The sequence below is a fragment of the Silene latifolia genome, chromosome 5 (assembly GCF_048544455.1).
Source record: "Silene latifolia isolate original U9 population chromosome 5, ASM4854445v1, whole genome shotgun sequence".
In the NCBI taxonomy this organism is placed as follows: Eukaryota; Viridiplantae; Streptophyta; class Magnoliopsida; order Caryophyllales; family Caryophyllaceae; genus Silene; species Silene latifolia.
This window is the reverse complement of record NC_133530.1, coordinates 84,113,750-84,182,449: the sequence shown is the minus strand read 5'-3', so window position 1 is coordinate 84,182,449 and position 68,700 is coordinate 84,113,750. Positions and strand designations below refer to the sequence as shown.

The 68,700-nt window shown below is 40.6% G+C and overlaps 6 protein-coding genes, 1 long non-coding RNA gene and 2 pseudogenes across 13 annotated transcripts; 5 read left to right on the top strand and 4 right to left on the bottom strand.

The window, feature by feature from the left end:
• Positions 1-11,028: 11,028 nt before the first annotated feature.
• On the top strand, positions 11,029-17,869 carry LOC141657688 (uncharacterized; annotated as a pseudogene).
• On the bottom strand, positions 17,023-17,631 carry LOC141655657 (3'-5' exonuclease-like). Its single transcript, XM_074462725.1, has one exon. The coding sequence runs from the start codon at positions 17,629-17,631 to the stop codon at positions 17,023-17,025; it is 609 nt and encodes a 202-aa protein (XP_074318826.1).
• An 863-nt stretch (positions 17,870-18,732) lies between the features above and the next one.
• LOC141655655 (uncharacterized) lies at positions 18,733-19,089 on the top strand. The gene has a single exon (XM_074462724.1). It carries the CDS (start codon positions 18,733-18,735, stop codon positions 19,087-19,089), a length of 357 nt encoding a protein of 118 aa, XP_074318825.1.
• A 3,508-nt stretch (positions 19,090-22,597) lies between these two features.
• LOC141657686 (uncharacterized) lies at positions 22,598-25,637 on the top strand. The gene is made up of 2 exons (XR_012548837.1): positions 22,598-22,686; positions 24,901-25,637. It is a non-coding gene; the product is annotated as an uncharacterized LOC141657686 (long non-coding RNA).
• LOC141657685 (uncharacterized) lies at positions 22,650-25,526 on the top strand. Its single transcript, XM_074464993.1, has one exon. It carries the CDS (start codon positions 22,750-22,752, stop codon positions 24,598-24,600), a length of 1,851 nt encoding a protein of 616 aa, XP_074321094.1. The 5' UTR covers positions 22,650-22,749; the 3' UTR covers positions 24,601-25,526.
• An 877-nt stretch (positions 25,638-26,514) lies between the features above and the next one.
• LOC141657684 (transcription initiation factor TFIID subunit 9) lies at positions 26,515-30,979 on the bottom strand. 7 transcript variants are annotated; one of them, XM_074464991.1, is made up of 4 exons: positions 30,712-30,979; positions 28,986-29,264; positions 28,278-28,579; positions 26,515-27,042 (listed from the first exon to the last, which is right to left on the bottom strand). In XM_074464991.1, the coding sequence occupies exons 2-3, from the start codon at positions 29,241-29,243 to the stop codon at positions 28,313-28,315; spliced, it is 525 nt and encodes a 174-aa protein (XP_074321092.1). In that variant the 5' UTR covers positions 29,244-29,264; positions 30,712-30,979; the 3' UTR covers positions 26,515-27,042; positions 28,278-28,312. The 7 variants fall into 7 exon arrangements, with proteins under 7 accessions (XP_074321092.1, XP_074321093.1, XP_074321087.1 ...); XM_074464992.1 differs by having other exon boundaries at positions 30,717-30,901; XM_074464986.1 differs by lacking the exon at positions 26,515-27,042 and having other exon boundaries at positions 28,038-28,579.
• Positions 26,880-27,726, top strand: LOC141655654 (nicotianamine synthase-like; annotated as a pseudogene).
• A 1,758-nt stretch (positions 30,980-32,737) lies between the features above and the next one.
• On the bottom strand, positions 32,738-40,421 carry LOC141657683 (solute carrier family 40 member 3, chloroplastic). Its single transcript, XM_074464985.1, has 14 exons — positions 39,889-40,421; positions 38,663-38,876; positions 38,515-38,578; positions 37,150-37,274; positions 36,989-37,078; positions 36,740-36,913; positions 36,580-36,654; positions 35,866-35,967; positions 35,658-35,772; positions 35,148-35,294; positions 34,579-34,685; positions 34,132-34,245; positions 33,620-33,920; positions 32,738-33,003 (listed from the first exon to the last, which is right to left on the bottom strand). Exons 1-13 carry the CDS (start codon positions 40,050-40,052, stop codon positions 33,627-33,629), a joined length of 1,785 nt encoding a protein of 594 aa, XP_074321086.1. The 5' UTR covers positions 40,053-40,421; the 3' UTR covers positions 32,738-33,003; positions 33,620-33,626.
• A 2,011-nt stretch (positions 40,422-42,432) lies between these two features.
• On the bottom strand, positions 42,433-44,283 carry LOC141656203 (putative pectinesterase 55). The gene is made up of 5 exons (XM_074463051.1): positions 43,881-44,283; positions 43,584-43,743; positions 43,207-43,404; positions 42,860-43,110; positions 42,433-42,751 (listed from the first exon to the last, which is right to left on the bottom strand). The coding sequence occupies exons 1-5, from the start codon at positions 44,186-44,188 to the stop codon at positions 42,577-42,579; spliced, it is 1,092 nt and encodes a 363-aa protein (XP_074319152.1). The 5' UTR covers positions 44,189-44,283; the 3' UTR covers positions 42,433-42,576.
• Positions 44,284-68,700: the final 24,417 nt, after the last annotated feature.

Below are 68,700 nucleotides of genomic sequence, written 5' to 3'. Positions count from 1 at the left end.
TGCATCCTCTGGCAGATACTTGGATATTGACTACCTCATCGTTCTCGTTTTTCGAGACGAGCTTATGCGCTTCCCCCCGGTCCGAGACATACATTAACGTCAGGGCCCGGATGGACATTACTGCGTCGACCTCACTCAGAGTGACTCGGCCTATGAGGACGTTGTAGGCAGACGAACCGTCAATGACCACGAACTCAGACATAACGTTCTTGGCCGCACTTCCCTCGCCGAACATTACCGGCAACCTGATTGACCCCAGGGGTGCCAGGCCGGCCCCAGAAAAGCTGTACAACGGGCTGGTGCAGGGGGTCAAGTCTTCAACCTTCAGACCGAGGCTAAGAAAGCATTCCCCGTACATAATATTTGTGTTAGCGCCTGTGTCAATTAGGCACCTCTTCACCAAGTGGTTGGCTATGTCTAGGTGGACCGTAAGTGGGTCGCTGTGAGGAGCGACGACTCCATCGTAGTCCTTCTTCCCAATGGTCATATCGGGGACGTTGGAAGCGGGGGTTGCCGTGTTGGGCACAAAGTTGATGGCTTGATATAGTTCATTCAGGTGCCGTTTGTGCCTGTGAGCGGACCCACCGTTCTCGTTGCCCCTGATGACAACATTGATTACTCCTACCCGTTCTAAGACGGATTTCTTATTTGGCTCGCCGGCATCTGTTCTTTGGCCTCCGGCAACGTATTTGCCTAGACTTCCCCTCAGGATCAGTTCCTCAATGGCATTTTTTAGATGCCGGCAGTCATTCGTTAAGTGGCCGGTGTGGCCGTGGTACTCGCAGTACTGGCCCGTGTTACCGTCACCCCTCGGCCTAGGGGGCCTTTCCCACTTCTGACCCTCGTTTTTGCTCAGGGCGAAGACTTCGGCGACAGACACGACCAGGGGGGTGTGATCATTGTACTGCTTTCGGTAGTATGATGCCGAACTCCCCCCGGCGCCCGCCGAGTTCTGTTTCCTGGCGGACTTGTCGGACCGTGACTTATTATCGTCACGGCGTCTTTCATCCGGGTTATCCTCCCGGTGGCTCTTCTTTTCTGAGTACCCAGCCTCGCTGTGGCCTACCCAGGTTTTGTGGTAGTCTTCAACCTTGATGGCCTGGTTGGCCATCTTCCTAGCGGCATCTAGGCCTAAACCCCCGTACTTGATGAGCTCGTCTTTTAAGTCTCCCCTTGGGAGGCCCTTCATTAGTGCGAAAGCCGCCAGTTCGGGATTAATCTCCCGAATCTGCTGAACCTTGCCGTCGAACCTCTTCACATAGCTCCGCAGAGACTCGCCCTCCTCCTGTTTGATAGTTAGGAGGTCCGACGTCTCCACGGCCTTTCTCTTGTTGCAAGAGTACTGGACTAGAAAGGCGTCCCTTAGGTCGACGAAACAGTATACCGAGCCGTCGGGAAGCCCCTTGTACCAATTTTGAGCCATCCCATGCAAAGTTGTTGGGAAGACTCGGCACCAGACCTCATCGGGCTGCTCCCATACCGACATGTAAGACTCGAAAGCCTCGGCGTGGTCGGTTGGATCACTATCTCCTTTGTACGTGAACGCCGGTAACTTCAGCTTGGTTGGCACGGCGGTTTCAAGGACATAGGCACTGAGGGGCTGTCTGACCACGTGTCGAATGACACGCGGCGATCGGCTCCTCGCATTCCTAGTCCGGCTCCTCTCCTCGTAGCGGGAAGGACTCCTTCTTCGACTGGGGCTTCTTCTCCGACTCTGCTGAGTCGGACTTCTCTGGCTTCTCTGAGGCAGGCCTCGTTGGTGCTGCGGCGACGCTGTCCTCTCGTGAGTACGGGGAGGGTTCAGGTCCACCACTAGCACTCCGGGCTCCTCCGGCGTCTTCGCAGGGTCAGCTTCTCCTAGTGCTCCGTTCAAATTCCTCGGAGTTACGTTCCGGGCCCTGGTCTCCTGGATGGTTTCCGCCGCTCTTGTCGGCGTGACAGTGTTAGCTGGCGTACTCCCAATTAGGTCCAGGAGCATCTTTAATTTTGCTACGTCAACCACCTGTCCCATGATGGTGACCTGGTTTGGGCGGTGTGTCGGTATTATTGGCATCCCGAATTCGGTTGGATCACTCCCATAGGTGGAGGGCTGCACAACTCCAGAATGGTGGAAGGTATCATCTTGGCAGAGTGCGGTTTCGTCGGTCACGACTACCTCTTGTTGTTTCGACATCTTCTTAGCTTTTTGGGGTGGGTTTTTGTGTTTATTATTTTTTGTTTTTGGGAATGAATGTGACTAGCTTCTAGTGTCTCTTCCCCACAGACGGCGCCAATTGTTCCGGGTGTAATTCCAGAGCAGATATTTGTTACCACTCGTAGCTCGTAGAATGATGTCTTTGCTTGAATCCTCCTAGCGGTCTCCTGAAACGATGAACAAACTGAGGGCTCGGCTTTGGCCGAGCGTACTCACTCCGACGCTCAAGTCAGTTAACTTAGAGAGGTAAGTTGTTGTTACTTGGCTAAGAGTATAATGTAGAGAGATAAGGAGGATATTACCAGGTGAATAGTGGTTATTAGGTTAAATTGTGGATCCTTTCCTCAATGAAGGTTGAGGAGTATTTATAGACTTTCACCTTTTGTCACGTAGTGGCCAAGTGGCCAAGTAGCTAACAGGTGAAAAGACTAGTCTACCCTCGGCCGATGGACCTACGGCAGGCCGACCGATGGGTCTTGGATATGAGTACGCGGATATGTGCCCCGGCTGGCTAGTTACCAGGCCGAGACCCAGGTGACAGGCCGATGGGATGCATCGGCTAGGCTGTCTAAGTCGTTGACTTTGCTGTGGATGTCTTTGACCTTGCTCAATATGTTGACTTGGTCAGTGGTGCAGAATATGCCCCATCAATTACATTAACAATTATCTTTAGCCCAAAACACATCGACAAGGGCACGGTGGGGCCGATACATCCCTTATCAAAAACTTTTGTTGTGTTCAATTCAAATTTCGAATAAATGTGTCCATGATCCAAACTCATATTAATTTGGGCACGGGATGGCCGATGAAACCCTCATCAACACGAATTCGGTGGATAAACATTCATCACCCACTTCCCCTACGTAACAAGGTTTGTACCCCGGGATGGCCGAGTGCACTCCCTCGCGAAATAGGTTTTCATGGTTTCTACTATTTGGTAAGGCTATGTCTCAATTAATTGTTTTAGCGAGAGGTCATGTCAATTTATTATCTATCACGTTTTAAGTGAACTAAAGCGGTGAACTACGATAATTTTAATTGACACGGTCGAAAAAACTCGATAAGACTATGCATGTTTAGTTATGGCGATTTAGCGATGCATGTGACATAAAATAAGATGCAAGCATAAAGATAAATAAATCCTAGTATGGCCTTTCCTAAAATAGAAAAACTCTTTAACTATTTACAAATTCGGAAACCAACTCCATTGGTCCCTTGAACTTCGGTTGTGACACGCATCTCGAGGTAACACCGTCTTTATGTATCGCCATCTTGAAGAAATCCGTCTTGGGAACTCCGAGATGAATAAAATTACATAATAAATTACATAATTTCCTATTATACATTTGTAACTAAAATAAAATAAATCTATTAAATTACAAAACGGTGATACGAGATCACAATAAAATTACAACCGAATCGATATTCCCATACATTTCGGGAAATACCAATGAAAATCTAAGGCCATACTAAGTAAAATTACATAATTTAAAATTACATAAATTAAAATTATGACAATCATAAAGAAAATGCAGCATTATAATATGTATGAACATGCTCAATTTTATGCCAAATCGCCTTTAAATTGCCAATATCGTATATTACTTGGTTTTTACGGATTTGCGTGATTTCAACATTTTATAATCACAAAAATGCATAAACTCATATTTATGCATAAGTTAATTACCCTAACCTCTTAGGACTCAAAATTTAGTCTTCACTAATAATTTGACCATAATTAACCCATATCTTATAAAATTGTTCATAAATGGACCAAAAATTACAAAAATAAGCTATTAAACTTCAAATAAATCACAAAAATTCAAATAAATTCAAAATTTGAAATTTGAATTCATGAACATTCTGGAAAAATACCATGACACTCATAATGTTCAAAATCATAGGTTAAAAATTTCGAAATTTTCCGGAAAAACAATGTTGCGGTTTATCGATTTTTACTAAAATAATCATAAAACATGAGGAAAAATTATATTCATTAACTTTTCAATTTTATATCTGAAAAAGATAATAAAAGGCAACATTAGACGTTTTTCCTAAGTCATAGATTATGTTTTATTAATTTTTTAACTAATAATGTCACTATTTATGCTATTTTTCTTCAAAAATCCATAAATCATGCATAAGGACTTATTTATGGCCAATTATTTTACACACATCTTGTAAAATTGCATGTGACAACATATAAAATTTCTATGACCAGATTCGAAATTTAACTCATATTAACCTATTTTTCACTTTAAATCCGAATTAAAAATGAAAAATCCATTTTTCGAGCATAACAAGTCCAAAAATTATGAAAATTTACAGGTTATCTCAAAATAATATATGTGACAATATATCCAAAAATCACTGGAAAATTCGAAGTATAGCAAATTTTAGACCAAAAATGACATTTTTACTCATAAAATCACATTTAAATGCCATTATTGTAAATTATGAACAATAAAAATCCGAAAAATAACCAAAAAATCCTAAAACATTTTAGGACCAGAAATATTAACATGCATGTAATAATTTCGTGATATATCATAATAACACAAATTTTACAAGTTTTATTTGTTATTCTTATAACTCGGAAAAACTTTTAACCAATTTGCATGCAAACAACCGTGGCTCATGATACCGATTGAAGGAAATGTAGATTCATATACATACTAACATACTCATATATGTCGAAATAATTGTCATAAAATTAATTACGGATTTTATGCATGCAAACAATATAATAAAAGGAGAAGAAATCACATCCTTACATTGAAATTTCGGTTCAAATAGGCACAAAAGAAATCTCCTTTTCTTTTGTTCTTGAGCTTTCCTTTAATGGAAGAACAAGATCCAAGTGTAGGATCTCTCCTTAGGAATAATACCCAAAGCTTAACTCTTAATCTAATTAATATTATTTGAGCTAGTATAATATTAATCTAGTGAAAAATGAACCAAAAATTGTTTGGTTTTGGGCTCCTAAAACCGGGTAGGAGAAGGTATTTTGGAGTATATTATCTCTCTAATTTATCACTCAAATGTAGAGAGAAAATTATCTTTCTAACACTAGAAAATATGAATGTGAATGAATGAATAATTTAGAGGAGAAAAACCCTCTAAATCCTCTAGGAAAAACCGGCGGGAGGAGCTTTTAGGGGAGCCAATGCATGCCCATATTTGTCTTCACAAGGTGAGTAGGCTTGCATGGCTACTTTAGCTTTTCATCATTATGTTTTCTATTTAAAATATAAACACAATTTTCCCTAATACTCCTCTAATATTTCGGCCTTTTTAATTAATATGGATTCCATATTATTTTTGTCAATTGTCAATATGTCACATGTCACATGTCACATGTCACATAAATTTGTTATGTATTTTTAACATATTAAAAATCAACGTATTAATAAAAATACGTCACATACAAAAATCGACTTAGTAATTTCATAATTACTTGTGCCAAAATATTTTACCAATTTATAAATCACTGTGATTGGATTTATAATAATTCATTCAATTCCGATTGTTTCTTTAAACAATAATTTCATCCGAGTAATGATACAATTCGATTACTCAGACCGTATCTCATTTAATCACATTTCAATTTGATACGTAAATTTTACTTCCAAAATCGTCCGTCAATTTTCAAGTAATTTAATTAACTCGTAACACTATACGATTAATTAAATGATCAATTAAGAGTATTGCCCTATAGGTATGACCTAGGGGGTCAACTGATCACCACCGTCACACACGAATGAATGTCAAACTCTAGTCAGCCAATCATTACCGATATATGTTGACCAGTTGACAGTATAAATACTTCCCAATTGTATTCTTTAAAATGAGATTTAATAATGATATTTGAATCATGTAATCGCACTATTGTTGAGGACACATTTCCCAACATTTAGACCTTATTTATAATAGACTGTTACAAGAAGAAGGACTACGCTCTCTTAATCGACCCAACACCGAGACCAACCCCGATGTTATGGCTTTTGCCTCTCGTACCTATAATCCACGACAAACAGGGGGAGGGGGGAATACCTATCATCGACAATCTGACCGCGGAAACGGGGCTGGACGGGATAGTCAGGGAACTCGTCCTCCCAATTCGAACACTCAAAACGACAACACTCGTCCTTATTGCATTGCCTGTCGACGCTATGGACACAAATTTCAAGTCTGTTTTCGCGTCACGGGCGAATTTCCCGATTGGTGGGGAGATCGTCCTCGCGACCGTATCTATGTCGACCCTAATGCCACCGACCTCAGTAGAGCAGTTTTCGTCCCGGACACCCAAGGGCGAGCTGCTTATGAACGTTCTCGACAAAACAGTAACAACATGGCTCCCCCACGAGCCCATATGGCGTCGGGTCAACAAGGGCACCAGGCTCCTATTCCTCCATCAACGTCCTCTCTGCCTGCCATGGATAATGTGGATTTTAATTCTTTAAATCCTACGGACCTCGCGACGATTACTCGGCTATGGCAGAAGCATAAGTCCGCTCAATCTCCCAGTCAAGGTAATGTTTCTAATTCTCCGACTCTTTCTTGGATTATCGATACCGGCGCATCTCACCACATGTCAGGTTCGCTTCTTCATTTTTCGAATATTCGTGCTATCTCCCCTCTCTCGGTTGGATTACCAAATGGGGATCTTACTCTCGCTACACAATGTGGCGATATTATTTTATCTAATAGATTAATTTTAAAAAATGTTCTTTATGCCGCTAATTTAAATTGTCACTTGATTTCTGTCTCAAGTTTGCTTATGGACGATACACTTACGATACAATTTTCACACCAATTATATCTTATTCAGGACCGTTCCTCGAAGACGGTGATTGGTGCGGGTGAGCAACGAGATGGACTTTATTATTTAACCGGAATTCGGAACGACATGGCCAAAGCTTTTACGATGGGAAAAGCTGATTCCTCCGAATTATGGCATCAAAGGTTGGGGCACCCTTCCTCACATATCTTTCGTTTCTTACCCTTTCTCAATAATACTTCTAGCACACATTTTCATTCAAAAACATGTGACGTGTGTCTACGTGCGAAACAAACACGTGAACAATTTCATTTAAGTTCGAACAAAGCTTCGTCTATTTTTGATTTAATTCATTGCGATTTATGGGGTCCTTATTCAGAAAATGCATCGTGTGGTTCAACTTATTTTTTAACAATCGTTGACGATTTTTCTCGTTCTACATGGGTCTATCTTTTACGCAATAAAAGTGACACCCAACAAACCTTACTTAATTTTTTCGCTATGACTGAAAGACAATTTAATAAGAAAATCAAAATTTTACGTAGTGACAATGGCACCGAATTTCGTTGTCTCACTAAATTTTTTAATAACAATGGCATAATTTTTCAAAATTCCAACGTCGATAGTCCACAGCAAAACGGTCGGGTGGAACGCAAACACCGACACATTTTAAATGTCGCTCGTGCTTTGTTATTTCAAGCAAGCCTACCTTTATTTTTTTGGGGTGAATGTGTCCTTACTGCAGTCCATTTAATCAATCGCACCCCAACCTCTCTTCTTAACGGCAAAACTCCATACGAAATGCTTTTCAATAAACCTCCCCCTATGGAGAACCTTCGAATTTTTGGATGTCTATGTTATGCCAAGTCTTTAAATCGAAGTAGAGACAAATTTGCATCGAAAAGTCGAAAGTGTGTTTTTATCGGCTATCCTTTCGGGAAGAAAGGATGGCGTCTTTATGATCTCGACACCGGATCTTTTTTTGAGTCTCGCGACGTGGTCTTTCTTGAAAATGATTTCCCTTATAAAGCCCTTGATCTTCACGACAATGAACAAAATTCTTCCTTTTTACGTGATACTTTACAGCCTATTGACAACATTGTCCTTGTGCGACAAACACCAAACATTCCTCCTTCAGACTCGCCCTCCACTACGACCACCAACCCACCCGAAATACCACCTACTTCGACCACCATTACCTCCACACCCGCCACCTCAAACCCCACGGTCGAACCCTCAAACCCCACGACAGAACCGTCCTCTCCAACTCCTCCCAACATCGACACCATACCCGCCAATCCCACAAACTTGGGCCGCGGTCATCGAACCAAAATTCCGAATTCCAATTTAAAAGATTTTGTTCAACCAAAACGTCCATCCTCCCACATGCTCGCCGCATCATCAACATCATCAGGTACAAAATATCCGATATCTCACTACATTAATTATGCTAAGTTTTCCCCTAACCATAAAATTTTCTTGTCGGCCGTGACTAAACATCACGAGCCTAACTCTTTTAAAGATGCAGCACAGGTTCCCGAATGGCAACAAGCGATGAAAGCCGAACTCGATGCACTCGACAAGAATCATACTTGGGTTCTCGAGCCATTGCCCCCAAACAAAAAGGCGATTGGCTCCAAATGGGTATACAAGATCAAATACAATGCAGACGGCACGATCGAAAGATACAAAGCACGACTAGTTGTTATGGGAAATCGTCAAGTTGAGGGCATCGATTACAACGAAACATTCGCACCCACTATCAAGCTTGTCACGGTTCGCACTTTACTCGCCATCGCCGCCGCCAAACAATGGACACTCCACCAAATGGATGTCCACAACGCCTTTCTCCACGGTGATCTCAACGAGGAAGTTTACATGAAAATACCACCAGGTCTCACGACACCAAATGACGGCTTGGTTTGTCGCCTCCGCAAATCTCTATACGGACTTCGGCAAGCTCCCCGGTGCTGGTATGCTAAACTTGCTTCCGCATTAATCAAGTATGGTTTCAAACAATGTCCGTGCGATCATTCCCTGTTCTCAATGTTCACCACCAACACGGAAATTCATGTGCTCGTTTACGTCGACGACCTTGTCATTTTTGGCAACAATGACAAGGCAATTCAAAATTTCAAAGATTATCTGAGTCGATGCTTTCATATGAAAGATCTCGGCCTACTTAAATATTTTCTTGGCTTCGAAATTGCAAGGAATAGCTCTGGAATCTTCGTATCTCAACGAAAATACGCCCTCGATATTCTCACAGAAACGGGGCTCTTAGGGGCGAAACCTTCACCCATACCTATGGAACCAAATCATAAATTGGCTCTCTCTACGGCTCCGCTCTTACATGACGCACAACCATATCACCGTCTTGTGGGTCGCTTGGTTTATCTATCCATTACCCGTCCAGAGCTTATTTATTCGGTCCATATCTTAGCTCAATTCATGCATGCCCCCACGAAGGACCATTGGGCAGCCGCGCTCCAAGTGGTACGGTATCTTAAGGGATCTCCGGGTCAAGGCATTTTACTTCGCTCCGACTCTGATCTTCGTTTACATGCTTACTGTGATTCGGACTATGCCACGTGCCCAGGAAGCCGACGGTCGTTATCCGCATATATTGTATACCTCGGCTCATCACCCATTTCGTGGAAAACAAAGAAACAATCCACCGTGTCCCGCTCATCCACCGAAGCTGAATACCGTGCTATCGCCCATACAACTTGTGAACTGAAATGGCTCAAAGGCTTAATCAACTTCATGGGCATCCCGCACGTCGAACCTATCCAACTGCATTGCGACAATCAATCCGCGCATCACATTGCTAATAATCCGGTCTTTCATGAACGGACCAAACATATTGAGGTTGATTGCCACTTCATTCGAGATGAAATACAAAAAGGCACAATAACTACTAAATATGTGCACACGAAATCCCAGCTCGCGGACATATTCACAAAAGCCCTCGGACGCATTCCGTTTGACGAGCTTCTTTCCAAGTTGGGCGTTTCGAAGCTAAACGCTCCAACTTGGGGGGGGGTAATAGCACTCCATATCTTCATAGAGCCGTTGGCTCCTCAATCATGGGCTATCCCATGATACACCTTCCCCTTATACAATGTATTATAGCTGTTAGAATATATTTACCGTAAATAGCTAGCGATGTAATAATAGCTAGCGATGTAATAATGTAAATCACGAATCAATTCTATCTAATACATTCAGTTATCATACATTCCGAAAGCTAACAACGAGGAAAGATGCTCCGATGTACGTAAATTGCTGGTTCTGAGAAAGATAAGAAGGATTGGATTGATTCCCGATTATCGTTTTTGGTTGTGTTTTGGGGGGAAAGGAAAGGTTTTTGGTTGTGTTTTGGTTTTGGTAATTTTGTTTGTGTTGTTGTTACTTTGTTGTATACTCTGTATCAAATTAGGCTGGGTTGATGAATTTGAAGGAGTACTTTCTTAAATTTGCTTTGAATCCTACACCAAAAAAAAAAAAAAATTGCTTTGAATCAATATGCTTCATTATGTTTCTCATGAACACCGACTTCAATTATTTGTCAATATACTCACTTAACAGCAAAGTTGACGGAAGGTGAATTGAGTTCCTTAACTGGATTTTTTAATAGTATAATCCCTAAACTGTAAAAAAGAGGAATGTTTAGGTCCTTGTCTTATATATAACTCGGTGGAGAAATAGAGAAACATAAAAAAAAACACAAATTCCTAAGTAAATTATTTAAATAATGTTTTTGACCCTAAAACTCAACGAATTTAATTAAAATTAATCGATTAAATGAATGAAATGTATCAACTTCCACATTTTCTATCTTTTTATTTTCACATTATAAACTACTTAATATGCTAATAATATGTTTTACTATTCAACATATAACGTAAATATTGTTTTTAGTTTTTCTCGATAAAAACCATCATGTACCAATAATAATTATCAATAAAATGATAACATAAAATAATAATAATACGATTAGTCAAATATTTAGAAAAGACGAAATCTCATTAGGTTATTGAGAAACAATTTCTTTGGATTGAACTGTCTTTCGGAGTTACTCCTTTTTATTATTGACGGACTTAGAATCAGTCCGTTTTATTATTGACAGACACTATCAGAGTAGTCTTTCGACATCTTCCGATAATGATGATGATGTTCAGAAACTCAGGTAACCTTCTTCGTCTTTCCCTTTTTCAATACCGATTTCATTCCCAATTAATTTCCCCAAATTACTCTCCTTCTTTTAATCATGCTCGTGTTGACGATCCCCAATTGTTTCTGGATTCCGTTAGAGAACAATGCCGATTAGGGTTTTCTGGTATTGATATCCCCGTTTCGATATTTCATCAATTGAACTTTCTTCGTCCTCGTCCTTCTATTATTGTCTTCACTCAGCTGTTGTCTGCCATGGCTAAGATTAAACCCAATCCCCCTTTCTATTCTGTTATTACTCTCTTTAATCAACTTGAATTGTCTGGCCTCCGTCCCAGTAGTCATTCAATAGGTGTTCTTGCCAAGTGTTACTGCGGCGTAGGCCGTGTCGATTTTGCCTTCTCTCTTCTAGGTAAGTACATTAAGCTTGGATATCCACCTCATATTGTCATTATCACTACCTTACTCAATGGATTAATTGATTCTCATAAGTTACACCAAGCTGTTCAGTTATTGGATAAAATCGTCAAGCTTCAGATACACCCCGACCTTGTTACTTATGGCTCTATGTTTAGAGGTCTTTGCAATTCTGGCGACAATGATGGTGCTCTCCGCTTGCTCCGAAATATGGAATCTAATGCCCCTTTTAAGCCTAATCTTGTCATTTATAGCACCTTAGTTGATAGCCTATGTAAAGACCAATTGTTACCTCAAGCCCTTCGCCTTTTCAAGGAGATGAAAGCCAAGAGCATTTTACCCAATGTCATAACCTATACTTCCTTAATTCGAGGGGTCTGTAGTTTAGGGTGTTGGGATCATGCCAAACAACTGTTGACTGAGATGCTGGACAACAACATTTCTCCCAATATTGAAACCTACAATACCTTAGTTGACAGTTACTGTAAAGAGGGAAATGTGGATGAAGCAAGGGCTATTTTTGAATTCATGTCTAAGAGAGGTGTGCACCCTAATGTTATTACCTACAGTGCTTTGTTGGATGGGTACTCTTTGCGTGGAGAGATGGAGGAGGCAGAAAAGCTCCTAGATATTATGGTGAAAGATGGTGTCAGGCCTGATGTTGTGACTTTCAATACCCTAATTAATGGATATTGCAAGTCTAAAAAGATGGACAAAGCTTTGGAGATGTTCCATGATATGTATCTTAAAGGAACACATATAATGCCAGATGTTTTCAGCTATAACACCATAATACATTCCTTGTGTAAGGATGACAGACTCCAGCATGCAGTCCATCTTTTTAAAGATATGCAAGATCGAGGTGTAGCACCGGATGTGTTCACAAATTGATGCGGCGATCTCCTTACGTGAAGATATGGAGAATAATGGAGTGGCACCTAATATTGTTACATACAATACCATAATTAATGGCCTTTGTGAAGCCGGGCGATTAGTTGAAGCAACAAAGGTGTTCTCTACTCTTGTGGCCAAGCGATTGCCGCCAAATGTAACTACCTATAATATTCAAATCAAAGTTTTATGTAGGCAAGGGTTGTTAGGTGATGCAGCCAAATTGTTAAAGGAGATGGCAGATAATGGATGTTCTCCAAATGAACGCTCCTACAATACAATAATTAAAGGATTTCTCAATGCCAATGATATTGCGATGGCTTTGGATCATCTTCAGACTATGACGATCCAAGGATTTGCTGCTGATGCGGACACATCTTCTTTATTTCTCAGCTTTCTCACTTCCCCTAATGTTACTGTATCAGACAAAGCCTTGCTTCGAAAGTATTTTCTACAGAATAATGGTATGTGGCTCGTTGCTATTTTGATGCCTATGACGTTAGTGAAAAGTCAACGATGTTTAAATAAATGGCTTCATGTCAAATAAAGAACTGACCAAATTTATAAAGCAAAAGCAGCGGTAGTCACTACTCTATTAGTATCGATGGTGAATTAAAGTTGTGTGACTGTTTCAATAGTGATTGACGCTTTTTCCTTCTGTATTATCTCCAATTTATTTATATTATTGCCTGTACAAAGTAAATAACAAATTGATGTATATTTAATTATGGCTAATGTTTTTCCTATTGGTTGTTTTGATTTACTTGGGGTTATTTCATCAGTTGCTTAATTGCTATTCTAGCTTAGTTTTATTAGGTTCTGTAGGACGCACCAAATAACTGAATTGTACGTACATACTCCATTTTGATAAGGCAAACATTATAACCAGTTGTCAGCTGCAAGGTGTTGAAATTGATCAGTTTTAAAATCTACTCCCTCCGTCCCGGTCATTTGTTGTCCTTTCGTTTTGGCACAAAGACCAAGGAAAGAGGAAATGACCAATAACTAAATGACATGTGGATGAAATTGAGTATGAATGATCAAATTGTTCATCAAATGCAATCCTAAAATAGAAAGGACAACAAATGATTGAGACACCCAAAAATGGAAAAGGACAACAAATGACCGGGACAGAGGGAGTATCTTTTAGTAGCAGATGTTATCCTTTATCCTACTGCTGATTTTTGCACTTTTCTAGGCATATGCTTATCGTCTTTCGATGGCACTCTTAGGTTTTGCTACGATTTATAACACAGTGAGACATATGCTTGTTAAGTTTGCGCATTGCTTGCTGTATTTCTATAGTCCTCTTTTTTTTTTTTTTATTATTTCACAGTTCCATTGTCCATATTTCCAATGGAGCCAAAGATTCATTACTCTTTGGTTCTGGATTATGATGGAATAAAGCAAAATGGCTCACTAAAGTGGCTGCGCTTCTTTCTCTTGTGAAGTAGTGGTCCTTCGATGCAGTTCTCGACGCAATTTTCATCTTGGGTCTTTCGGAAACAGCCTCTTTGTGTTGCTAACACAAGGGTAAGGCTGCCTACATCCGACCCCCCCTTACCCCGCAATTTGCGGGAGCCATTGAGGCACTGGGGTAATGTTGTTGTTGTTGTATTTCACAGTTCCGAATTTGTTCATCATATGATCATACAACTTATTGATTAGGTGGAAATTTATATGTCGCATTTGTCATTGAGTGTTTGTCAAGTCTCGATTGTCAGCGGTGAAGTTGATGGTTTGGTCAGGTTTAATTTAACACCATTAATTGGTTACTATTGTCTTGTCCTTAAGTTTGGCCTGTGTGTCTCTTTATTATTACATCATCATCATCCAGTCATTGATGAAATTACTTGATTTAAGATCTTTTTTGTGGCTAAGCTACTTTGCAGGGCCTTACTCCTTAGGGGTCGTGCCTTTGTAAAGTTTATCTTAGTGAGAATGGAATAATGGAGGCTATGACATAGTTTGAGATGTACTTTGCAATGGCTGCTTGTTTTCTCTGTAACCCTAAGCCTCTGCCTTTTCTTCTGTTTATTATTATTATTTTTTTTTTTATATGTATATTTTCTTGTTAAATTATTTGTGCATTGGTGTTTTGATGATAAGTTATGAGCAACAATTGATGAAACTATGTTGATCATTGTTTATTTACTAAATATCAGGGTAAGAAAAAGAGAAGGGAAGACCCAGGGCGTGCTTGAAGCTGTGTGAATGCCAAATAAACAAGGATTAACAAGTACGATGGGTGCTACTTTGTTTACACCCATCGATGGCCTTCCGCTGCATAAAGAAATAGAGTATAGCGAGTGGTCCCTGAGTACATTGTCATAGCGGATGGATGTGGTGAGTTAGCGGGGCTGGTTGGGGAAACGTTTGAGCTGTTATCTTTACTTATATAGCAAAGGGGTTGCAGTCTTGCAGCCGATCAAAGAAAACAGAAGACGTTACATGTGCTCCAAATGCTTCACTTCTTATGAACATCAGTTAATTTCTTACCTTATTGTTAATATATTGGCAAGGCTCTAATGTTTACAAGTGTCATGGACGACAAATGCTTTGCAGATCGTACTGTTAAGAAACGTGTAAATAAGGCTGACCTGCAGTTGTTTTAGAGGAATGCCATGGGATTGTATGGGCTGATTTGGATTTTTTGTTGGCAACCTGAATGATGCCTCTGCCTTTTCGTCTGGTTTTTATCTATTCTGTCATATTATTTGTGCATTGAAGTTTGATGATATGTTATGAGCAACAGTTGATGAAGTTAAGTTATTTTCAGGGGAAGAAAAAGAGAATGAATGAGGCAAGGTGTGATTGGATACTGAGAAGCGGTGTGATTCCCAAATAAACACGGATAAATGTTACTCAGATCGATGGCCTATTGCTGCATAGAGAAATAGAGTACAGTGCAGTGGTCCCTGATATCTCACTTAATAGCTGATCAATGTACTCATTTTGGCTGCATTTGGATGGATTCCTTTCTGGTTCGGGTTGGAATCAAGTGTCATCTCAGGTATGGTCATTTGTGTCTAATCAGTTTTACTAGATCTACGTCACACTACATATTGCAATTTGGACCGTTGGGATTGGATTTCACTTGGATAATCCAAATGATGTTTTGTGCAATAAAACATTTTCATCAGGCATCCAACTATCCTTTTTATCCATAATTGTGATAATGTTTACTGCTCTGGTAGATCTAAGGACAGTTAATCATCCTAATGTGACGTGCCTTGGGTAACAGGAATGTTTTCACACACCTTCCTTGTCAATCAAGGATCAAGACGGAAGGGATTGGAGATCTGAATTCGTCCATGGCCGGCTTTTGTCCCCACCATTTCCGATGACAAGCTATGATAAGTTGCTTGTTGGTTTCAGGTTTGTGCTATTGAGGAGGAATGGACAAAAACACCGGTTTGTGCTCTGGTAGATCTAAGGACAGTTTCTTTTTACACAAGAGTTCCTTAAAATACGCCTTCCTACGTCTATCCTCCAGTCCCAACATCTATTTTTATGCAAGATGGACCAACAAATGCGGCAGAAGCAACGCTTAACTGGCAATCGGAAAATGCAAAATTTCATAATCATCTCTTGAAGCGCATCAATAAGAAGGTGACGTAAATGGATTTTTGTTGTTGTATGGGCTGATTTGGATTTTTTTTTTACCAACCTGAATTGTGCTTGCTTGTTGCTTCTGACTCTTTTGTTTTAACTTCCTAATGTCCCTTCTGCTTCATCTAGCAAACAATAGATCCATTCCTTTTTTGGAAGACAGTATCTTGGTTATGAATGTTATCGAATTTACGATGCTTAGCTTATGAATATCAGTTAATTTCTTATCTTATTGTTAATGCATTGGAAAGGCTCTAATGTTTACAAGTGTCAAAGAAACTCACTTCTGAACTATCAAAGAAACAGACGACAGGTTTTGAATGTTATCGAGTTTAAGATTTCTTCTGTTTACGATGGCAAATGTGTCGCTGACATGAATTCTCTTTTTATTTGAGATGATCAAGGAGATTGTTTTTTAGTTGAGTTGTGTTTAGTTAATTGTTGTCCCGTTCTCTTTCTAAATTTCGAATTATTAGTCAATTTTTAACAGCATTGGCAGTAAGCCTCTGAGAACCCCTCTTTTCAAAACACTTTCTCTGCCATGTATTCTCTTTGAATAATCATGATTTTGTAGTTGTACATGTATTTTTCAATTAGTCATTGATCTTAAACAATCCCCCAATTAAAAGTTATCGTCCCTACATTTATTCACAAAAGAGTTACTGCATTCTAGCAGCCTTTTGTGCCCGGTGAGGCTATATATTAGATTTGAATCTTATTTCAGATGAAGTTGTATCGATTTACTTCGTAACAAACAGTTTATGAATGCAGATAATGCATATTGCAGCATATGAATGAAATGAAACTCAAAAGGAAGCTATGATAATATGACTAGGAAGAAATAACAAGTTGGATTGAAGATTGGAATGATACATAGAAGATTATCAAAGGCCAGGGGTTTCGACTACACTTCCATCAACCCCTATAAATCCTCACAGGTCATACTGAATTTTTAGTTAAATAGGAGGTGGCCAAGCCTGAAGGAAGCATAAGCATCAATACAAGCATACTGAATTTGGTCCATAGTAAGCACCTCAGCCTGCCAATCAGTCAAAGTCACGCGCTTAGTCTTGTCCATACGAAGTCCCAGTAAATCAAATGCCAAATCCTTCAATCCAGGACGCCTAAACCTGTACGGCCACTTTCGCATAGCAGCAGCCCGAACATCATCAGTCTTGTTACACTCCAGCCCGTACTCGCTCTTCAGCTTTCGTGCATCGTCTGCCACCTCCACACCAACAAACGTGAAGGCCGAGCTTGAAAGGAAATCCTTCAAGGACTGAGGGATGAAATCGACGTAAAAGAGCTGAACAATCAGGCACTTAGTGTCAACACAAAGCTGGAGTGTTGCGGTTGTGTTGCTCATTGATCGGACTGGATGGGGCCTCCACTCAAGGTCCAACCCAACAACCTGGTTGGTTGTCAAAGTGTTGAAGGGAATCTGGTTAATCCAATCAGTGATAGTCGAAGCGCTTTTTGTTACAGTTGTTTCGATGGTTTTCCCAGCGAAGGTAACTTGATACTCATCACTCCAAGGGTTGTATGCGATTGAGCCAGACATTGTCGAGTTTTTTTTTTTTTTTTTTAAAGGTTTATTGCAGTTTATGAGGCTGTGGATTTGTTGTTTGTTCATGGGGGGTATATATAGGTGAACTAAAATTACTGTTGTTGGAGTGATTAGGAACTTAACCTTCTCGTGAAGTGTGAAATTTTACTATACTGTAACTAACAACAGTACATTTTAATAGAATTAACTTTCCCTTCTTTGGGGAATAGCAATTTGAATAAATTTGGTTGTATTTACGCGTAAACAAGCGCATGAAGCACGAGGAATACTTGAAAATTGCAGTCTCCTAGTGTACTGTGGAGTAATAAGTATACTGTCTAGTTAAACATCCTTATTACTACGGAGTACTACTGTACTACTATGAGCCATCCCTAAGAACTTGATTCGAGATTGAATACGACTTATAAAGAATAACCATATGAATGACTCGATATCTACCGTCTAACTTAAACCATTACAACATGAAGCTACGTCCAAAGTTTGTAGAATGGAGTAGAATAAAAATTAATACGGAGTAATACACTATTACGCGTTAAAGGGTGACGAAATGAATGTGCACATACATTTGAAATATAATTGCTACGGATTTGAGCCTATTATATTATCATTAGATAAAGTATACAACCGAGTACTTTTTTTTATCTTAATTTGTATATTATTATTACGTGCTTAGTATTAATAATAAAAAAATTCAATAAATAATCCAAAAAACGAGTGTTTGCACGTGCGCACCCCCGGTTCGTAACTGACTATTAAGCCATTTCAAAAATACCCTGCCCAAAAATGTTGCAGTATTACATGGTTTAGTGTCTACAGTATATTGTTTCATTATCAAAGACTCTCTAGATTGCAGCAACGTGTTTACGCGTAAAATTAGTTAATTACCCTAAGGTCAGTTGATACACTTTCCAAGCATTTCAAAGTATGTTTTCTTGTCCTCCCTGAATTGAATTTGGCGTGGAATAATGTTTGATTAATTACTCCCAACATTCAACTGTAAATAGTTAATCTCATATATTATTGCTCCATCCCTATGTTTTTCAATTGTGTATCGACACACAGTGTCTAATTATCCAACTCATATACTTGGACTACATGCCTCAGTGTCTCAAGGACTTCCTACGTTCCCAAAACTTTTTATTTGTTGGAGTCAACATTGCGGATTATACGAGTCCAGTGATGTCTGATCATCGTATGGTTTGGAATCTGAATGTTAAGGATCTTCAATCCCATTTGATTCAAAAAGATCCTCGTAAGTGCTTTATGTTAGGCGCATGGCCTAGTATTAAGAGGCTTGCTAACGAAATTGTCGGACTTGATGTAGGTGCGACCGATCATATTCGTACTGGCGGTTGGGAGGTCAGGGGTTTGAGTGATGACCAAATCATGTTTGCTTGTTTTGAAGCTTATGCTTCCTACGCAGTTGGTTGCAACTTTTTTCGAGGATCTTAAGTTTGTTGGATTTTAGTTACTCCATCCGTCCTAATCAATAGTTATATCTTTGTTGGATCGTAGTTAGCCATGTACTAGTTTGTTTTTATTCCGTGTTCTTTGTTATGAGTCGAAGGCGTGTTGTTTTGTGTTGAGCATCCGATTTTCCCTTTTACAAGTTTCTTATTGAGTGTTATAAGAGTTTTATGTGATTTTCGTGTTAAAACCTTTTCGATTATGCTTTTTTGCTATTATCATTAGTCTTTATTTTCTTCCCCTTGTTTGTGGACACAATATTTAAGAAAATGAATAAAATAGGAGTAAAAGGGTTGGGTGTGGTTTGATGATAGGAGAGAGATGAATAATTAGGAGTTAAATAATGAATTATGGGACCAAAACATTAAGGAAAGTAATAAAATATGAGTCAAAAAGTTGGGTGGGGTTTGGTGATAGGAGAGAGGAATGAATAAAATAAGTGAAGGTTTCCAAAATAAGAAAGGAGAAGAAAACCTGAATAATCCGTTTTAGAAAATAGGGAAGAAAATAGTGAATAAGGACTTTTAAGTTCTAACGTTCAGGTCTTGATCTTAAAATAACGGATTATTTCGGGTTGTCGGATCGAAATGTTCGGGTCTTGATCTTGGAAAACGGGTCAGTTCGGATTTTTGGATTGGGTCAGAATTTGTACAATCACTTAGCTATACTCTTCCAAACAAAAATGAGAATATGAAGAGAGATAAATAGTCAAAGATAATGACAAAAAAAACAAATTTTTAAAAATATTATAAAAAACAACGTAGAAAAACCCAAATAATTATTAAATATTGGTTGATAAATCCCCTATTTACTAAATGAATAGATGAACACACAAGTTTTCCCTCCAAAAAGCATCTTCTTAAATAAGGAAGTTATTGATAATTTAATTTTATTCACTAAATAAGGAATTTAATAATTATAATGTATTTCATTATATATTTATTTTCATTAAAATTAATCTCGTCAATATATATAATTTTCGCTAAATACTAAATTATAATATTTTAATTAAAGTATACACGATATAAAACTATAAACCATTAGCTTTGTGGTATAAAAAAAACTTTTTAAAAAAAAATACATTTAAACACATTAGAGCATCTCCAAACTCCAATAGTTTGGCTTAGGGATTTGCTTGCAATTTCATAAAATTGCAAGCTAATAGCTCAACCATTGGAGTTGGCCATGTAGACTAGCTTTGCCCAAAAAAATTTAAGCTAGTAGCTAGCTCCATGGAGCTACTTGCTTAAATGGACCCACAAATGTAATTTAACCAATAGGAAAATAGTAATCCTATTAATAAAGCTTTAATTTTTTTTTTGGAAATTTGGAAATTGAATAAATAAATAGAGGATTATATAAGTGGGTCGTTGGCTAAACCATTAGAGTAATTCAAGCTTAAAATGGTTGTAGTTTAAGAAAATGATGTGGCAAAGGTAAACTAGTGACAATCCATTCTAGCTTAAAATGGTTGTAACTTATTAGAGCATCCACAATGGTAAGCTAGTTGCTACTAGCTTACCTTTGTCGCATAAGATTTTCAAGCTAGAATATTTTTAAGCAACAAACTACTACAATGGTAAGCTACTAGCTTAGTGTTGTGGCTTAAATGCACCATATGTCAACTACCTTCCACAACACTTTTTTAATTAATACATTTACTTATTTTACCTAGAAAATAAAAATTTAAAATATTTAAGTATTGTTTTAATTGGTAGATTTTTCTTATAGACCCATTTTGATACGAGTGGGCTATGGGTCCTTTGTTTGTGTTATTCCGCTGCGTAAAATTGCATCATATGGTATCAGAGCCTCGGCTCTTGATGTCCTCACTTCAAGACGATCTAATGGGGGGGATTTTCAATCCTGGTTTAGCTCCTATTTTCGATATTTATCAAGATGAAGATACGTATACGAGTGGGGTTACGGGTCAATGAAGCAACGAGTACATTGAAAGTCGGAAATCAGTTTAATTATTCTCGAGAATAATTAAATGTATTTCGAGCTTTCATTGAACGTGTGAGCTTCATTCGATGGTACAAAAATCTTACTCGTAAAATAAAAACGATCTTCAATTCGGTTTTCGTAATTACGGCTTCATTAGTGGGTGCGTAGTATGACGTTCAGCTTATTTTATTTTTAGTTATTAGGATTATTTGGTAATTTATTTAGTAGTAGTAATTACCTAGTTTTAATATCCTTAATTAGCTAGTTGATTGCTAGCTTTTCAGTTGCTTGTAACGCCTATTAAGGCTAATTTCTTTGGCTATTTATAGCCATTATTTGCTAAGAAAATCACCAGAAAATGAATTAACAAGAAATCAGAATATTGTTTCAATTGTATCGTTTTAATAACGTTCGATTGTACTTTGAATTGACGCGTTCGATTCACCCTTGTTATTGTTTGACGTGTTTTCAAACTTTAACCCGATTCGTATTCAATAGGTCTTGAATACAATCACCCATTATCAAGCTATAGGTCTAGTTTGATAAATATCCGGTTACTCTTTATTATTTCCTCTGTCATTTCGCATCACATTTGAGCTACTAGCTCCATGGAGCTACTAGCTCAATTTAAGCTAGTACATGTAAAGTGCTCCAATGGTTAAGCAAGTAGTTTGAAATTTTTTTTATTTGCAAGCAAGTCCTTTTGCTTAACCATTGGAGATACTCTTACTAGCTTAATTGGACCCACTTAATATACTCTTCTATTTATTTATTTAATTTCCAAATTTCAAAAAAAAAAAAATTAAACTTTATTAATAGGATCACTATTTCCCTATTGCTCAAATTATACTTGTGGGTCCATTGAAGCAAGTAGCTCCATGAAGCTACTAGCTTAAATTTTTTTGGGCAAAGCTAATTTACATGGCCATTGGCCAACTCCATGGTTGAGCTACTAGCTTGCAATTTTATGAAATTGCAAGCAAGTCCATAAGCCAAACCATTGAAGATGCTCTTACTCAATTCACTCTGATTAATTTCCAGTTTTAATTTTTTTTTTTTGCTCGAAACAAAATACAACGGGAAAAATGAACAATTAATCAGATGCCATTATTATTTTAGACTCGACCGGAACAGAGAAGTATGAAAGAACTCATTAATATGGACCTCGACCTCTAGCAATACCAATAATGGCGCACAAAAGATTACCAAAAAGGAAAATAGATAACTATTACGAGTAATTGTTACACCCAAATGAAAATACATAACTATTAATTGTTACACCCAAATGAAAATACATAACTATTGACTGAAACAGAGAAGTACGAAAGAACACATGAATACAACATAATGATCATAACATTTTTGAACTCGAGCTTCAAATTTTTTAGACTCGAAGAACATCGAGCTCAGACGGAGCTCGAGTAATATATTTCGAGCCGAATCCGAGCCCACCGAGCTCGAGCTTAGATCGGCTCGTCTACATAGCAACAACATTTTAAAAATTAATTCCCTATAACGAGTATTCAACTACTCAACGCCTTATTTACCCACCACCGCCGCTACAAAATCAACTAATACATGATACAAATTCCGACGACGGCGATTCAAAATCACCGGAAAACCCAATAATCTCCGGTAATCTCTTCTTCTAATTCGAAATTCTAACTTATACCAATCATTTACAACACAAAATTCGAAATGAATGTTCTTCGAAATTCAAGAACACTTCATTTCAATACCCTAATCCCGTTTCAATCAATTGCATTTCTTAATTATGTTATTGTACCCTTTAATTCGTTTTGCACTGTAAATTCAACTCATGTTGGTCAAAACCCAGAAAAATCTTACTCAATTTCTGCCATTTCTGAGTTAATTGCTAAACAACATTGGAGAGAAATCAAGGGCATTTTGAAAGAAAAGCAAAACCCTAATGAAATTCTGAATGAATTGTTTGATTCTGAGGCTGACCCACTTGTTATTTTGAGTTATTTTAATTGGGTTTTGAGAAATTCTGGATTTAAATGTGATATTCATGTGTATTTTAAGCTGTTTCGTTTGTTATGTACTGGGAGGATGTTTGGGGAGGTTAGGAAATTGTTGAATGGGTTTGTGCAGAGTGGGAAGTTTTCGAATTCGGAGTTTTTTCATACGATCTCGTTGTATGGTGATCCATTTCGTGATAATTCGGTGCTTGTTGATATGTTGGTTCAAACTTATATGTGCAATAACAAGGTGGAGTTGGGTCTTGAGGCGGTGAGACGAGCTTGGGATTATGGATTTAGGTTATCGGTGTTGTCGTGTAATCCGCTGTTGAGTGCATTGGTTGATGAAGGGAAGGTGAAAGTTATGGAGGATGTGTTTAAGGGCATGATTAGGAGACGGGTTCGGCCTGATATTAAAACGTTTAATATAGTAATTAGCGGGTTTTGTAAAGCTGGTCAGTTGCAGAAGGCTAGTGATTTGTTGGAAGATATCAAAGCTTGGGGTTTAAGCCCTAATACGGTTACGTATAATACTCTCATTAGTGGGTATTGCAAGAAGGCTAAGGTTGGTAAGATGTATAAAGCTGATGCTTTGTTGAAAGAAATGGTGGCGATGAACATTTTGCCGAATGAGATCACCTTCAACACCATCATAGATGGTTTCTGTAAGGATCTAAACTTGTCGGATGCTATGAAAGTTTTTAAGGAAATGCAGAATCAAGGATTGAATCCTGGGGTTGTCACGTATAATACACTAATAAGGGGTTTTTGTAGTGAAGGGAAAATGGATGAAGCTTTGAATTTTCGAGATGATATGTTTCGTCTAGGCTTGAAGCCTAATGTTTTGACATATAATATCCTCATCAATGGATATTGTAAGAAGGGAATGGTCAAAGAAGCTAGAGAAATTCTGGAAGATGCAGGTAGAAATGGTTGGACTCCTACTGTCATTTCTTTCAGTACGTTGATAGATGCTTACTGTAAGGCAGGGATGATGGATGAAGCCGTTGCATTGCAGACGTTAATGGCGGAGTGGAATGTCTCACCTAGCGTTTCAACTTATAATTGTTTGATTGGTGGTTTTTATAGAAATGGTGATTTTCAAGCAGCCAATGATCTTCTAAACAAGATGAAACAGGTTGGGCTTAAAGCTGATGTAGTAACATATAATGTACAAATAGGTGGTTTATGCCATAAAGGCGACACTAGAAAAGCAGCGTGCCTATTGGATGAAATGTCCGAGATGGGTTTGAGGCCACACTGTGTCACCTACAATACCTTGATTGAGGGCTATTGTCGGGAAAAAAAGCTTAGGGCTGCTATGAATATGAGAACGAGAATGGAGAAAAATGGTTGGAGAGCAAATATTGTAACATACAATGTGTTGATAAAGGGTTGTTGCAGCGAAGGCAAAATGGAAGAAGCAAACAAGCTTCTTAATGAAATGTTAGAGAAAGGCTTAGTCCCTAACAGGATAACCTATGATATAATCAAGGACGAAATGATGGAGAAAGGATTTGTTCCTGATATCGACGGACATCTTTATAGTCAGTCTGCTGTGTCATAAATGGTGGTCAAATTCTTCTTTAGACAAGGATTTGGGACCAACCCATCTGACTACAAACTCACCTATTTTCCAGCTTTCCCCCCAAAATCCTGAAATGAAGTAACCTTACCGGGAGACTGTCTCGTAAGAGGATCGCTTGAAGTAGATTGATAAAAGAGGGTACAAAGAGCAAGAAAGTAGTTTCTGGGATATGTCGTCATGTTATTATTGCAGAATAATTTTATTGTCTTTGGTAGAAAGTCCGTCCTCACTGGTGAAAGAAGATTGATTCTGTCAACTGTTTTGGTTGAATGTCTGCAGGTAGTCCGTGTAGAGGACTGGCATTGAGATAGTTTTGTGGGTTGATGGTAAATTATCAACACAACTGCACTCTGCACAGGGAGCAACATATTAATCAGGAAACTAATACCAGGAATCTATGTCCGGGATTTGCCTATAAAACCAGGCTTTTGTCGGGGCTTTATTTGTGGTGTTGAAGAGAGGTTAGCGGAATGAATGGGCATAGGAACCATAGCCTGAAGGAAAGCTTGAAGCTCTATATCAACACTTTGATGGGACCATGACCAAACGAAGTCAAACGAGGCAATGTATAACCACGCTGGCCCATTTGCTAAACAAGCCACACGAAAAATAACCGAGCTGACCATATCCAGTCGTGGGGTGAAGCCATTTACTTTGGCCGGGCCATGACCAAGGTTTTGCTAGGGTGGACAGGGTTTAGACGGTGGTTGAGCAAAGAGAGCAAGAAAAAGATTATATCTCCAAAAAATGGAAAATTTTGATTTTAAGATTATATTTTGGATTATTTTAATTCGTCTTTGAAAATCCGAGTTATGGTTTAGCCTCTATAAACTACCCTGATTTTGATATGGCTCTAGACCTATCTTATTCTTAAGTTATTACCATCATATGGTAGTATTCGACAATTTTTTTTTTTCTTTTTCCTATGCATTCTGCTTTTGTCTTATTTTTACTATCAATTCGTCTTAACTTTAGACGGACTTGATTGATAATAATGAAAGAAGTTGACCTTGCACACACGCTTTAGTTTGCCTTAAACTTGCATTAGCAATTAGCCAGCTTCAAGCCACACCTTTTGTCATTGAAATCCCAAATCTCTCTGCTTCTATACTCTTCCCCATGTGCATGTGCAGTACGACTGAGTTGTTGTTGTTCATTAATTTCTTTTCTTTATCTTTTCGTTTTAGTATACATTATTTAAGGCGGTAGTGGCGTTGCGCGGTAGCGGTGGTGGGTGATTGTAAGGGGGAGAGGAGACGAGAAAGGCTATGGAGAATTGAGAGAAGAAGAAGGAGAAAGGAAGGAGAGGAAATGAGAGGGATAATATGTAAAATCGTACTAATGTATCGAGTAAAAAAACGTAATGCGAAAATCAACACCCTTAATATACACACAACGTAATAACGTAATTTTCAAACAACCCTCAAAACTACCTGGCATCTTTGCTAATTGATCCTCGATTGCCCTTGATTTCTTGTACTATGATTTACAAATTTATAGGCAACATAGACCATTGAGGATAGATTACATATTTGATGTATTACTTCAAACCAGTTCACATGTATTTTTTCAGAACATTTAAAAACTTTGGAGAGACGGTTGCTCACTAAATTATTGAGAGACCACGTCTTTTGTATTCTTTCGTACCACTTTTACTATTGACGGGGACTCAAATGTTTTTTTTTTTACAAATAATTAAAACACACATAAATAAAATAAATAAACAAATAACCGGAGCGGAGAAACTAATTGATATTGGAGTGTCTTAAAAAAAGTCTACGTCTCGTATGTGTGCTTTAGGGCTGTGACTTACGGCAACAGAAATAATAAAAATTGGAATAATTATGTAATGAATACCGTTACGAAAATTCTTATTGCAAACGACTAATTCCGTTTAAAACAAATAAAAAGGGATTTTGTAATTACTAATATTTTATACTCAAATGTAATTACAATGGTCCAGCTAGTATTACAGCTTATAATAACTTGTTTTCTAAAAGTGGTGAAATTTAACTGTAAAATAGACACAACATCGTCTTATTGTTTCAGATCAAAATGAAAGGAAGCCCTATTCCTACCATTAAATCCAGGACAGCAAGGCTGTTAGAGCCCAGGAGTTATTTGTTCGAACCCCACAAGTGGCTATAAATAAGCTTTTTGGTCGTCACAATTCCATGAAACAAGAACACATCTTCCAAATTTCGTTGCTTATAACAAATTCACTCTTATCATATCAAATAATAACCAATTCTATAAATATGGTGTCCCAAGAAGAGCTTTTTTTGACCCAAATCACTGAATTATACGACAAGATCTCGACTCTCGACAGTCTCGAACCATCCCAAGACGTCAACATTTTGCTCAACCAACTTGTGTCAGCTTGTTTGGTTCCTAATCCAATTGATATCACAAAATTAAGCCCTGAAATCCAAAAAATGAGATGCAATCTAATTAAGTTGTGGGGTGAATATGAACGTCGTTTTGAGAAACGATACTCGGCTATTTTAGCCGGCTACGAAAATCCGTTGGAACCATCTCGACATTCTTCCGTGTTACTCCAAGTACCTCAAACAAATTCTCTTGGAGTATAACATTTTAACCCAAAACTCGACACAAGTACCCAATCGAGTCGCCCTCGTAGGGTCCGGCCCACTTCCTGTTACAACAATACTTCTAGCCCTATATCACCTTCCAACGTCGAGGTTTGACAACTACGATATTGACCCATCTGCCAATGATATGGCAGTCCGTTTGGTGGAACGTGATCCGAGATTATCAAATCGGATGGAATTTCACACAAAAGATATCATGGATGTAGGAAAGGAAGAGCTTGAGGAATATGATGTTGTGTATTTAGCTGCCCTAGTTGGATTGGAGAAGGATGAGAAGATCAAGGCCATTCATCACCTTGCCAAGAATATGGCACCGGGGGCTGGCCTCGTGGTTCGAAGCGCCTAAGGCGCTCAGACCTTTTTGTACCCGGTTGTTGACCCAGATGACCTTTGCGGGTTTGAATTGCTCTCAACTTTTCATCCAACAGATGACCGGATCAACTCCGTAATGATGGCAAGGAAGACCGGTGGTGAGACCTCCCTAGATCATTGAAATGATCGAACTACCATACAAACTTATACACATCAAGGTCGTCTGCATACTCTTAAGAGATCAAACTACCATTTGAAGAGTTGGATCTCTTCATGTATTAGTCAAGCATTACATCTTTTCATTTATATATAACCTAACATTGTATTACTACAAATATGTAAATGTTCCATCAATGTAATTTATTCAATTAATTCACTCAATACTAAAACCGTATATTCTCATTCATCAAATTTTAATTAACAGATGAACCAAGCGACTTTTTGTTGGACGGAGTATTCTCGTTTGCTAATAAGGTCATTGGCTCAACTGAATAGAAGCAACTGTCTCATACAAGACCCACTAGAGTGATATTGCAACATAGGAATCAAAGCATTTGTATACATACAATTAAGAGATTTAATGTTGTGTTCTCATTTACTAATAAGGAAAATACGAGCTGGCCAAAGATATGCATCTTCAGAATCGATACATAAACGTAAGCTAGAAACAAGCATCTGGAAACGACAGCTAAGTAAACAAATATTGATAGATGCAAATGAAGTTTTTCTAACCTTCAAAGTTCAAACCCAAGAGAAAGATCCTGCGATCATTTAGTACGCTTAGCTCCAAGAGAGAAAGACACCTTTTCAGGTGTATTCTGCCGCAAGTCAACATTTGGTTCTTGAGATGAGCTAGGAACAGTAGAGTCGTCTTCGATTTCTTCTAATGCCTGGGTAGTCTGCTTTGCTGGTATTACTAGTTGGTAGTTGGGTGTAATCAAAGTGTCGTGTTCTGGTGGAAGAGGAATCCCAGGGGCACCAGCATTCTTCGGTAGTGGGATTTTGTTCCGGTTTCTAGCCAACTCCAATAAAACCTGTTTTATAAAAACTAAATCGGTTGATATTATCATGAAATTTCCAAATATGCATGAGAGTTCAACACTTGAGAAATTACAAGCGCGCAATCTCGGAATGAACGGGTAGGTGAAACGATGTTGTTCGATGGACACTGGACAACCTAGAGTCCTAATTCCTAAGGAGTTGCTATATTGTTCAAGCATCACAATTCACAACAAAAACCCGTACAAAAGTTAAAGCAAATCCTTTGGAAAAAAGAGCTATATAATGAAATGTAAAGCTGATATATAAAGTCCTTATCAAATTTCCGACAATTATCGATAGTTAAACCAGTATTCAAACTGTACGAAGGGCTCCTTTCATTTAACCATATCGCATTATCATTAGGTGTTAGGAATCGAAATAGAGCAACAACAAAGGTACCTCTCGAGGAGGCGGTTGTGAGAAGCTGAAACTGCCTTTAGATTGGATGGCAAGCTTAATATCGTCTGGTTCAATGATGTCTTTACTAGCATGTTCAGAGTAAACCTGAGCATCTGTCAAGACATCAACGACATAGCGGTACCAAAGCTCGAGAAACTGGTGCACAACACGCGGCTCATGCTCCTCAACGCCCATAGATTTTAACAATGATTTCACAATGTTTGCATCCCTCGGCAAATCTTCCTCTCCCTCCGCCATGGCTCTCTAGTCTCTATTAATCTGCTCAAGTATTGGACGAAATTCCATAATATGAGCACATGTTTCAAATTGCGGCTTAGACAAGGGTAGCTGATCCTGTGAAGACGACCACTTTTCAAATCCCACATATTACTCAATGACCTTGTGGCTCATTCGACACTCAAGAAAAATGTATGTTTGTAATCATCTAATACACTTTCGGTATTTCATCACGTTAACCTCATTTGATATTGGAAGAGTTTTGGAAAATGTGTCAATCGAGTCGAATAAAGGGACAAGGTAATATATCAAGCAAAACATAAAACAATTTATAAATGGAAAATCTACAATTGTGAAATAGCTCGAAGTAACATACTGATTGACGACGAAACCCAATAGCGGTAACATCAGAAGTAAGAGCTAATTGAAAGTCAATATAAGCATGGACTAAGTACAACACTCCCCAAATCAGCACAAACGTCGCCGTTTAGTTATGTCAGAGAACGGAAATTTCAAAAGGGAAAATTGGGGTTGCTTTTTTACCCAAAATGCAAATGGGCAACAAATTCATAGGTATGAGTAGAGGCGTCAATCGTCACTCAGGTCGGCTATGGGTTGGGTTAAGACATATTGGGTCAGGGGCGGACACATGATTTAAGGAAAAGGCGGGCACTTTAAGAAAAAAAATTACGAACAATCTTTATACATAAAAAATTTCAATGTCGTCATTACATATAATTGAGTTATATATTACAAAGAAAATATCTTTTAGATCATCTTGAGTTGTTCTGATGACAATGGAGAAGACGATGAAGTGGTTTTTTTATGACTTCCTTTCTCGACTCCAAAAATATGGAGTCAAAATCCTCTCCATTTCCTAAAAAGAAATGGAGAGGTCATTACCTATCAACGGTCCAGATTGTATCTGGTCAACATCGAACGGTTTATGATTTATGCATAAAAATAAAGGGTTAATGAGTATATATGAGATAATATTATTAAATGAGTTTGTGAGAGGAAATGGAGAGAAAAGAAATGGAGAGGATCCTTGTTGAAAAAGATGCTAGACTTGAGATTTTCATCGTCAATCTACCAACAAGGCAACAAACAATCTACAATACCCAAATACCCAAATTGCGGCAATACCCAAAATCATCAACAAGTCTACAACTAATTGCCAAAATACCCAAAATCTTGTACAATTACACAAACAGATAAATATTCCAAATTACAGAAATTAAATTCAAATATTATCACAACTAGACAAATTAAAGAAATTAATTGCTCAGAGGGGGATTTAGGGTTTGGGGAAAAAATGAGATAATTAAGTTAAATAAGCAATTAATCAATCCAAACAACTACAATTACACAAATAGACTAACAATTCCATAATAATAAGTCTAATAGAAGGTAAATAACTCAATAATCAGATTTATTTCAGAAAAAATCGAAGAACTTGAGATTTGGGGGAAAAAAATGAAAAAACCACCTTACTTGGAAAGTCGTGTGGCGTGACTGGCCGACTGGTGCCGCTGTCGAGTATGCGATAGCCGTGTGATATCGCCGGCGATCAGGGCGGCTGCCGCCGTGTGGTCAGAGGTGTCAACCGTGCGTTTGTGTTTACTGTGTGTGGTTTTGGAGAGAGTGTAGGTGGCGCGTTTATGTTTTCTAAACTTTCTATTTTCCAAATTTTTAACCTTTTTTTATTTATTTTTATTTCTCAAGTATGGGCACGTGCTTACCTATGCACACACCCAAAACAATCGGGTCATTTCAAATTCGGGTTTTATTGGCTTAAAATACTTAACCGGGATGAGTGAGTGGGTTTTGAGTTTGGTCACTCGCGGATCGAGTTACTCAGGCAAATGATTGTAACGTTTAAGTTTGAGTTTGACTCGGGTTATTCAATAGGCTTGGTTAGGGATGTCAGCGGGGCGGGTACAAGTGGGTACCGCCCCGCACCCGCCCCAGTTGGGGCGGGGATGGGTAGAGCTTTAGCGGGTGGTGGGGCGGGTGCGGGTACGAAAATTGTACCCGACATGGGTCATGGAGCGGGGATGGATTTTGTATCTTACCCACCTAATACCCGCCTACCCGCCAATCATTAAAAAAACTAGTAGGATTATGATAATTTTATAAATCTTATTTAGTTATAATTAAGATATAATGTTAATAATAACAACTATTTTATAAAGTTTTTTACCAACTTATTTGGTGAAAAAATAAAATTATAAAGATAAATTTTAAAAAATAGAAATTAATAATGATTAAACAAACTTTTACGAAAAAATTTATAGAATAAAATTATGGTGTAACGGGTTAATGGGTAAGCGGGGCGGGTACGGTTTTATATTTCCACCCGTTGGGGCGGGTACGGTTTTGGAAACTTGTACCCGCCACGGGTGGTGGGGCGGGGATGGGTACGAGTTTTTCTTGATGGGTACGGGTACGGGGAGCCTATATCCACCACCGCCCCTCCCCAATGACATCCCTAGGCTTGGTAATATCAATCCAAATGCTTGATTGGGTGGGTCTAGGGATGGCAACAGAATCCAGATCCTGCCCAGATCCTGGGATCCAGATCCTATGGACCGGATATGGATCACAATACTTGAGATCCAGTGGATAAGGATATGGATATGGATCGTATGGTCGAGATCCAGATCCTACCCTTAGATCCATTTTTATTTCATTTTCTTAAACAATAAGTTAAGTTAAACAAATAGCAAAACTATATGCTTTGTCTTTTAATGTTTTTTCATAAATCAAAGCATGGTTTTTCTCTGATTAACATTTTTCGGTTAATAAAAGATACTTTTTTAGTGTTATTGTAATTTCATAAGACTTTATTTTTATGTTTTAGAATTTTAGTTTTATTATTTGTATCTAATAGATAAAAATAGTATCTTACGTCGCAGTAAAATCCAAAAATTAATATTTTTATATTTTAAGAGAGAGTTTTCTTTTATTATCAAAAGGATATGGATATATCCTGATCCAGTCCAGATCCTGCGGATCCGGATATGGATATAGAAATTTCAGATCCTGTAAATATGGACCGGATCTGGATCTTATAGGATCCTATCCAGATCCTATCCATTGCCATCCCTAGGTGGGTCGCTTTTAATAAGATGTAGTCATTTTTTTTTCCTTTTTTTTTTCCTTTTTCTTTCTAAAATTTTAGGTTAGAGGTCTAGAGGGAGTCGTCTAATTAGGCATCGTAATGTATATTTTTTTCCCATTATTTATTGCTTGGATTTTGACGTAGTTTTTGCTAATTTATCGTTGTGGCTCGCCCTTTTTTTTCTCCTCTTTTCGTTACTAATTTACCAACAAATTCAACAATCTTATTCTGACCCAACCCGTAGTAATTTTTCTCCTTTTTCCGCCACTAATTTACCCGACCTGTATTCTGACCCGACCTGTGACAGGTCTAAAGAAGAGTGAAGCTTTGACAGAATAAGGTAAACCCCATCTTGTTCTTTGCATTATAGATCATCACGAATTGCATAAACTTGAAAGCAACATGAACCTCAACTAAAACATGGAAAAATTACAACGGTAAGATACAAAATCATCCCTATTTCCCTAAAAAAAAAAAAAAAAAACTCATCTTAAGTTCATTTACAAAGGTAACGATGACGACTTCACATAGTTACCTTCCTATATACTCCATATAGTGAAGGACCGATAATAACTCTCACCGGTACTATGTAAATTTCCATCTCTTCAAATCATGTACAAATGAAGTATACAAAGGCAGGTTATGTGCATCTATATTCTGCAAGGAGAAAATCAACAACAACAAAAAATTTACTATTATATCCGAAAAGGCAGACAGCATTGTTTTTCGGACGCTAACAACAATCACTTTCGACTCTGCCAGCACCGAAAATGAGAACAACCACAAGTACGAACGCTATTTTAGGCAGGGTGCCCAGTGAGACTGAGCTGGGAAGCGATTTTTTAACAGGGCATGGTGGTCCCCTTAGTTGGCCATGAGGAACAGTATTAAGCCAAGACCAACACAACCATTTCCATAAATATATTCGAGTATGCTCAAAACTACTTCTCTCAAAAAAAAAAAAGGAAAAAAAAAAACAAACTCAGACACTCGCTAGTGGCTATATCGAGGAGCAAAGGCTAATCCCGGATACGTTGCAAGTGTCTGGCGTACCAAAGTGGCAAACACGGCTAGTTTTTGTGAAAGTTTTCAGGATTTTAACCAAAAAGGAAGTGTCGAAGTGTTGTATCAACACATGACATGCAGACATGCAGTCAAAGAGTCGACGTAAAATGACACATGTGCATACTTGAAGAGTAGCATCGCCCATCATCGACCAAGTAAAGCAATAAATTATGAACTAGAAGAAGATAAATTTGGAAAGGTTACTCACGCCTAAATCAATATCTACGGTCGAAAGAGAAGAGTTTCTTCTGGTCATCAGTGGGATTCACCAGCCATAGGCAGAAGACATATGCTGCTGCGATCACAGAGAGGAGAGACAACACAGCCAAATATCCAAAAAGAGAAACATCATTAGCAATTATTGCTACACCCAACATGACAAATTCCGCCAAACTGGCAACAGAAACCTCTGTTGTCCCAATAAGATTAGCTTTGGATGATGGGATTCCCGTTTGAAGAATCTGCTGGCCAATCACATCATATGACATGTGTCCTAGTCTCGACAACACCTGAATATTGAATCAGGAAAGCAGTTTACCAAGCCATTACAACAGTAAAGACTGGAGTGTCCCAATAAGTTATTAGCCCTATAATTAAATGACGAATATATAGGTTTTGAGTTGGTCTCATACAAGACCCACTGTTGGAGTATAAAGGAGAAGACCCGTGTTTCAGTCGATTCAAATTTAAAGGTCGATAAAGTTGGCAACGAATTCTTACAATTAGGGAAAGAAAGAATAGGATAGGCGTCTGCTGAGAAAACTGCCCACTCCAGTAAACACCGACAGCAAGTGCAAGAAGCGATGCCTGGAAAATCAATCCAGCGGCCCCAGCCTGAAACAAAGATAACAGTCAGAAGTCAATCTTGCAATTGATGAAAATAAACAAGAAAAATATTCCCTTCATCCCAATTTATTGTCCGCATTTGACTTTGATGATCAGCCATGCTCTACTTTTGAAGTTTAAATTCTCCTTTAATGAAGTAGACACAAAATTTCTCATGTTTGATTTTTCAAAACAACTATATTGACATTATCATTTCCAAAAAGTAACTACATTAAAATATCTCGGTTAAAGCGGATCTCATTTGATCGCCAAAGTCAAATGAGGACAATCATATCTTGGATGGAGGCTTGGATGGAGCAACTGAGAGAAGTAGAGAGAGACCTTTAGAATACCAAGTCGTCTGACTAGTTCAGCAGATATAAATGTTGCTGCAACACCCATGAAAGCACATAATCCACTAAATGAGCCGATGATGGAAGAACTAAGACCTGTCACACAGACACAGTAGCCAGTCAAAATTTTGACACGTAAAAAGATTTGATTTTCGCCAGATGAGACGATGAAGTAGCATCTTTATCAGGCAGCTTTATGTTCTTTTGTCTACAGCTAATGCTAAAGTCCAACAACCATACATCAACAGTAGTATTTACACAACATTAGGAGGTCTAGTGTTAAGCACATTAATTAAATCCTTCTTTTCTTTCTAGTATGCGCATTCTCTGTTAGGCATGAGGTACTACTGCAAATTAGTGCCATAATGCTTAATAGAAATTTAATTAGTGACACATGAGCTAGCTCACAACCAGAGTGCCAAACCTGCCAATATCAAAACTGCCTTTACATGAAAAAAAAATGACAACCAAAAAGAAATCGAGTGAAAGCTTCAAATACGTGAGAACATAGCATGAAAGTTCTTTGTAAGGTAGTAAATATCTGGAGCTTAAACATACCATGTTGTGTTAAAAATGCAGTCATCAAGCCACCAGGGGTGAGAACAATGTTGAAGTACAGAAGTACATAGGCTATGCTAGCAGGAAGAACAGGCTGCTGCAGGTACTCAGTCCACCCATGTTTGATGGCATCAATACCAGCATCCACTGAGTAGCATAGAGAAACAATATGTCACATCGAAACATTTCCACAAGATACGGAGTTTTAAGTTCCTCCATGCCAATTATATTGTCTTCATTTGACTTGACATCAAACAATGTCAATTTTGAATTTTTGATAGATTTCTTCACAATGTACAATGAGTACCACCTTTTAAACTGAGAACATGAAACAATTTTGATAAAGCAGGACATATTTACATTGTAGCTTTACATATACTTGGGGTAACTAACGCTTAAAGTTGACAACGGTTGACCACTAAAGTCAAATGGGGACAATATAAATACGATGAAGGTCAATATAAATACGATGAAGGTAGTTTTAATTAGATCAAAAGGAGCAAAATATACCTAAATTATCACTGTCAGCCTCAAGTAATTGAGAAGTCTCAGAACAGGCTTGTGAACATTTAGTGCGGTCAAGGACCCCAGTGGAAAGTTTGTTGGATAACCATGTAAGAGCAACCTAAATAGATAGATATGCAACGAGAGGTAGGGATCAGCAGCTGTTATCAGACAGCAGAACTATAATTAGGTGCGTAAAGGCAGGAGCACAGACCACGACTGGCAAAGCCCAGATCATCAAACCAGCAGCGAGTTTTAAGCAGGTCACAGGGTCATATCTAGACAAAAGAATACCAAACAGCGATGCTCCGGCAATCTGCAAGCATAAATAAAGTTGTAGTTTTCTGTTTTAACGGTTGTACCGTAGTATAGCCTATGGTACTTAGACTTGACTGCGGGTGTCAGATGCGACATTGTATCAAAGTGGCAAACACGGCTATTTTGTGCAATAGCTTCATGTTGTAGCTTAAAATGAAGTGGCCAAGTGTCGCGTCAGAAAGTTAGTTTGCCGAACACGTGTCACTCGGGCGAAGGGAAGTGCTAAAAGTAACATAGGTCATAGAGTACCGCAAAACGTGAAAATGAACACAACTGCACAACTAATTGCAGATAACAGCTGTACTGTACAAGTTGTACTAAAACTGTCTAAACAACATTTTTAAAGCAAAATGGCTTACTAAAGTGGCTCCGCTTCTTTCTCTTGTGAAGTAGCAGTCCTTCGATGCAGTTCTCGACGCAATTTTCATCTTGGGTCATCCGGAAACAGCCTCTTTGTGTTTCTAACACAAGGGTAAGGCTGCGTACATCCGACCCCCCCTTACCCGGCAATTTGCGGGAGCCATTGAGGCACTGGGGTAATGTTGTTGTTGTTGTTGAAACGGACAGACACCATGCGAAATTACGAATAACAAAGATGATAACTATATACCTCACACAGAAGATCGATTCGATTAATAACCGCATTTGCTTGAGCAAGGGCAATAGGCCGATTGGTCCCAGCAAGCTACATGTTACAGAATGCCTAAATTAGAAATTTCTCTACACTTTGAATAGAAAAGATAAAGGATACAAGTATATAGAAGAATTACCAGTACAAGCCAATCACGTTCCATGGCAACGCCCAAAGCTAAACCACATAGGCGTTCAATTGCTCCTCCTAATACAAGAACAATAAACCAAGGACGGAGGATAGATGACCCAGAAGTAAATGGGACTCTATAAGCATGAATTATCATTGCCACGGATATCAACTGAGCACCTGCCTGTCTTGTAAGAGTTAATGGTTAACAATGTTGAAAAGAAAGAAACTAGCAATATCTATAGAAACAGAGATATACCTGAATACAAGTCAAACAATTATATGCATGCACTCTGGGCAGACGGTCCATGAGTTTCCCAACCAAAGGGCCCCAAAGTATCATAGCAAGCTGTTAAAAATTGAAAACACTTAATACCAAATCAATCAGAAAGGCGCAAGCTTAATCTATTCTCCTCCTACCTTAGTGAAGAACCCCATGACTGCAACAGGAAGAAGGCTTGGGTGAATCATTGCAATAGCCGCAGGACAAGCAAAATTCCATAGTTGTTCCACAAAATTCCCGGCTAAGCAATTAGCATATAAAGCTGAAAGTGTGTGTCAAGAGTTAGTGACCATTTTCATCCTTTCACTCAAAATTTGAAGTCATTACAATTATAAGATGTTGAATGAAAACAAAAAGAGAAGTCCCCACAGTCCCTTCCGATACTATGATATACACTTAAACCCCAATGTCTCTAATAAGCGGACAAGAAGAAGAGCCAGCTTCAGATGCAGACGATCTTACCCCAAGATTCGCGAGGATGTCGGCAATTGAACCTTTATTTGGTTGACAAATCAAATCTACTACCAAAAACGTAGATAGAAGTTTGCCATGTCAAGTTACCCTATTATGAGTAGAGGTGGCAATTTTTTTTTTTTTGCATGATGTTATCCCAAGGGTTGATTGATCAGAAAGTCAGCTTAGCCATTGGTTTATAAATTAACACTTGTCAGACACTTCCCCTTCCTACTAGAGATCCATCAAACTTGATTACACCATGAATCTAGTTTAGGAGCATAACTCTACAGAATGTTTAGATTAGACTTTAAAAGCAGAAACAGTGTTTAGATTATAAACCGTAAACAGACATTCAGCTAGTATATTTGGCAAGCAGGCAGATTGTTATTGCTAGTGGATTTAATGGAGGTTCTCTGAACAAGCTTGCCTTCAGCCTTTGATTCCGTTAGCTACTGATCATCTGAGCTTTCAGGGCCTCTAGTCAACTTAAAAGCTGCTTTAAATTCAAGTAACTCTATGGTAGCAGTCGATGTCATGAAGAAAATTTTGTATGCGTTCTGTTGAACTATCTCTCATTCAGACAATGCCTTCAGCCCTATATTGGTTCACAAGAAGTCCAGAACTTGCAAACTTTTGTTCTTAGGAAGTGCTCAACGTTTTTAACAAGCATGAGTTAATCACAAGTCAAAACACTTGACATAGGCAGTGTAATACGTCAGTCACCCCAAAATTTATTAATTACTCTCTACATCCCATTTACATTGTCCCATTTCCTTTTGGTCTATCCCAAAATAATCGGCCCTTTTCTATATCTAGCGAAATAAAAAAGAAAACTTTCCACACAATCCCTCTTTAGTACTCCATAACATAGTCCCTCTATCCGATTGATTCTTCTAGCGAGGAGAAACTGGTAAGGGTCATGTGGAATTTCTATATGTACATTCTTTTAAGTCAAGGGGTATAAATGATAAATTTCAATTCTTAATTACGACCTCAAGTTAAACGGAATACAAGGAGAATAGTAAAAGGGTGAAAAGGATACTCACCATACAATCCGGCAGGATGGGCTGGAGTGGCAGCAAGAGTATTCTGCTCCTCCTCTGTCAAAACCTAAGAAAGTAGCTTGCACCATAAAGAATGGGAATAAAAAGTAAATAGACATTATACAAAATAATATCTAGGTTGAAAGCTTACAGGCAATGCAGTTAAAACATTATCTACATAACTTCTTTCACTCAACATATGCAGAGGTTCAGCCTCGAGAATTTCAGGATTGAGATGAACAACTGAAGTAGGGCAACTTGTATCAGAACATGAGAAGTTCTCCAAAGCATCTTCATTAGAAGAAATCTCTTCGAGTTTCAAATCTATATCGATCATTGAACAGCTGACACAGAAACCATCCAATCTGCAGCCAAGAGAGGATCATCCAGGTTGATCCACTTATTATAAGATAAATTAAAATTTGGAATGTAAGGTTTAAACAATGTCGCTTAAGCCTTATATAAATGTTCAGCAATAAGAGCATATGAGACTTCAAGCAAAAGGGGAGACAAGGATCCATGCAGCAAATGATGCCAACCCCAGGCTCAGTAAATTCATCAAATTTGTAGTTAACAACCCGGTCACATATGCCAATAGCAAAACCTCAATGGCTAAAGTAGCTCAGTCAAACTACTTGTCCACCAACATCATCTAGCTCCCATTGAGATACTCATTTGAAATTAAATAATGGCAAACTGCAATCCAGGTTCCTAAATAACACTCATAAATTTCAGACACCAAATTTGTATGAACTTTATAGGTATCATATCACTTACTAGTACCCTCCGTATATCACACAAGCAGATCATCTGAGTGTCTGAACTCCCAAAGTTTCAACCTTAGCATTACCATTTCTATTTTAACCTACCATAGTAATTCTTACAACCAAGCTTTCTTCACCTCTTCTTCTACTAACCATAGGGAAATCACAATTCAAAAATGTGCATATGCCCACTATGCTCACTAAAAATGTATACAAAGCCAGCGCATTTTCCGAGCCCTGCAACTTATGTTTCACTTGATAACCCAAAATACAGATAGAAACTACCACAATTATAGTCAAAAAACTAACACTAGCTCTTTTATCCTAAAATTTGCGATCTCTCCACAAACAAAGACATGAAAATTCCGCGACCACAACATTACCCCAGTGCCTCAAGGGTTAAAGGGCTCCCACAGACGGCAAGGTAAAGGGTTCGATGTACGATGTACACAACCTTAACCTATGTAATGCCACTAATCGAACACATTAACCACCAAATACATTAATTCAGTCACCATTAAAATGTAATGCCACTAATTAAACACAAAAACACACAATTTCATCAAAAAAAATCAAAAACCCGCAAACCAAACTGCGATTCAAGAACAATCACCTGAGGTGAGAGTGAGACCCACTCAACCATCGTCGAGAATCAAAACGACGTCGTAATTGAGGCCGAGGCAATGGCGGAAAAGAATACCGGTGAGAGAAATAATGGCGGGGAGGAGTAAAAGAAAGTGGTAATAACTGAGCAAACATAGCTCCACCACCCGCCATTGTCGAATAATACCTTTTTCTACTTGAAGCTTTCCTCTTTCTTTCTTCTTCAAGTACCCTAACAAGAAATTCTCGCCTCTGTAATGCTTAACCATGCAGACCCAAAAACTAGAATACCCAGTTCAAAAATCTAATCAATACCCAGAATTCCTCCCTAAAAAATAATTCTGGGTTCTCAATTTTGAGAATTTTTAGTGAGAAAGTTGAGGGCTTTTTTGTTTGTTTAGTTATGTGGATAAAATACAGTTGTAGAATACTGTTGTTTTTTGGGTGTTTGGTGGTGTGTACTTGAAAGAGAGGAGAAAGTAGTAGTGGTTTTAAATAGGTTTACAAAAATGTAGGGAATGTGTAATTGTGTATGTGAAGGGTGAATCTAAATTGTGATACAAATTTCTTATCTTGAATTATAATTGACGCAACTTTAAAGAGTTGACATGGCATCATATGAATCACTAGTTCACTAGTCACTAGCCTCACTCCTTGTGTTTTGGCCTTCTAGGGGGCTTATAAGTTGGATGTGGGGTGGGAGAATTATGAGACATCGATAGGATGAGTTGGTGATTTTCAAAGGTTGTTAGAATATAAAACGAATCAAAGAACTTCAACCATCAGCTTAAGCTTTTGGTTGAGATGGTTTTGGACGTGAGTATCAGGCGCAGTGGCCAAAAGGTCGCGGGTTGAATCCCACCCCTCTATTCTAATCGGATAATCGTAAGCAGTAGGGAATCGCTTTGCACCACACTTCAAGCCCAAAAATAAAAAAGGGCCTTCGTGTGAGGGGGGGTGTTAGAATATAAAACGAATCAAGGAACTTCTTGGTTGAGATGGTTTCTTGACAAAGGTGGATGTGGCCATATGGGTCAGGCTGGGTCACGTCATAGGGATTCGGCCGGTTGGAAGGGTCGAGGTTTTGTCGGGTGCACATTGACTTGGCCCCTAAACCGGTCATAGAACGGCTGGATCGGCCTGCTCTATTTACCAGTTTTAGCGATTGGGTGACTCGAATTAGTTATATGATCAGTCGAGAATGTTTTGGTCATTTACGTAATTATAGACTTGGATTGGCCAACTCTATTTGAAGAGGATCGTGGTTTACTTTTTTTTTTGTTTTTGTTTTTGTTTGAGACCGAATATTGGGTTTATCGTGGTTTACCTTATTAATAAATGGTACTCCTATAAAATCTCGTAAACATAGTATATACTCCCTCCTATTCAGCCTATACTTCCCCTTTCATTATAATACTCCTCACATACTTCGTATATTAGAGAAAGGGGAACTATAGGCTGAATAGGATTGAGTATAAAGAGTATTTCTACACAATGAACAACATCGAGGAATCAAATGGTATCATAGTGAAATTTTGAATGTATGCGTGCTTAAAATACAGGGGCGGCTATGGGCCGGTTCAGGCTGAGCCCAGGAACCGGGCCTCCAAAATTTGGGCCCAAAAAAGAGAAACTTGGTAAGTTTTTTTTTTTTTAAAAAAAAAAAAAAAAAAAAAACTAAAATCTCTTCCTACTTCAAGACTTCAGACGTTTATAATAGGAATATTTATAATAGTTGGGCCTCAACCATCACCTTAAGGTTTTGGTTGAGTTGGTTCATCTATCATGGTATCAGAGCCAGTGTGACCGAGGGTCACGGGTTCAAATCCTGGCAACCTCAAAACTCCTCAAAAACTCGAAGTGGAAACCCAGCACACGGTACGAGGGAGCCGGTGCACAACTAACCACTCTTCAAGCCCAACGGGCACACGGTAATAGGAATATCTGTAATAGGAATATCTATAATAATCACTTTTATTCTCTCAATTTTTCTTTTAATATTATTACCCATCTAACAAAAGTTCTAGCTATTTTTTTTTAAAACAAATCAATATAAACTCGTTAATTTCTAGTCAGAAGGGTAATGAAGTAGAAATTTCAGGTAAATTATTCTTTTAATTTTATGAGTTTTTAGTTTTAATTTATTTATTTAACAATTCTGCGGGGTATTGTAATTCGATTCATCCTAATCATCTAAACACCATAATTTATGATTGAATATTGATAAGATGTTTGTCCGTTTGTGAATTGCGGTCTTAATTTTGATAATCTGACCAAGTGACCATAATTAACAAGGACGAGACATACAATTGTATTATTGTAGTGTTTTGAATAAATGGAAGATGTCAAATTTTACTTCGCTTTTGTTTTTTAGTAAATGAAAACTCGTCAATATGTTAATCGGCTATATAAAGTTTCAAATGTAATTTTTGGGGCCTCATTTTATTAGTAGCACCGGGCCTTTATTATTGTTAAGACACCCCTGTTAAAATATCAAATAATGCTCGGTTTAAGTAATAAGCTAGAAAAAATTAAGTACTACATTATGCACTTATTCAATAATTCCAAATTAAATTCATGAGGAGATTATTTATTCTGTCTTTACAATACTATACTTTGTATCCTTTTTTACTTAGTGGTTCTTAATCCACTCTATAATTCTCTTATACTCCATATTTACACAAGAATATAAGATGATCTACATAAAGAGAGGAGTAGGCAACTTGTTTAACCATCGATCATAGTTGATGAAAACATCTACATTAACCAATGATTCCACCTCCTTCTGGCTTAGCTTTCTTTCCCAGCTCACTCTCTTCCATTTGTTTGATCCGTCTCCGATGCACCCTTCCTCCGCGAACACCACATCTTTCCTACACGGCCCAAAATTCCAATACACGGTCTTAAAATACGACTTCAGAGATGTTTGTTTTTAGGTAATTTAATTTTTCACTATATAGTACTGTATGGTTAACACTTACACGTGACCAGACGAATACCAAGGTAACCACCCTTCATGAGCGATTAGCCCCTCGAGACGAGACTTATAAAAGAGAACTCTAGAATAATGTGTATATGCTCTCCCAAGGTATGTTGAACCAATTGTGCCTACAACCGCGCATTCTATGAACACAAACCCGGTCTGGGATCTTGCACTGTGCCTTGCTTGAGCCGTTATGTATCCGACATTACTCCCAGGTGTAAACTCATACGTTGCATTTATAGTGCACCTCTGTTTTCATACAAAATCATTGTCAAAATGCTGGAAAAATAAAATGAGTCATTTTGACACGAATTAATATCGAGTTATATATATAAGGGAAAATACCCGATAGACTGATTGACCGTCACCCCAAATGAAATCGACTGCACCTTGTATATAACAGGATTCAAAGTAATGTCTCCCTTGATTGTCTGTCAATGTGTCTTGGACACTTATGAAACCACATTCGAAAAATGCAGCTTTGTCTCCTGATATTGTTGCTGCTGGTGCTGCCATGAAATTCCTCCTTTGATCATGTATGTTCTGTGGGCCCACATTACATAAATAGTTTGTTTTCGAATGACTCATACTGAAATTGCAGCGAGATTAAATGTAATTGACAACTGATGGACATTAGAATCGATCATGGGTCATATTTGTATAAAAGTCGTAGACAATATAGTGAGTCATTTTGGTTTATCGAGTCATAAACTAGGGTTTACCTTAAATGTGATTTTCCTTGCCACAAAATTCGAGGCAGACAATGAAAATGTAGAGCTCTGTAAAAACGTCCCACCATCCGCGAATTGAATCACTGTAATTCGTCTTCCGTCTCCTTCTAGTACTATGTATGGCTTTTCTTGAGGGATATTTACCTTTTCACTACAAAACATTAATTCAAAAAAATATCAGTTTTATCGAGTAATAATACTAGTCTGCTTACTCTGACTCAACAGATTGTTTACATTTGACTAAAATACTCATCGTAAAATAACAAAAGTGTAAATTAGATACTTAACTTGTATATACCGGCTCGAACATGAATACAAATCCAGTGTTTACTATAAGCTGGGGCGAAATTTACGGCATCTTGAACTTTAGTGAAATTTCCTTTACCAGACTGATCAACCGTGACAACCAATGTACATTTACAATGGTGATAACCGCGGTTATATGGTAACGACAATAATAATGCATACGTAATTTGGTGAAAGCAAAGGCTAAACAGAATTACAAAGTTGATGATGATGATGAATAGGGAAGACATTTTAGCTAGTACTGATGATGAAAGCTTATTAATTTGTATTGAAGTATTACATAAGGCCATACCCTTAGGTAAATGCTAAGATTTAAATAGAAAAGAATGGATCCCTAAAGAAGACCAAAGTAGTAATGGTTAGGTGAAACATAGGTAATGTATGTATGGTTTACAATAATTGTAGTAGTGGAATCAATATTGTCAACTGATTGCCATATCTATGAGTTCGAGTTCCCATCATGCTTTTGAGTGTCGTTGGTTGTTAGTCTCCTCTTTTGTGTTGCACGAATACGTGTCACGATCTTAATTACGCACAGTTTTATTAAGGGTCGTGATTTCTATCACGTCTGTTAGATCGTGAATTTGTAAGGCTAGTTACTAGAAATGTTGATATATATGATCAATTGTTGCGTGCACTTTTCGATGTTCCATCGGGATTTAGTTGAATTGAACATTGAAAAGAGAAACAGCATACCGAGTATAAGACTGCAATATCGCGAGAGTTATTCTTTTCGGCAATATGCAGTTGGCCAGAGTTCCTGATATTTTAAACTAGAGGCTTATCACTGATCTCCGAGAAAAATTGATAAAAGGTTACAGCATACCAAGTATAAGACTGCAATATCGCCAGACTCCCTTAATTAGCTCCTCAAGCATCATGGAAGTATGCATTTAGTCATGTTGGTATGGCTCTATATGAGCAAGTAATTGTGAAGTCTTTGATGTGCTTCAGATCTTTCGGTCACCTCCATATATACAACCATGTCTTCACAGTCTTCAGCATCTGCAACGGTCATTCTGGTCGATTTTTCTTGGATAATACTTGCATAGCCCTGTCATTAACCCCTTTTTTAAGGATCTTGATGTGTGATTTTAAATCCGCAAGTGTACGGTATCATAGTAGCAATTGAGAGTCGATTTCACGGAAGCTTGTTATGCAATAATGATCAATTCTAGCTATATGCTTAGCGAAGTCAACATAATTGAATTTGATTTTAAACTAATTAAGATAAAATGCAATTAAACAAGATATGAAAATTGAGCAATTAAATGTAAATGTTGTAATTCAATGGAATAAAAGGCCTAGGACTGAATTTCCTACCAACATTTCGTGTTTATGTCATGATTCCTTTGGACTAGCTATTGGGGTGATATGTAAGGAGGAGATGACTCTAATTCGCCTAACAACCCCTCTCGGGTTCGCATTAGGACACTAGGTCTCCCAACCCCCCTCCCTTTCGGTCTCGGAGGTCGGAATCCTAAGGTAGAAACCCGACTCCCCTATAAATGTGCACTTTCCCGAGGTATCCTAGCATCACCTAAGTCCATTAAGCCCTCATCATTTTCCGGATCATCCAACTCCTTCTCTCGAAGGTCGAATTCAAACACTAGTCTAGAGGTACCCTCCCTTGGCTCTCCCTTTCGGTCTCAACCTATGTTAGCAATAGGTCTAATATTTGGATACCCGATTCCCGACCTAACCAACTTTCGTTGATGGACAAGGGTCACAAACCAACATTACTCACAATTGACCAATTCATCATGTCAATCCTCTAGCCTACCCTTACTAATCCTCCCCAACAACTATTTTTATAGGAATCAATCAAATAAACCACTCATGTTGGGGTTAATCGAGTCCAAAGACTACTCACTAATCATATTTATTAAGACAAAACAAATGATAAAGGTTGACAGTTTAGCAATTGACATGTTATTAAATTGATTTCTTTAACTAATCATGCAATTAGTAACAAGGATGATGATAATAGACTAATTAAATTTTAATTAAGGTGAAATTAAACTAAAAGGTGATAATTTTGGCTACAAGTAATGTAAATATTCAAAAATAAGACAAACATAAACTAAGGAAATAAAATTGATAAGACAAAACAAGAAATTAAAGAGAGAGAAAGAAATTATACCAACAAAGATGAAAGAAATAAACTTGATTGAATTAATTGCTTGAATAATTGATTGAAGAGCCAGATGAGATCCAATTTCTTCTACAAAATTCCTCCAACTACCCAATTTTTGATTTAAATTAAAGTGTATCTAGTTATGCTATGCCTCAAACAATAGGGTTTAGTTATTTATACAAAAGGTCCAAAACACAATTACAAGGGTCAAAAACTGAGTTAGGCGCCCAAATCACGGGTCTATCCGGTGTTGTATTAATACGTCGACGTGTGCCTTTTACGTCGGATGGACCTCAGTTACACCATGCTCCAAAAATTACACCCATACGACTAAAAAGATTCACCCTACGAGATCTTGTTGCACCTTGCCTGAAGTCGATACACCCACGCTCAGCCCAATACACCCATGAGGCTAAAAAGTTACACCCTACGAGTCCTAGTTGCGCCTTGCCTGAGGTGGATACACCCATGAAGCTTAGAAAGGCTTCAAAACGGCTTCAATTCTTCACTTCCCTTCTTATAATTGGTTCCGGCCTTTACTCGATCTCTTATTTCACCTAGAAAAGCGTGAAGTATTACAAGTATCTAGCAAAGTCGTGAGTAAAGTACTTAAATGCAAATTAATCATATATAGAGCAAAGGTATTTAGCATAAAAATGCACAAAATTAGGGCCAAGTTAAGGATTTTCGATCAAAATAATAGGGCGAGAATGTAGTTATTGATAGATGAATCATCTCAACCAAAACCTTAAGGTGATGGTTGAGGTCCAACTATTATAAATATTCCTATTTGAGGAGTGGTTAGTTGTGCACCGGCTCCCCCGTACCGTGTGCTGGGTTTCCACTTCGAGTTTTTGAGGAGTTTTGAGGTTGCCAGGATTTGAACCCGTGACCTTCGGTCACACGGGCTCTGATACCATGATAGATGAAGCATCTCAACCAAAACCTTAAGGTGATGGTTGAGGTCCAACTATTATAAATAGTTATCATATCTCAAAATGGAAAGGCCACTTGAAGCAGTAATTGGCATCAAATGAAAATATGTATATCCCAAGTTTTCCACGCGTTTTCTTTAAGATGAACCCTAGTCGAAATCTGAAAATGGCCATTCTGGTAAGAAACTAAGATCATTTTACGTCGTTAATTAACCCAACTTAAAACTTTGTTAATTTAAATACTGAAATAAGATCATTCTACGTCATACAGCGTGTAATATCATATGTAACTAATGAACCTCTTTCTTAAAAGTTAGAACGGTCTTACACAAGACAGCTAATTAAAACCTTAGCGGTTGAGTTGACGTCTTGACGATGAGTCTTCCTTGATCCCTTTGCAAAGTCAAGGAATGACAGTGATCTAGACCAAGGATTTATCATGTCGTGGAAAAGGAAGCTATTGATCCTTGTGTTTCTACTGAACAATGCATCTTGATCATGATTAAGACTAATCTATTAAGCCGTACTACCTCGTCAACCCATTAATTACTTGTTTAATCGTTAAAAACTTTAGCAGTTGAGAGCTTTCTATCTAACAATAATTAAAATGATATAAATTGAGTACTTTCTTAAACGCGTAATATTCGCCTACATTGTCGTCATCTTGTCGTCGAGACCATTCCGACTTCTCTTTGTTTACTCTCTCTATTTAATCATTTGCTTACATTTATTTTTGCCTCTAAGACAAAGCAAAGAAAAGCTAACCATTTTTTACCCTCATGTTTAGATGATAAGTGGATAATTACCTAACAAGTAGATGAAATAAAATTCTCAATTGAAGGTCTTAACCTAGTGGTTAAGATTCAGATACCGTGACAAGTTCGAAGAATAAGACAAACTCATATCGTAATACAGTCCTTTAGCATAAAACGTTAATTCATTTATTGCTATCAACAAATGAATGTTTCTTCTACTAAAAGACGGTCTTATAATGTAAAACCGTCTCACACAATAATTATCGATACTTATATATAGATTAAACTTGATTAGGAGTTAAGCAAGGAATGGATTAGCTAGATATAGGCACGCAGTCGTGTGCACATGGGTATCACTTAGATGACTTATAGCAGCTGCGGCGATGCCTGTATTATGGCCATTAACTCTGCCCCATCTTCTCTTATAGGATTGCTTAGCTTGTTTATTTATACTTAGGTCCAGGTTAGTCCCCTTTGTACCAAGCAATCTAATATTATATCATTTGCAAATCATTCTTTAGTAAACAATTCTATCAAATGATTGGATTTTGTTCTACTACTTTATTATCATGGATTGAATTTCTAACTAATGTATGTCACCCTAAAGCTACATTATCATATTCCTTCCTATAATACGGTAATGCGAGATCAATCCATCTAAACGGAAAATCCTACTCATATATTAGAGTATAGGTCGCTCTCATGATAATTTCATCGTGAAACATTCTTTTGCGCCAATTCGGTTCGCCTATGTCATTCAGGTTTCGTATTGTAACATTAATAAGATTCTTATTCATCCGAAAATGTGATTTACTAGGTACAAATGGGAACATTCTTTTTTTTTTCCTTTTCTTTTTATCGAGTTAGTCCCATCCCATTGAAATTACAATGGAAATGAAATACCTTTCTGGTTATAGTGGAAGAAAGATGTATTGTTATGTTGGCCAAGTTGATGATACTTCACTATTAAAGGCAAGACATCCGTGACATAGGAAACAAAATTAGTTTGAAGGGGCCGGCCAGGTGGTTCAACAAGTTGATTTCATGGAACTAGAACTGCGCTCTTCAACTTGTGTGTATGTCAACTTGCACAATCACGACTCACAAAGTCACAATTCGACTTTTTCAAGTTACACTAAGTATATCAAACCGTCTTAAAATTAAATCGGTCCAGTATAATATATGAGAAAAAAAAAAAAGAGAATGTGTAATTCTAAGGTAACAAAAAGGTTTGTCCTACACTCTTACATGTATGAGTGGGATATATTTAACTTATTTTCGTCTTAAGACATATATAGTCGTCCTAAGAGAAACTTAAGGCTCTGCTTTTTTTTTTTTGGCTGAAAGTGGTTAAACTGAATAGAGGTGAAGTAAGAATTAATTTGGGAAGGTATGAGCTGAACTGAACTAAATGAAGTTGAATTGAACTGAATAAAGTTGAGATGAACTGAAATGAGATGAGATGACATTAAGCGAGAAAGAACAAGGCTTACTCATCCATAATAACTTTGTCGAATAAATTATTTAATACTTATATTTTCTTTTAGTATTTACACATCCAGGTTCTGAATAATAACCATATAGACTATATTCAATAAATTTACCAATTGAACAAGTTGTATTCAAAGACGCGAATATATATTTGCGGTTAATTGATTACTCACACATATTACAAATTGTAAAGGTGCAAATCTACCTAGTATAAAAGCTAGGTTCTTTAAAACTTTTTGATTGGTCCCTATTTTTTAGGAACAAATTTGTTTTTTTTTTTTTTTTTTTTGCCTAAGAAACCCACGTTTGTTTGTGGGATTTCTTTAATCTCACAATTTGTGTCTTTTCATTGTTTTTGTTTGCCCCATAACTACTACCTCTAAATATGAAATTATATTATAGAAATTTGTGATGAAATTATAAGATAACAAAATATTTACGAAGCATTTTTTTTTCAGTGTGAAATATAATTGTTTTTAATATCATTTACAAGTCCCATAAATTATTACTATATCAAAAATTTGGAGAAAAGCAATAATAAATTAAATGTTGGTAAAGAAATGAAATTAAAATCATTATAACCAGATTTATTATACATGAACAACTCCAATGACAAAAAATGAAGCATAAATGATCTTCATGGAAAAATATTATAAAATGCATATAGAAGATCTGAATATTATGAGGAGTGCTATAAAAAAAACATAAGAGATAAGAGAAATAATTGTAAGCATAAACTCTTTAAAAACTAATTTTTTCATCAATAAACACATAAATTAATATACCCCAAAAACACGAGGGACAAAGACGCAGGTAGGTATTAAAAAATATGAATCATCAAATGTATAAATAATATCCTATGAAATTAGGTTAAAAAAAATATTAGATATAATTGCTATGAAGCGGTCAAAATTGATAAAGTAACATTAAAATACTAGCAAACCTCATAAATTGAATGAGATGTTTATTTTTTTTTTCATATACCATACCTTATAATTTATAAAAGCTGTTTAGGTTAGCATTATTTGAAGCTGAATGGGATTGAAGGAGGTATCGAAAAAATTAGATATTGAGAGGGAGATGGATGTGCAAATGAAGAGTGCAAGATATACTTGTTCCGGGCGTAATTCCAGAGCAAGTATAGTTACCACCCTTGGCTTGTTGAATGATGTCTTGAGTTGGATTCTCCTTTGGTCTTAATCGTTCCTCACGGCCTCTCCTGCAACAATGAACGAACTAAGGGCTTGGCTTTGTGCCAAGCGTACTCACTCCGACGCTCAAGTCAGTAAACTTAAGAGATAAGTTGTTACTTGGCTGAATGTGTATTGTAGGGAGATAAGGAAGATATTACCAGATGAATAGTGTATTTAGGTTTAGTTGTGGATTAGTTGGGATCCTTTCCTCAATGAAGGTTGAGGAGTATTTATAGGCTTTCACCTTTTGTCACGTAGTGGCCAAGTGGCTAGCAGGTGGAAAGACTGATCTACCCCTCGGCCGAGGGGCCTATGGCTGGCCGGCGGACCCTGTTGACTCGCCGCCGAGGGGTCTTGGATATGAGTACGCGGATATGTGTCCCCATTTGGCGGGTTACCATCCGAGACCAGTCGACGGGCGATGGGGTGCATCGGCTAGATTGTCCAAGTCGTTGACTTGTGGATATCTTTGACCTTGCTCAATCATGTTGACTTGGTCGGCGGTGCGAGAATATGCCCCATCAATTTGCCCCAGCGTAGTCTATGCCGTGGTATGGGCTCCGATGTATGTTTGAGCGTATATTCTGCGCAAGTAATTTGTAAAAAATTTTAGATCGGCTTCTTCTGCGGCGGCTTCTTTTACCTCGGCTGGTCTTTCTTAGGCCGTACCATATCCCCTCCACATGGATGCGTAAAGGGCATCCGATGTGGAAAAAAAAGTGAATGTTGGCCGAGACCGGGGTTGAGAGTCTTAGGTTGTTTTTGATTGCCCCCCCGGCGCTTTTTAGCTTGGTTGATTATGTGGCCGGCGGAGAGCAGATGCTTGGGAATTTGTTGAGGAAGGTGAATAGGCAAGGAGATATTAATAGGCGTGTTGAAGACGCTTGGTCACTGTTGCATTGATTGACGTCTAACTGTTGCAACGATTGACATCCCGTGGTTGCATGTCCGACACGTGTTTGCACGCTGATTGGTTGACGCTTCATGGGCTGTTCCCTATAAATAGGGCAGTTATCCCGTGAAATTGGCCACCAATTTCATTCTCTAAAATTTTCCTCTAAACTTTCAAGGGTTTTCTTTGTCTTCTAATCTTCAGAGTTGTTACTCCGGCGAGCTTTTTTTTCAAGGTAAACAAACAAACTTCCTTCTTATTTTGTTAAGTAACTATTGCTATCATGTCTTCTGTCGACGCCGGGGCTAGTACTTCTGCACCGGGGGGTCCTAGGTCTCCTTCTCCTGAAGTTGATCCTCGAGTTTTGGAGGAATGGGATGATTTAGATGAGGTTGATGACGATTTTGGTGATGATCTTTGAAAAGGCTCGCCCTAATGAGAGAGGCGGCGTGTTATGGATCACGGCGACGCTTGTAAGGTCCGCCTTGACTGTGCTTGGACCCATAAGCTTGCCGTTGTTCGGCGAGAGATTTTTCGAGGACCATTTCTCCTTTGGCGAGGGGTACGAGATCGTTATTCCTAGGGAGGGTCAGGCGGTCTGTTGTCCTCCACGGGTCATCTTGGTGTATACATGCGGCATTTGGAGTACGGGCTCGGTTTCGCTAAATGAGTACGTTATGGCTATCATTAGAGCCATGAACGTTGCTGTTGCCCAACTACACCCGTTGGCCATGAGGACCATAGTCGGTTTTGTTTGGCTGTGTCTCTTCAAGGGAGAGGCCCCGACGGTGAATTTATTCCGCCGGCTTCATTATCTCCGGCCATCGGTACCTAACAGTGTCGGATGGTACAGTGTGCAAACGGAGCATGGTTATGCTTCTGTTGACAAACTTACCTCCTGCAAGGACTGGAGGGATCGGTGGGTGTACGTTAAGGTCTTGGGATGACTATCCATTGCCTCGCTCCTTCGGCACCGGTTAATTTGCGGTGCGAGACTAAGGCGGAGCGTGACAAGTGGGTTTCATACAAGAAGCTCAAGATGGATGCCAGTTGTGTCTACCTTAACGCGGATGAGAAGGCGCGATGAGGCTCTTTGAGACGGATGAGAGTGGGGTGTCGAGAAGATGGATTCCCCGCGCAGATCATTCTTCGGGATGAGCCGCTTTGCTATGTCGGTCTCATACCCCGCCCTAGCGCGGGGTGAGTGGGGTCGGTGCAAGGCCCATCATCGCTCTCAATGTTCTTGTTCTTCGAACTTTGATTTATTTCTTCCACCTAACTCTTGCTTTGTTTCCTTTGCGGACCGCTTTGGGGGACTGGACACATGCGAGAATATCCTCCGGAGAATGGGGCTGCACAAAGATAAGACCGTTGCTAAATTGCATCCCAAGGCTCTTACCCATGATCGCAGGACGTCGCCGAATGAGCTTATGGACCGGCGGTGAGACGCTTGAATGCGGTGGAAGCCCGTGCGAGGGTCGTTAGCCAAGTGCCGCGCCGTACGCGAAGAACAAAGTCTTCGGCGGTGGTGGCGCCGACATCGGTTCCACCCCCATCCCCCCTCGTTCGAGAAGGAGACGGTGGAGATCGTTTACATCTCTAATGGGGATGATTCTGACGAGGAGGAGGGGTCTCCCCTTGTCCGTAAGAGAAAGCAGACGACCTTTACCGCTGCCGTTGCTTCTGCTGCTGACGAGGAGATGTGCCCTTCGGCCAAGAAGGCCAAGCACGGTACTGATCTATCCGGTGGCTCAGATTTAGCCGGTTCATCGGGCGCGCCGATGTGAGCTCTTCGGCATGTCGATGTATGTTGATACCGATGCTTTCTTTAAATTTTGTAGATCACCATTGTCGGCCGCGCTCTGTTGAGCGGCAAGTGAATGAGAAACCGCGCGGTGATGATCATGACGTCGCCATTGGGTCCTCATCCCAGAAGGTTTCCCTTTCCCGACCGCAGACTAGCGATCGAAATGTCACTGTTGACCCTTCATCCCAGAAGGTTTCCCCCTCCCGGCTCGTGGCGGGAGGTGCGAGGTTGGTCGAGGAGCTGGCGAGGTGGAACGAGCTGGCCGGTGCTCGCATTATAGAGCAAGAGAAGGCGTGGCTCATCCGCTCTTGAGCTTGATGTCACTAAGAAGGTGGCCGCGAAGGCGAGGCTGGATCTCCTCAATGAGCGAAGGCTTAGGGGAGATGTCGAGAAAGCGCTCTTGGCTGAGAGAAAGCTTAGGGAGGACGCTGAAAAGGTGGTCCTTGCTGAGAGAGCCAAGGCCGAGGCTGCTGCGGCCGAAGTTGCAAAGTTGCTGGAGAAGTGTGACCTTGTTCAGAGGCATGCCGACCTTTATCTCAAGCAGAGGAATGAATTTAGGAGCAAATTTCAGATCCAGGGGAAGGTGATCCGGAGCAAGGAGGCCATCATCAGGCAAAAGGAGGACGACATTGAGATGCTCCAAACCAAAATGCTCACGACTGTGTTCGATTCCGGATCGGCCGAAGCAGCTGCCAGGGAAGTAATTGAGGAGCTTTTTCCTCTTGAAGGTTCCTTTTCGTGGGACAAATACGACAAGCTGTTTGACGATAAGCTCGAAGCTAAGGAGAAAGCCGTAGAGGAGAGGGTCAAGGAGGCGGCGAGAGTGAAGATAGAGCAAAAAGCGGCCGAGGAGGCGGAAGCTATCGCTGAGAAAGCTAAGGCGGCCAAGGCGGAAGCCGATTGGGCAAGGGCAGTTGAGGCTGCCGAGGCTAAGGCTGGGGCTGCTGAAGCTGAGGCTGCTAAGGGAGCTACTGGGTTGCCCCTCGAAGAAGGTCTTTGGTCGGCTGGCGATGGCGAGCAACGGCAGACATAGGGAGATGATATCCGTAGCCTTTTGTCTTTTGGTTTGTCCTTGTAATTTCTTGTAATTCGTTGAACATTTTTAAATAAGAGCTCGTTTCTTCTGCCTCCGGCCTGGCCGAGGTTTTTACCTTACCTCTTTTTCTTGCGCTAGTGTTTGAGCCTCAACTGTACTTTTAGCGCCTCTGTCTTCGTCTGGGTTGTCTTCTTACGTTATTGATTGAGTGTCTCTTTTGTTTCCGCCTCGGCTTGGTCGAGGCAGTCTAGAGCGCGTATCTCAATCGTGTTAACGCTTCTAAGGCATTTTGATTGCTTTGCGAGTATCAACTGCGATGGTCGTGATTGCCGCTCTTGTCGGTGTGACAGTGTGAGCCGGCATCTACTTCTTCATGAATCTGCCGTGGCGTCTACCACTTGGAGTAACTGCGACGGCGTCCAACCTCTTGGGGTGACTGTCGTGGCGTCTACTACTTGGGGTGACTGCGACGGCGCCTGTTTCTTCATGAGACTGCCGTGGCGTCTACCACTTGGAGTGACTGTGACGGCGTCCAACCTCTAGGGGTGACTGCCGTGGCGTCTACTACTTGGGGTGACTGCGACGGCGCCTATTTCTTCATGAGACTGCCGTGGCGTCTACCACTTGGAGTGACTGCGACGGCGTCCAACCTCTTGGGGTGACTGCCGTGGCGTCTACTACTTGGGGTGACTGCGACGGCGCCTATTTCTTCATGAGACTGCCGCTCTTGTCGGTATGACCGTGTGAGCCGACATCTGCTTACTGATAAAGACTGCCGCTCTTGTCGGTATGACAGTGTGAGTCGGCGTCTGCTGCTTTCTAGCGACTATGGGAAGAGTGAACATTTTGATGGAAGACTTGGATGATTTTTCATTTAGGTAAAAACATGCGTCGGGGTGCCCACAAGCTGTTTTGGACACTTCCGCCGCTACATAGGTTATTCCCGAGATTATCAGCGTCCTATGGCCTGTCGAAGGCACAACGTCCTAGTTAGCCGCTAGTTACATCCATGAGGTCGCCCTCCTGTTGTAAGGATAGACCTTTCCCTTTCTCTGATTTCTTTGCCACTTTGAGGGATTGCATGTTGCATCCTCTGGCGGCTATCTGGACGTTGACCACCTCGTCATTCTCGTCTTTGGAGACGAGCTTATGTGCTTCCCCCCGGTCCGAGACATACATCAGTGTTAGGGCCCGGATGGACATCACTGCGTCAGCCTCGCTCAGGGTGACTCGGCCTATGAGAACGTTGTAGGCGGACGAGCCGTCGATGACCACGAACTCAGCTAGGACATTTTTAGCCGCATTCTTTTCGCCGAACGTCACCGGGAGTCTGATTGATCCCAGTGGTACCAAGCCGGCCCCAGAGAAGCTGTATAGTGGGTTGGTGCAGGGGCTCAAGTCCTTGACTTTCAGGCCGAGGCTGAGGAAGCACTCCCTGAACATGATGTTCGTGTACGCGCCTGTGTCAATCAGGCACCTCTTGACCAGGTGGTTGGATATGTCCAAATTGACTACAAGTGGGTCGCTGTGAGGAGCGATGACTCCTTCGTAGTCCTTCCTTCCGATGGTTATATCGGGGATGTTGGGAGCGGGGATCGCTGTGTTGGGCACAAAGTTGATGGCCTGATATAGCTCGTTCAGGTGCCGTTTGTGCCCATGAGCGGACCCTCCGTTCTCGTTGCCCCCGATGACAACATGGATCACCCCTATCCGTTCGAAGACGGATTTCTTACCTGAGCTGTCGGCGTCAGTCTTTTGGCCTTTGGCAACGTACTTGCCGAGGCTCCCCTTCCGGATCAGCTCTTCAATGGCATTCTTTAGATGCCGGCAGTCGTTGGTTAAATGGCCGGTGTGGCCGTGGTACTCACAAAGATCTTGGCTCGTGTCACCGTCACTTTTTGGCTTGGGGGTCTCTCCCACTTCGGCCCTCGCTTTTGCTCGGGGCAAAGACCTCGGCGGCGATACGACGAGAGGGGTTTTATCACTATACCGCCTCGGTGGTACGTTCCGAACTCCACCCGGCGCCGTCGAGTCTGTCTCTGGGCAGTTTGTCCGACCGTGACCTATTGTTCTCACGGCGTCTTTCGTCGGACCGTGACCCGTTGTTGTCACGGCGTCTCTCATCCGGGTTGTCCTCCCGGTGACTCTTCTTTTCTGAGTGCTCGGCCTCGCTGGGGCCTACCCAGGTCTTGTGATAGTCCTCTACCTTGATGGCCTGGTCGGCCATTTTTCTAGCGGCGTCCAAGTTCAGCGCTCCGCACTTGATGAGCTCATTTTTCAAGTCTCCCCTTGGGAGGCCCTTCATCAGCGCGAAGGCCGCCAATTCGGGATTAATTTCTCGAATCTGCTGGACCTTTCCGTCGAACCTCTTCACGTAGCTTCGTAGAGACTCGCCCCCCTCCTGTTTGATAGTTAGGAGGTCCGATGTCTCCACGGCCCTTCTCTTGTTGCAAGAGTACTGGGCTAGAAAGGCGTCTCTTAGGTCGGCGTAATAGTATACCGAGCCGTCGGGAAGCCCCTTGTACCAACTTTGAGCCATCCCATGCAAAGTTGTCGGGAAGACTCGGCACCAGACCTCATCGGGCTGCTCCCATACCGACATGTAAGACTCGAAAGCCTCAGCGTGGTCGGCTGGATCACTGTCTCCCTTGTACGATAGAGGTGGCAACTTGAGCTTAGTTGGCACCTGGACGTCTAGGACGTAGGCATTGAGGGGCTGTCTGACCGCATATCGAACGACGCGCGGCGATCGGCTCCTCGCGTTCCTAATCCGGCTCCTCTCCTCGTAGCGGGAAGGACTTCTTCTTCGACTCGGACTTCTTCTCCAACTCTGCTGAGTCGGACTCCTCTGGTTCCTTTGGGGTAAGCCTCGTTCGTGTTGCGGGGACGCTGTCCTCCCATGAGTGCGGGAAGGACTTAGGTCTACCACGCCCACTTTGGGCTCCCAAGCAACTTGGCTGGGTCGGCTTCTCCCAATGCTCCGTTGATTTCTCGGAGTCACGTTTTGGGCCCTGGTCTCTGGGCGTTTTCCGCCGCTCTTGTCGGCGTGACGGTGTGAGCAGGCGTATTACTAATTAGGTCCAGGACCATCTTTAGTTTTGCTATGTCAACCACGTGTCCCATGATGGTGACCTGGTTGGCTGGCAGCGACGTGTCCGGCATTATCGGCATCCCGAACTCCGGTTGGATTACTCCGCCGGTGGAGGGCTGCACGACTCCAGAATTGTTGAAAGTGTCATCGTGGTAGAATGCGGTTTCAGCGGTCACGACTGCGTCTTGTTGTTTTGACATCTTCTTAGCTTTTTGGGTGGGTTTTTGTTGTTTTTTTTTTTGTTTGGGAATGAATGTGACTAGCTTCTAGTGTCTTTCCCCCACGAGGCCGGCGCCAATTGTTCCGGGCGTAATTCCGCAGCAAGTATAGTTACCACCCTTGGCTTGTTGAATGATGTCTTGAGTTGGATTCTCCTTTGGTCTTAATCGTTCCTCACGGCCTCTCCGCAACAATGAACAGGCGAGGGCTTGGCTTTGTGCCAAGCGTACTCACTCCGACGCTCAAGTCAGTAAACTTAAGAGATAAGTTGTTACTTGGCTGAATGTGTATTGTAGGGAGATAAGGAAGATATTACCAGATGAATAGTGTATTTAGGTTTAGTTGTGGATTAGTTGGGATCCTTTCCTCAATGAAGGTTGAGGAGTATTTATAGGCTTTCACCTTTTGTCACGTAGTGGCCAAGTGGCCAAGTGGCTAGCAGGTGGAAAGACTGATCTACCCCTCGGCCGAGGGGCCTATGGCTGGCCGGCGGATCCTGTTGACTCGCCGCCGAGGGGTCTTGGATATTGTGGACAGCGGGCCGCCCACGGGGGCGCTTGGTGAAGGGGCTCGAAAACAAGCGTTTGCATTTTGTATGGAGTCGCCACCAATTTTTATGGGAAATTGGAACCGTTCGAATACCTCGTGTCATGTCAAGACACAAAGTAGTGACATGAACACTAAGCAATCGTTACCCTTAGCATTCTATGTCTAGAATGACTCTCGTGGATGCCAATGAACACGGGTGCTCACGGAGATCTGGAGTAAGGGGTGAGGGTACGTATTAGGAAGCTCTTTTGATCGAACACCTAATCCCGCCCGCCTCGATAGCGGCCTCTACTAATGATTAGGGAAGTTATTCGTACTCGATATATTGTCGGCTATATGCATGCAATGCAACATCCATAGATTAATCCTAACATGTGAGAATTTAATACTAAGTCGGTTGACAATTAATTTAGCATACAATTGGGTCGAAGTGGGATTTAGTGCTCATTTACATGTGAAGCATACAAATGATATGAAAAATACAATGACTATGAATTACAATAATGGAAATTACAATAATTACATTGGATAGGCGATTTATGTCGAAAATACCTTTAAAACGGATAATTTGATAAAAGAATAAAAGAATAAAAGAATAAATTACGAACAAGTCAGAAGGTGATAATACGATTATTAGTTGATTAATACACTTACTAATTAAACTACGTCAAGGCAGAAAAGGAGTTCAGAGGCAGAACTCATCCGGGAACAGGCGCAGCAGAAACTGCGCCCTTTGGAAGAGGCGCAGCTGTTGCTGCGTCTGTTCCAAGGGTGAACTCTGGCTGTGAAGCCGGAACTGCAAACCGTTAATATTAATTGGTAAATTAATGGATTGATTACGATTTTAGACTCGGATGAAAGTTATTAGCAGATTATTTACATATGATTGAGGTCATAAAACAGTAAAACATGGTTAAGACGGAAATAAGACGGATTAATTATGTGAAGGGACGATGTTAATGAATGATTTATTAAACTAACTGAATGAATTATTAACTAAACATGATGAATTGACGATGAATTAATGACTAAACAGATGAAAATATATCAACAATGAATCCCAGAAACTCAATATGAACGAATTGAATTTCTAAAACCCGAATTGAATTTAATGACGCAAAAACCCGCAAATATTGATTATTAGGGATTTAAGTCGGTTTTATGATGAATTAAAACATGTTAATGATGATGGATAATATGTGCATGTGAATTATCAAACTATCATGATGAAGAATTAACAGACGAACAAACAAAGGAAATAAATTTGATACGAATTGCAGAGGACGGAGGAAGAAGAAAAGAAGCGAAGCTGGCGGCCCTCACGAAGAGGCGCAGCGGCGCTGCGCTCCTTCGAAGAGGCGCAGCGATTGCTTTGCGTCTTTTCTCGACGTCCGTCTCTTCACCGGAATTTCGCAAAACAGGTTTTAAAGACGGTTTTAGAAATCGATTTTAATGGCGTTTTCGACATAAACCTTACAATTGTTATACAATAATAAAATACAATAAATAAAAGGAATTATACACCCTCAGACTTACATGTTGACGGAACGAGAAGAACTAAGAAGATCGATTAGTGAATGCTCGACGCGAATGCAAGGAAAGAGTGCCCTCGTAAGACGAAGACGATCAAAAAAGCAGTTAATTAATTAGATTGATTGAGTGTAGTGGTCAAGTTGGTCGGTCATGCAACGGAGAGGCTGGTACCCGGAAAGATCCGAGCTTACGTGGTCGGAAGTCCAAGCACGTAGGCGCCAATTAGTAAGAACGAAGTCTAGAATGCAAAGGGAGAAGAGAAGGGCGGACACTCGCGTGAGAAATATGAGGAACGAAAGCTCCTATTTATACTAATCACGTGAAGGAATAGGGTTTCGGAGACTCTTTGGAAGTGAATCTCGGAAAGATATAAAAAGATACGTAAATCATGCAAAGAAGGGCACGGGAAGAGGCGCAGCGACCATTTGCGTCTCTTGGAAGAGGCGCAGACACTCTTGCGTCTATTCCCAGGAGGTTTCCTCCCGCTTAAGAAAGATTTCCGTGTTTAAGTTATGGTAGGACGGAAATAATTCGATTATCTTATGAATATTACGGGATATTATTTGCCAAAAGATAAAATTTGAGAAATATGGAATAGAAATATCAGGAACATTCCGAACATTCGGACTCGGGATTTAACAACTATCGAAAGTGGAGACGGTTTTTGACCCGGACTCGAATGTACTCTAATTACGCCAAAACGACCAGTATCGGCACGTAGATGACAACTAAGAGGTTGACATTAATATTTGAGCAATCACTTGACGATAATCTTACGAATCTGTCACTAATCGTCCGCGAATCAAACATGCGGCCCAATCATCACCGGGTGGTTTGCGAGAGGTGCGAAACGAGGTGTCTCTGAGCCCCCACTTGACCGAGGCTTGGACAAGGCGAAAGTCAAAGTATAGCCATCAGGTCAATCAAGATTACAACTGGACGACTATGGCGACGCGAGGTGGCTCAAAGGGTCGAGCCAAGGACTGTCGTCGGGAACATTTTAGAGTCCGTCGACTATCGGGAGGGTCGTTTAAAGTCCATTAGACTACGTAAGGAAGCTCGCCGACCATAATAAGAGATCATACCGAGATTTAATCGAACTTCGCGGGGAACAAGAGATATTGAAAACAGCAGGACGTCGGTAGAAACTGCTGGGGATCCGCTTGCGTCGGTCTCAAGCGAACTCTGGCGAAATTTGGAGGTTGAATCTGCTTGCGTTGGTCTCAAGCGAACTCTGGTTGGGGAACATACCGACGACTAGGAACATCTTGATCGTCGTAGAAAGAAAGTCTTGAGTGAGCAGTACTGCAAAATACTACTGCGCTGGGGATAGACGACCAGGAACATCTTGATCGTCGTAGAAAGAAAGTCTTGAGTGAGCGATCGCAAAATACTCTGCTACTGGATAAAAATTCGAACAATATCATAAAATCTGCGCGGGATAAAATGAATTTGGACGACACGCAAAATATTGTCGCTATTTGGATAAAACGCGGGCCGGAACGAAAGAAAATCGTCGAAACGGACCAAAAATGATAAAACGTCATCGAGGAAGAGGCGCACCAAAGATGGGCCCACGAATAACGAACTCATAACGGATTTTTGAAAATCCGCAAGGAGGGAACAAAAGGAAGAGGCGCAGCAAGAGCTGCGTCTCTTGGAAGAGGCGCAGCACCTGCTGCGTCTGTTCCCCTAATTTGGCGGTCCGCGTAAAAACGCGAAAGTCGAAGGTTTATGTTCATTTTATTGAAACATAAATCACTCCATTCTCTCTCAAATCTTCACCATTTTCGTCGAGGTTGGATTCAAAAGCTTGCTTAAAATATGACTAATCGAGGTATGTGCTTTAATCTTGCATTAATCTTTCACATTTGTTGAATTTTGAGAGCGCGAACATTAGGTTTTCGACCCTTTTGATCGAAAATTTGGGGCTTTTCCCCCAAATGGATTTGTCGTGCCAAATTGATACTAGAAACGGATAATAGGTGATGCTAGGAACATAACCATGTATTTACTTCGAATTTTCATCGAGTTTTGAGCCCTTGAGCGAATTTTGAGACGGTTTCACAGCTAGATCGTAAATTGCTTCGAAAATGACCTTAGGATTGCCCATTTGTGATGAAATTTGATATTTGGGACCCTTGGATGATGGGTAAACTTTCTACCATCTTGGAAGTTTGGTTTGTGACAACTTTTTCAGGATACTTTTCTAGGGCATAACCGCCATTATAGCGAAATGCTGCCGAATTTTCGACTCGAACCCGGAACTAGGCTTTGACTCGGACTTGACTTGACCCAATTTGTCACATGAGTGATCGGGTTGGTGAGAACATGGCCAAGGATGGCCAGAAATGGGGAATTCCCGGGCCTTGAAGGCTCGAAAATTTCTTAACAAAGGCTTGTCGTCATATGATGCGGCCTGGATTTGTTTTAACGTTGCAGGTGACGATGCTTCTACTTCTGGGAGGGATCCCATGGATGTAGACGCCGCTGTTGTTGAGGAGGCTTTGGAGCGAGGCCTTCACCGTTGCGGTGGGGCTGCAGACGAGGTTCCCGAGGAGGAGATTCCGAGACGGGCCCACCTCGGACGAGGGGGTCGTCACCGAGAGGAGCTCCGCGTGGCCGAGACCGGGAGAGTAGGCACCTTGTGTGGGCTGCAGAGGGTCACTTGTCCTACAGGACGGTGAAGAGCTTGGTAAATAGGAATTCCCTAACTCATCACCTACCCTTTTCTATCTTTGTTCAAATTTCTTTCAAATTTACTCAAAACTAAAGATAGCTTTGTTTCGAATCATAACAGGAGGCTGGGAACATCCGGTCGTTCTCGGGGTATACGACAGCGATGGAGCATTACGAGCGGCTGTCGGCGGAGGAGAGGGCGATGATCGAGCGTGGAGCGTTTGGTCCTCTGGTTCAGGTCTGGAGGGATATCGTGAAGAGGAAGTTGCGGGCCAACCTTAGCCGGTCCGCGCTTTCTTGGATCGATTTTGGGATACGACTTCCACGTTTCACCCGCCTTTTGGTGAGGTGGGAGTCACCTTGGAGGACTACGGCATGATTTCCAGTGCCGTGCGGGGATCGAGGAGATGGTGTGGCGGAGGCGGCATGAGGGCGGATTCGGCCGAGGCGAGGAGGTTGATCGGTTGGAACCTGTCGCCGAAGGGTGTTGCGAGTCGGTGCGGGTTTGGTACCCAGTTCCTACGTTCGAGACTACTTTGCGGGGAAGACCCGGAGTGGTGACGATCGATGGGAGGAGACGGCTCCTCCTCCTGTACTGCCGAGCGGAGGGGGCTCGTCGTGGCTTTGGTGGTTCTTGTCTTCGATCTACCTCGGAGACAAGGGTGAGAGGCTGTCGACGAAGCTTCTTCCCTTTCTTTCGACCGAGTTCCCTAGGGCGTTGGGGACCGGGTCATCGCTGCTGGTTTGCGGTCCTCATCCGCTTTATGAGGGCCATGGTTCGTCGGGAGTTGATGGAGAAGGGGACTTCTCCCGGTGCCGTCGGACACAGGCTCTTGTTGGAGGTATGAACCTTCCTTTAGGCCAAAGTCAATTTCTTTCTTTATCGACACCGACGGATCGTCATTTGATTATTATGCTTTGCGGCGTGGGTGTACTCTTACTTTCCGGGCCTCGCGCCCAAGAGGACGGAGCCGTTGGAGAGGGCCTACCCTGTGGTGAGGGATTGGGTCATGTGCCGGACGAAGAGCAAGCGTTCTTCTCACAATGTCTACCGGCGGGATGTGAACGCTCTTGGTGAGCAAGCGTGAGTATCCTATTTGTATGCACTTATTCTTCTCATACTTTGTTTTTAATTGATCATAGGAATGACCTTTGCCTTCATATTGTCGTAGTGGGTGCCCAGACCTTGGGTGGAGTACGCTAGAGCGCCTCCTTCGTCGGCCGAGGTCCTTCGACCTAGGAGCTCGAGTCACTTTGTTGTGGACGTCGATAGGTCTGTGTGGTATCCGGGCGGCGGTTAGCTCGTCGGTGCTTTCGGGCGCGTTGACGGTTCTGTCGATCCTCCTAGGACGATGTTTAGGGAGCCTTCGAGGCCGAGAGGAGGCGGACTTGGGCGGGTGCTAGTGGCGACGACCTTCTTCTCCCCGACGAGGATTACTCGGCGTTCCTTTATGGGGGCTGGCGTATTGGCGGTAGTGGTGAGTATCTTTTGTTTCTTGTTGGATCTTGATTTTCGAGAATCGCGACGAAAGATCATCGATTAACGAGAGCCATTTTGCAGGAGGTTGAGGCGGCGGGCATCGATCCCCCAGTACCCGAGACCCTCGAGTACACCGACGCTACGGGAGGACGACGATCTCCGAGTTACGTGACTTTGACGTAGCTGTGACGGATGCTGGCCTAGATGACTGGCAGCATCTGATTCGGAGGGTGAGTTCTTATTTTGCCCAGTTTTCGTGTAAGAACACATTTGATTGAACTTGTTCAGTTTACTGAGAATTCTTTTGAAATGCAGGTCGCGCCATCTCGGTTTGTGGCACTATGGAGGGTGGCCAACCGGCTACGAGCTACGGCCATCGAGGCACTCGTCGGCGGTCGAGGTCGTCAGGTATGAACCTCATTTGTTTTTCCTTGATTTTTGGTTTTTCAGTTTTGTTTGAATTGATTGACATGAGCCAATTTCTTGTTGTCCACTGGCCGGTCGTGAGTGGAGCGAGAGTTGGTGATCTCGGGAGGAGACGGCTCGTTTGTCGAGGAGCTCGAGTTTCGGGACGCCGAGATTGCCGCTCTTATGGCGAGGGTTGCGAGTGGAGGGTGCCAATGATAGTACGTGTGGTTTTGTAGACTTGATTTTGAACATTTTTGGACTTGTTTGGGCGCAAGCCCCGTTATTCTGGACTTTTGGACTGTTTGGGGCGAAGCCGGTTGCTTGTACATTTGCTTTTTTGTTGTATATACGACGGCCCGAGTGCCTTTTCTTTCTTTGGGTTGTGTTGTTTGTACCTGCAGTTAGCTTTTGAACAGGTTTGGTAGACAATGGTTTACGCCGTCATGCTGCCGAAATTTACATAGAAAATCACGCAACACATACATTTTATATTCACATAAGGCCTTAATTAGCGCAAAATGAGACTCGAAAGGAACGCAAAAATGCGAAAATTTTGCCGGAAATGACCGGACGGTAGGGAGGGTTACCCCCTAAAAAAAGAAAAAAGAGAAATCTATAAGTTAGAAAATGGAGAAATAAATATTGAATTTAATTAAAATGAAAACAAAAGAAAATTAAAAAAGAAACGATTTAAAGTGTGCTGAAATGGCGGAGGTGTCGATGTCGCCTCGAAATGCGTGCCCGCGAATTTAGGGAACCTGAAACACGGTAAATTTCTCGGATTTACCAAAATAAAATCCCGCAAGAATAAGATACTGCGCGTTTATAGAATTAGGAAATATCCAAACGCGGAAATCACAGAAGTGAGGCTGGGGAAGAGGCGCAGCATGAGCTGCGTCCCTTTGAAGAGGCGCAACAGTGCTGCGCCTGTTCCCAGGCTTGTCCGTTCTGACGGATTTTTGGAAACAGCAATTTAGTATAAATAGGAGCGTCGACGAAGCTTTAAATCATATAATTCTTCCTTCTCTTCTTCGTCGCCTCACATAAAATTCTCAAAATAAATTTTCAAGAGAAAATTATCATCATGAATACTTTGGAGATCCGCTTGAAGGAATGGACCAATGAATTCTCGAACATCGAGAAGCACGATATGGGTGCTTATAACCTTGGGTCTTTGTTGAGTTTGAAACTTATTAAGGTTGTAAAACCGTTCTTGGATGCTTGCCTTGATTATTGGGACCCAAATTATCACGTTTTTGCGTTCCCAGGAGGTGATATTTGTCCTTTTAGGAGGAAATTCTTGCTATTGGCGGGTGGGACCGAACATTTACCGCCATCCCTTTCTACTGCTCAAGGGTATAAGAGCAAGTTTAGAGATTTGCTTGGACTTACTAGACTTGAGGTGGATCGCTTAGTTACCCCGAAAGGCGTGAGAATGTTGGACTTTGTAGACCGATTCATCAACAGGGCCGACCCTATTGTCTCTTATGTTGCTAGGAGGAGAGCATTTGGCTTCTGTTTGCTTCATGTTTATGTCTTTCGGGGACATGTTGATGAAGAAGCTGCGAGGTGATCCCCGTCTATTGGGTCGATTGAGCAAATGGAGCGCGCAGAGCCCACTTGTCTATGCTTAGGGGAGATTATCTTGGGCTTGGATAATAGGAAATCCAACCGCGATCTTCCATTTTTGGGGAGTCCCGTTATCCTACAGGTAAAAGACACCTTTCTTTTTTTTTTTTTTTTTTTTTTTTTTTTTTTGTTTTTTTTTTTTTTTTTTTTTTTTTTTTTTTTTTTTTTTTTTTTTTTTTTTTTTTTTTTTTTGTTTGTGTTTGCGGGTGTCTAATACCTGTTTTTTGGTAGGTTTGGCTTATGGAACGGCTCCGATTGCTCGAGCCCCCAGTTCATGCACTTTCCTATCATGCCCGTATGATTTCGATGAGGACACGGCTGTACATGGTGGACCTCACCCGGGTCTGCGACTATTGGAAGAACAAGCTGAAGAATGATGATGGCCCGCTGATCAGGTGGGTCGTTCCGTGGTGGCACCTCAAGTCGTCCTTTGGAGTGTCTTCTTTGGATCCTACTAGGTCCGTGCGCATTCTGGGATTGGAGTTCATGGTATGCATCTTTCCGGAGAGATTGATGAGGCAAGTCGGGTTGAAGCAGATGATCCCTAGGCTTGACACCGTTCATGATCGCTATGGCGCTTACTACAGAGAGCCGAAGAGAGTGGGCTATGAAATGGGCCCAAAGAAACATGTGGTTCTTGAGCTTCTCCGCCAATGCCTTGTGGGTGTCGGACTCTTATCTGAGGTGGAGAAAGGCTGCAACTTCGGAAGAGCGCGAAAAACTGAGGAAGCGCGAGCCCGTTGATTACAAGGTGCGCGAGGGAGATAAAGAGAAGGAGAAGCATCTGACAGAAGGAGAAGAAGAAGCCGGGTTTCAAGTCATTCATCCTTCCAAGAAATCGAAGACTACTCTGTCGCGAGAGATGGTGGTTGGCAAGAATGGAAGAGTCGGGCCTCGAGAAAGACCGTTGGTGATTAGGTGCGAAGTGGTGCAAGAGCGCCGGCTCGAGGTCGTGACAAGAAATATGACAAGAACGACAAGGGCAAGGGAAAGATGGAGGAATAGCCCAAGTCTTATTATTACTATTAGATTATTATTATTATTGTTGTAGCAAGAGGAGGGATTTTTAGGATCCTAGCCTATCTATTTTATTATTTGTCGTACTATTATTATTAGAAATTGAATGAAATAAAAAGGTTAAATGGTTATGAAACCGTTGGTATTTTCTACTTATTACTCTTGTCGAATTTCAAATGCGATGCAAATGTCCTTCTATTTACATTTTAAATATAATGGTGGGTTGAATCCCGTGAAGGATTGCCTACGTATTCACTTAGAGAAAGCGAAATCAAACCCTTGCGCGTAGTTCGAGTAAATGTAAAAGAATAATTGTTCGAAGCAAGAGCTTGTAATGAACATAGAAAATAAGCATGAGCTTTTGCTTACTCTGGAGGTGCGAATTTTAGTTTGTTTGACGATATGAGGATGACAAGTTTGCCAAGATGCAAGAGCATAGTGACATTCAGATGGGCCAGGGGCCGCTTATTTAGTGCCACAAGAGCGACACTTGGGTTTACGCGAGGCGCGTTTTTATTCTATTCTAGGCATAGTATCGTTTCAGTTGGTCGAGATTTGTGGGGTTTGAAAACTCATTCCCATCTAGGTCTGTGATTCTAACCGCGCCTCCTGGGAGTATGGATTTGACTAGATATGGTCCGGCCCAATTAGGTTTGAATTTTCCCCTTGGGTCGACAGGTAAAAGAGCTCTAACCGATTTGAGTACTAAGTCTCCTTCTTTGATGTTTCTTGGCCTAACCCTTTTGTTGAAAGCTCGTTTGATACGTGCTTGATATGTTTGGACATTATGTAAGGCACGTAGCCTACGTTCATCCAGGAGGATGAGTTCTTCGTATCTATCTTTCTTCCAATCGGCCTCCGGGATTTGACTCTCTAGTAGGATGCGCAGGGATGGTATTTCTAGCTCAACTGGTTGTACGGATTCCATGCCTTAGGTTAAATAGAAAGGAGTAGCCCCAGTGGGCGTCCTAACTGATGTACGATACCCCCACAAAGCGAAGGGTATTTTGCTTGGCCAATCTCTGTAATTGTCAGTCATTTTCTTGAGGATTGTGACGACATTCTTGTTAGCCGCTTCTACCGCGCCGTTAGTACGTGGTCGATAGGGCGAGGAGTGATGATGCTTGATCTTGTACTTGGCTAGCAATTGTTCGGTTTCGGCTTGGAAGTGGGACCCATTATCGCTGACGATCTCATGTGGGCAACCATATCGACAGATGATGTTGTTTTGTATGAATTTGGCTACATTTTTGGCCGTAAGAGCGGTGTAGGAAGCCGCTTCTACCCACTTGGTGAAGTAGTCAATTGCTACTAGGATGAAACAGTGGCCTCTGTTCGGCTGGGGTTATTTTCCCAATTATGTCAATTCCCCATGCGGAGAATGGCCAAGGGGATGTCATCGTATAGAGCAACGAAGGAGGGACATGTTGTACGTTCCGAAGATTTGTGATTGTGGCAATGTCTCACATATTTGATGCAATCAGATTCCATTGTGGTCCAATAGTACCCTAGACGTGTGATTTTCTTTGCCATCATAGGTCCACTCATGTGAGGACCGCATTCTCCGTCGTGGACTTCTTCCATCACTTTTCGTGCATGTGAATGATCAAGGCAACGTAGGACTACACCAAGAGGTGTTCTTTTGTACAATTCTCCCTGCATTAGGATGTATTGGGAAGCTAGTAGGCGTATAGCGCGTTGTCCCCTTTTGTCCATATCTGGCGGATAGGTACCATTGAGCTTGAAATTCAGGATTGCTTGGAACCGGGGTTCTGTGCGATTTCTTCTTCATCGGTAATTTGATGGACATAAGCGGATCCGACCGTCGTTCGATGCACAAAGGCATTTCCATCATGTAATCTGGCATGTTTATCAAAGATGCAAGTTTCGCAAGAGCGTCCGCAAATTGATTTTCTTCTCGAGGTAGGTGTAAGTAGGTTACGTGATCAAA

Coding starts and splice junctions, on each gene's coding strand:
- LOC141657683 (XM_074464985.1), bottom strand. CDS start 40,052: ATGGCGGGTGGTGGAGCTATGTTTGCTCAGTTATTACCACTTTCTTTT. Junction 37,275..38,514: donor CCATCCTGCCGGATTGTATG/GTGAGTATCCTT, acceptor ACACACTTTCAG/CTTTATATGCTAATTGCTTA. Junction 35,773..35,865: donor TCTGGGCTTTGCCAGTCGTG/GTCTGTGCTCCT, acceptor CTATCTATTTAG/GTTGCTCTTACATGGTTATC.
- LOC141655655 (XM_074462724.1), top strand. CDS start 18,733: ATGCCTCAGTGTCTCAAGGACTTCCTACGTTCCCAAAACTTTTTATTT.
- LOC141657684 (XM_074464991.1), bottom strand. CDS start 29,243: ATGGCGGAGGGAGAGGAAGATTTGCCGAGGGATGCAAACATTGTGAAA. Junction 28,580..28,985: donor CACAACCGCCTCCTCGAGAG/GTACCTTTGTTG, acceptor TTTATAAAACAG/GTTTTATTGGAGTTGGCTAG.
- LOC141655657 (XM_074462725.1), bottom strand. CDS start 17,631: ATGTCTGGCTCAATCGCATACAACCCTTGGAGTGATGAGTATCAAGTT.
- LOC141657685 (XM_074464993.1), top strand. CDS start 22,750: ATGAATGTTCTTCGAAATTCAAGAACACTTCATTTCAATACCCTAATC.
- LOC141656203 (XM_074463051.1), bottom strand. CDS start 44,188: ATGGCCTTATGTAATACTTCAATACAAATTAATAAGCTTTCATCATCA. Junction 43,744..43,880: donor GTTCGAGCCGGTATATACAA/GTTAAGTATCTA, acceptor AATGTTTTGTAG/TGAAAAGGTAAATATCCCTC. Junction 42,752..42,859: donor TGGTATTCGTCTGGTCACGT/GTAAGTGTTAAC, acceptor TGGGCCGTGTAG/GAAAGATGTGGTGTTCGCGG.